Here is a 72,089-nt window from a genome sequence, read left to right as displayed (position 1 = left end):
GGCAAGGATATTGCGGAAGATGATTCCCAGCCTATACAACCAGAAGAAATATTATCTGGTAAAGCTATAGACAAGGCGGAAGATTTCCTCCGACAGATGAAAAGATTAGACGAAAGAGGGTTGTAATCAACAGAAAAGCTACTAAGGACCCTACTACAACAGTAGATATACTGTATACATAGTAGATACACTGTATACATAGTAAATACACTATGTAAGGGACCCACATATGGGACCCACTTTACTGTACATAGATTCTTTATGTTTTTATTTTTTCTATAAGTAGAAGCCTTCTCTCATTTAGAGAGGCATCAGAAGAAACCCACTCTCTCTCTTGAATTCATCTCTCTCTACTGTAAATCTCTCTCTCAATTGTTATTACTCATTTGAAGTAAATAAAGGTTTCCATTTCATCACCTTCAGTCCTTGCGTCCCGACCTTAAGAGGTATTTATTTTATTTTATTTTATTTTATATTTCATTTCTCTCCAGCCGCAACTATGTCCAGCTAAACATATTCATATCTATGTTGAATGTCTAACTTCTCTTTCATATTAACCATGAAAGATCCAGACTCTATCAAAATATAAATGAATTTTAATATAGTTTCTTGGTTTGGTTCCAAGATGGTGGTACAATCGAATCTAGTACTACTCTTATTGGCTTTGCCTTAATGGCTTCGTCAAGCCAGCTGTGACACTAAAACCCGCTGAAGTTGTTAAATGGGCATTCTCTTTCATAGTTAGAATTGCTGGACACATGGGCTCAATAAGAGTATGTATTAGATTTTGACAGGCCCCTTGTTTGGGTAAAAGAATGGATTCTTCCATACAGTCATTAAAGCTATATTAAAATCCTTGTATATTTCGAATATTTACTGGTCGTGCGGACTACCGCCAACCTTTAAAGGGTACTAAACAGCTAGATCTGGATGGCCGTGCGGACTACCGCCCGCCTACTCGATCCTGTCCTTATATATATGTATGTATGTATCCCCTCGGGCAAGCCTCTCAGTCACTCGAGACTCAACTCTCATCAATCAGCGCTCACACTCAGCACTCACGCTTAATAGGTACCTTATAATAATTGTTGCGACGTGCAGCCCGATCCATAAATATATATAATCGACTACGCTCACTAGGGGTATACAGACTCCGGAAGGGCTCCTACAGCCCAAGCGCTATATCGCTGCGGCGTGCAGCCCGATCCATCCATCCATCCATCCATCCATACATACATACATACATACATACATATATACATACATACATACATATATATACATACATACATACATACATACATACATACATATATATATATATATATATATATATATATATATATATATATATATACTGCGGCGTGCAGCCCGATCCATAAATATATAATAATCCTCACAACTAGGCCCTCGACCTCTTTCAGTCATCAATCTCACAATTAGGCCCTTGGCCTCTCTCATCCATCAACCTCACAGGCCACTCGGACTATCAGTAAAACAAGGCGTTCAGCCCAAAATATCATTTACAGCATCAAAACTGGTAAATAAGCTGAGTTATGAAATCAGTAAAACACAGCTTGACCGAGTACAAATATTAAGTCAAAACAGTAAGGAATACTAGTAAAAAGCCCCTAAGGGTCCAAACAGTTGGCACGAGGCCCAAATATGGCATGCAACTCAAAACATAATAATTATTTTCCAAAACACAATAGTATCAAATAGTTTTCAATCAAATACGCGACTTAATAGTCGTACGGGACGAACCAAGTCATAATCCCCAATGGTGCACTCCCCCACGCTCGTCATCTAGCATGTGCATCACCTCAAAGTAGTAAAACGATGTGAAATTCGGGGTTTTATACCATCATGACAATATTTACAATCATTACTTACCTCAAACCGGTCCAACCTCTAGCCCGCGATGCCTTTGCCTCTCGACTCGGCCTCCAAATGCACCAAATCTAACCAAAATCAGTATACTATCATCAATATACGCTAAAGGAACAAAGCCCAAGCGAAAATAATCTAATTAACTCAAAAATTCCGAAATTAGCTCAAACTCGGCCCCCGGGCCCACGTCTCGAAATCCAATAAAAATTACTAAAATGGAAAACTCATTCGCTCACGAGTCTACCCATATCAAATTCACCAAAATACGACATTAAATGGCTATCCAAATCCCCAAAATCAACTCTCCAAATTTTCTTCCATTTTCCCCAATTTTCACCTCAAATTCCCAAATTAAATGATAAGAATCAAGATATAATCATGGAATTTAACCAAATTTGAGTGAAGAACACATACCCCAATCAATCCTTTGAAAATCCCTTCAAAAATCGCCTCAATCTGAGCTCCATAGCTCCAAAAATGCAAAAATGGCCGAAATCCTCGAAATAGAGTACTTTATAATCTGCCAAGTAATTTACCCTATGCTATTGCGGACAAACTAATGCAATGGTGAAGCACAAAATTTTCCATCCCTTCTTTTACCCTATGCGATCGCGGCCATTGCCTCGCGATCGCGTAGAACAAATTTTTCCAACAGTCTTCTCCAACTCTTCCGGATAGTCTCTAGTATAATGGTCATAACTTTTTGTACAAAACTCCAAATTATGATTGGTTTACCTTTCTGAAAACAAGACATCAAGGGCTATAACTTTTATTTTTGGATCATCTTCAAATTCCTTATAAATTGTGAGATATAGGCTTCCAAAGTCGGGTCAATGCAGCAGAGATTTTACTCTATGCGATCGCGGGAAGACTTACGCAATCGCATAGCACAGCTCCATTTTTCCAAATTTTCTCTATGCTAACGCGGCCAGATCTATGCTAACGCACCGTACACTCCTGAAACCAAAAACTAGCAACTAGAAATGGTTCGAAATCACCCCAAAACTCACCCAAGCCCCTCGGGACCCCGCCCGAACATACCAACAAGTATCAAAACATATCACGGACTTATTGGAGGCCTCAAATCACATCAAACAACGTTCAAAATACGAATCATACCTCAATTCAAAAGTAATGAACTTTGAAACTTTAACTTCCACCACTGATGCCGAAACCTATCAAATTACGTCCGATTGACCTCAAATTTTGCACACAAGTCACATTTGACATTACAGACCTGCTCCAACTTTTGGAATTGGAATCTGACCCCGATATCAAAAAGTCCACTACCGATCAAACTTTTCAAAATTTCCACTTTCGCCATTTCAAGCCAAATTCTACTACGGACCTCCAAATCATAATCCGGACGCGCTCCTCCAAAATCACCCAACGGAGCTAACCAAATCATAAAAATCCAAATTCGAGATCGAATATTAAAAAGTCAAAACTTGGTCAAACCTTTCAAATTTAAAGCTTCAAACTGAGAATCTATTTCGTTCATCCTGAAAACCAAAACCGACGATTTACATAAGTCATAATACATCACACGGGGCTAGTCATGCTCGAGAACTGCGAGCGAAGTGCAAATGCTCAAAACGACCGGTCAGGTCGTTACATTCATTTGCTCACTTCTTATTCTCCTGCTAATATTTCTGTTTAGCACTATATTTTGAAAACTTCAACAAAACATTCTTTCACTTTTAGGTCCACTTGCTTCATCTCATTTGCTCTTCGGGTCGCCTAACATTCTCTTTTTTCCTAGGGGCGGGAGTCATACTAAGGTAAATATTTATCCATTCTAGGATTTCACTACCTATCTTCTGAAATTTCTGGATATTCTGCTATTCGTATATGACTATTCTATTCTAGAGTGCACCATCTGGGTACCCCACAAGGAGATCTATTACCACATTTGCACTATCCTTCGGACATGTTAGCTAATGATAACAATATCATCCACCAATTTGGGTTACTCTAACCTTAGCTGGATCCTGATATCCCATCTTTCTCTTAAGCTATATATGTTAGCTCTCATAGAGCATAACTGAGATGGGTGTGGCCAATTGTATATATCTCTGTTACTGTTGAAAGTAACTCGAAATGCTTATATTTCCTTGCCTTAATTGTAAATACTGGTAATATTCACTAACTAGGTACCTCGTATCCTTCTTCACCTTGCTCCTTTTACTTGTTGAAACTTGTATCTACATTCTAATTCTCTTATTGCTTTATACCATATGGGTGGATAGATATTCATGCTAATGCGGCTAGATCTATGCTAACGCACTGTACACCCCTGAAGCCAAAAACTAACAACTAGAAATGGCCTAGAAATGGTCTGAAACCACCCCGAAACTCACCCGAGCCCCTCCGGACCTCGCCCGAACATACCAACAAGTCTCAAAACATATCACGAACTTAGTGGAGGCCTCAAATCACATCAAACAATGCTAAAAACACGAATCATACCTCAATTCAAAATTAATAAACTTTGAAACTTTAGCTTCCACCACCGATGCCGAAACCTATCAAATCACGTCCGATTGACCTCAAATTTTGCACACAAGCCACATTTGACATTACGGACCTGCTCCAACTTCCAGAATCAGAATTTGACCCCGATATCAAAAAGTCCACTCCCAGTCAAACTTTGCAGGATTCTCACTTTCGCCATTTCAAGCCAAATTCTACTACGGACCTCCAAATCACAAGCGCTCCTAAGTCCAAAATCACCCAAAGGAGCTAACCAAATCATAAAAATTCAAATCCGAGATCGAATACCAAAAAGTCAAAACTTGGTCAAACCTTTCAAATTTAAAGCTTCAAACTGAGAATTGTTCTTCCAAATCTATTTCGTTCATTCTGAAAACCAAAACCGGCGATTTACATAAGTCATAATACATCACACGGGGCAAGTCATGCCCGAGAACTGGCGAGCAAAGTGCAAATGCTCAAAACGACCGATTGGGTCGTTACATTCATTTACTCTCTTCTTATTCTCCTGCTAATATTTCTGTCTATCACTTTATTCTGAAAACTTCAACAAAACATTCTTTCACTTTAAGGTCCACCTGCTTCATCTCTAGGTCGCCTAGCATTCTCTTTTTTCCTAGGGGCGGGAGTCATACTAAGGTAAATATTTATCCCTTCTAGGATTTCACTACCTATCTTCTAAAATTTCTGAATATTCTAGTATTCGTATCTGACTGTTCTATTCTAGAGTGCACCATCTGGGTACCTCACAAGGAGATCTATTACCACGTTTGCACTATCCTTCGGACATGTTAGCTAATGATAACAATATCATCCATCAATTTGGGTTACTCTAACCCCAGCTGGATCTTGATATCCCATTTTTCTCTTAAGTTATATATGTTAGCTCTCATAGAGCATAATTAAGATGGGTGTGGCCAATTGTATATATCTCTGTTACTGTTGAAAGTAACTCAGAATGCTTATATTTCCTTGCCTGAATTGTAAATAATGGTAATCTTTACTAACTAGGTACCTCGTACCCTTCTTCACCTTACTTCTTTTACTTCTTGAAACTTGTATCTACATTCTGATTCTCTTATTGCTTTATACCATATGGGTGGATGGATATTCATGCCTTAGGGTTCCTTATCAAGAAGCTTACACATTTAGTCCACACATGATCTGCTGAAGACCTCACATTTACTTATCATAAGCATGATCCAAAATCGAGTTCCTCTTACTCAACTCTTCAACATCCACATTAAATCTCTTACCAACCGTCTTTCTGGATGAAGGTATCATTGTATTACGAATAAAATAGAATTTATGAGTTTGAATTCTTACAAATGAGCTCTACCAAATGATCTAGAGTAAGAAGAAAGAGTAACAGTCCTAAATGTCATGTAGCCTCCTACTTATAAGTGTGGTGTACAACACATCCATAAACAAGACTCTACTAGACATGGCTTGTAGACTCCCTAGGAAAGAACTGCTATGATACCACTTTGTTCATGACCCAAATAGGAGGGCCACGATGGGCACCCGATGCCTTATTCAGCCGAGTATCAATGTAACGTATCTTTCTTACCACACCATCATGGGCAGAAGGTCCATCATGAGATAACCAAAATAAAACATAAGGGAATACTAGACATAGGATGACCCAATATGATATAGAAACTTATACTGTGACAGACGGGCCTATAGGGCCGACATAATCATTTGGAAACATAGACCGACAAGGCCATACAAATACCCATATACATGACAACTATCTACAAGCCTCTAAGAGTACATAAATATCATAAAGGTTGGGACAGGGCCCCACCATATCAATCAATATATGTCCAAATCATACTACCCAAATAGGCAACTCTAGAGCAAGTGGAGTGCACCAACACCTTCTACTGAGTTGATAGTCTACTAGGAGGACTGTCAACCTATCTATCGGGATTCGAGGGTATGAAACGCAGCATCCCCGGGCAAAAGGGACGTCAGCACAAATAAAGTACTGAGTATGTAAGGCATGAAAGTAGTGTATAAAAGACATGAAAGAAACATGGGAGTAAAGAACTCAACCTGTAAGTCTGAATAGCTTCGTGAATCATGAAATATTTATAATGTCATGCATATGCATATAAATGTCATATCATGCATAGTATATGCGTACATAACATCATCAAGCCTCTGAGGGCATCCTATCATGTCATCTCAGCCTCTATGGGCGAAATCATCAATGTATACCAACTGATCAGGTGGTGGTGCATAACACTGTAACCTTTCCATGTACCCCATATACATATAATATACGCGTATATAATTTCATCTGGTCATGGGTCAATGTATATGTATAAATGAATGTAATGTATAATGAAGTAAGTCAATAAGATCTCTCGGAATGTCAGAAGATCAATATGCCTTCAGATAAACTTTATTAGCTACATATTTTTCTAAGACCCACAAACATATGATATAATAATATGATACATGGGGAATTAAGAACATAGGCACCCCTAGTTCTTCTATGAATAGAGGCATTTCTGAAAGTTGTGCGTTTGCTCGTTTCGTTTGTATCGTATGGATCATGCCAAAAGGAAAGAAGGGATAACCTTAATATACCTTATAGAAACTTGTCCAATAATAATGCTAAACTCAGCTCACTGCACCTTAATCTACAACAATGATAGTGAAGCTATTGTCAAGTTACGAATGACTTTCTCATTTATATAACGAAAGTAACTTAATCTGTACCAAAAAAGTGGGCAGCATTTCCCCTGATTTTACTGCTCCCTCAAGCCTACTATAGGCAAGACAACAACACAATACAATCAGCTACTCAAAAATAACCTAACTATAATTCGGGGACCTTTAATACAACAAAAACCCCAAATATACCATAACACACCAAATCAATAAGTTATCAAGTATGTTGAAACTGCAACAACGAGCGACCAGCCCACTATCCTACCACATGTGGCATTTCTCCACGCCTTTTATCCTTACAAACTTCATAAATCAGCAGCACAAGAGGCCAACACATGTGTACTACAAAACAGTTCGCTAAAAGTGGAATAAATCAAACTCACGGCTTTCTATCACCGTCGCGTGAGTTCTAACTATTAAGAAACAAATTTATCAACCTTCCTTGATAAATAAAAGCTTAAATATAGAAAGTATGTGTTTTTTTAACTATGAAGTACCTTCCAAAACTCAAACTACAAAGAAAAAGAGAGGCGGTATAATGATACTTACGTCATAGGGATCGTTCTAATATTATCGCTTCTTGATTTCGTACCCGGGATATTAATCTTTTTTTAAACCCTTGTAGATAACTTAAGGATAGGTTTATGGGGGTTCTCAGTTTGTGTTCTATGAAAAATGAAGAGAAAAACGACTTAAAAACTATCTATATCAACTTTTGAAAAGTCAAAGAGGTGCTAGTGTCACGACCCTAAAATCGACCCGGTTGTGATGGCGCCTATCATGAACTAGGCCAGCCGACACAACTCCCGAGTTAACCATTTAATCAATAATAATTCATTTTTAAGCTTTTAATTAATCAAATATCTCAAAATGTAAGTCTAAATGAATAGTGCGGAAATAATATACAAGCCTGACATCGGGGTGTCACAAGTCACGAGCATCTACTAAGGTCTAATTACAACAAGAGTCTAAGAATGTACTAAATACAGTCTAAGGAAGACAAGAGGGAGAAAAAGCAATGCTTCAAACGTCGGGCAGCTACCTTGCTAACTTCAATGACTCTGCCACTGAGCAATCAACACCCGCTACCGGGTCCAGAACTATCTGAGTCTGCACACAAGGTGCAGGGAGTAATGTGAGTACGCCAACTCGGTGAGTAATAAAAGTAAAAGCAGTTGAGAGATAAAAAAAACTCGTAAAACACAGCAAAATGCTACAAAGAGGCAATGTAAACCAATACAATGCAATAAAACAGTGAGAACTTGTAAAACACCTTAGTTCAGTATAAGCTTCTTTAAAACGTATTTTAACAGTTAAACGAGTGAACGAAAACAGTGAGAAAAGGTAAACACATAAAACCAGCCCCTAGGGCAAATACCAACAGAACCAGCCCCTCGGGCTATCTCACAATCACTCGTATCAGCCCCTCAAGCAATAACATGGAACAACCTCAGCCCCTCGAGCTAATCACATCACACACTGGGTACCCGCGCTCACTGGGGGTGTACAGACTCCGGGAGGGGCCCCTTACGGCCCAAGCGCAATATCAAGTCATCTCGTGGCATAATCAATAGGTTCTCGACCTCATATCAAGCCACCTCATGGAATAACAACTCAGGCTCTCGGCCTCATAATCAAAAATTAGTACAACACTATTGCGGCGCGTAGCTCGAACCCATAATAATCTCACAACATAGGCCCTCGGCCCTACTCAGTCAGAAATCCCTAAAAGCCACTCGGGCATAGTAAAACATGTGTTTAGCCCAAAATATCATTTTAAGTGTTAAAACAGAGTAAACATGGCTGAGTTATGAAAATAGTAGAATATAGCATGACTGAGTACAGATATAAAATCAAAACATTGAGGAAATAGCAGTAAAAATACCCTAAGGATCCAAAACAGTTGGCACGAGGCCCAAATATGGCATTCAGCCCAAAACATGATGATAGCAAACAGTTTTCAATCAAATACGTGGTAAAACAGTCATTCGGGATGGACTAAGTCACCATCCCTAACGGTGCACGACCCCATGCTCGTCATCTAGCGTGTGTGTCACCTCAATATAGCACAACGATGTGAAATCTGGGGTTTCATACCCTCAGGACAATATTTACAATCATTACTCACCTCAATCCGGTCCAAACTCTAGCCCGCGATGCCTTTGCCTCTCGACTCGGCCTCCGAATGCTCCAAATCTAGCCAAGAGCAGATTCATACCATCAAACTATGCTAAGGGAACAAAGCCCATTCGAATATCCAATTTATACCAAAAATCCCGAAATTGGCCAAACCCGGCCCCTGGACCCACATCTCAGAATCCGATAAAAATCACATCAATAGAATCCCTATCCTCTCACGAGTCTATACATATCGAAATCATCAAAATCCGACATCAAATGCCCATGCAAATCCCCAAAAGAAATTCTCAAACTCTTCTTCCATTTTTCCCCAAATTCCACTCTAATTTCTCAAATAAAATGATGAAATTCAAGACAAAATCATAGAATTAAACCAAATATGAGTGAAGAATACTTACCCCAATAGCTCCACTGAAAATCTCCTCAAAGTCCACCTTCTCCCGTGCTCTCTAATGGAATTTCGAAATTATGGACCAAACCCTCGATTTTTAAAATATAAACTGACTGCCCAGGTATTCTTCATCGCGAACGCGGCCTCACACTCGCATTTTCGTAGCACAATTAGCTACTGACCAAAGATCCTCCTACGCGGATGCGAGGACCATCTCGCGAACGCGATGCACCACTAAACGAACCTTAGCAATCGCGACTCACATTTCGCGAACGCATAGAACAAATCATCCCTTGCCCCTAGTTCCCTTTCGTGAACGCGAATCTCTCCTCGCGAACACGAAGGGGGAAACCAGCAACTGAACATCAGATTTTTCTGCAATTCCAACAAGTCCAAAACTAGTCTGTTAACCATCCGAAACTCAGTCGAGGCCCTCGGGACCTCAACTAAACATGTCAACATATCCCATAACATCATTCAAACTTGTCCCAACCTTCGGAACACTCAAAACAACATCAAAACATCAAATCATCATCAGATTTAAACCTATAAATTCCAAAAACTTCCAAATTCCGAATTCGATCAAAAAGTCTATCAAACCTTATCCGAATGACCTGAAATTTTACACACACATCAAAAATGACACAAAGGACCTACTCCAACTTTTGTGATTCCATTCCGACCCCTATATCAAAATCTCATCTATCAACCGGAAAACGCTGAAATTCCAATTTCACCAATTTAAGCCTCAACCTTCCACTGACCTCCAAAATACATTTCGATCACGCTCCTAAGTCCCAAATCACCTAACAACGTTATCCAAATCATAAAAATTCCAATCCGAGATCATATACTAACAAGTCAAAACTTGGTCAAACCTTTCAAATTTTAAGCTTCAAACTAAGAATTGTTCTTCCAAATTCATTCTGATTACCCTGAAAACCAAAACCGACGATTTACATAAGTCATAATACATCACACGAGGCTAGTCATGCCAGAGAACTTGCGAGCGAAGTGCAAAAGCTCAAAATGACCGGTCGGGTTGTTACATCCTCCCCCACTTAAACATACGTTCGTCCTCGAATGTGCCCATAATTGTTCCAAAAGCCAACAAGTCGTTGTATAACCTTACCATGTAGATACCCAGGGGTGATCCCACATCACCCTATCTCATATAGGTTCGATAACACAATGTAACTGAAATTTCACAATCCAACCTAGCCCATAAACCTTAGAACCACATTTCCACTTCTGAAAGCATCTACCAGATCAGAATCTCACATCTATACTCTGAATAAGCCCGAACCAGCTGTAATAACCCATACCTGCAACCTCAAGTGCAATTACATGACATACCACATAACTCAAACACTTGTAGCGATAACTTCTAATAACAGCAGTTGCTCAAAGCATCTGAATTTCGATAATAAGCCTTTTATCAAATAAAGCCTCATTCCAACACTTCTGTATAATGTAAATGATAAGTGAAACACGTAGAAAGTCATAACCACTCCTCAGATCAACCATTCGTGAAGCCACCTCTCCTTTGGCAAGGACCATAGCAAATTCTTGAGTCGAACCTCGATATTATTCTTCCAACATGCCGAAACTGAATCCGTTTGTATTCATTCTAGATCCCATTTGTATTCATTCTAGATCCCACGATCTCATCTAATCCAACACAACTACTCTGGTGACATGACACATTAACATAATTTAAAGCCACAACTCGTGCAATCCGCGCACCAATAAGCAACAATCTGAACGTACTCCAATCATGAAAAAAATGACTCAAATGAGAGGGCTATACCGCAAGCTCACCAATACCACCACAACAAAATGCTGAGAACCTATCACACATCGTAGAAATAGAACACATGAATCTAACCCAAAGGTTCATACCTCCACATAACTTCGCTGCAATACGCAACCCTATCCAAACACTGGTCCACTTGAAACACCTCAAGTCACTATGCTCAAAATCGACAACCGCGTACAATTTGACGTCTAGAACCAAAGAAAATCATCATAACCACGGCGAAGCAATTGACATAACATTACATAAACCTGAAAGGACACAACTAATATGCCATCCGCCGAGCAATACCCAATATTCTTCCCGCTCGAACTCCACTGAGAGACCCCAATAAAACCACACCACATGTGCCTATAACCAACAAATCCTAATGCCTCGCAACACGGAAAGGTAACTCATAGAGATCCCCAAATCACTAATAAGCTCAATAACAATCGAATCAACACATCTCTCAACAATAACAACTCGGAGTCAACCAAGCCGACTCGATGCAGAACACACATCCATATTGGCCTAACAATAAACCCTTTATCAAGGAGTTCCTGAAGTTGTTCCTTCAACTCCTCTAACTCTGTCGGTGCCATACGATACGGTGCCCGGCACTAAATAAATACCGAAATCGACAACCATGTCTGGTGACATGATCGGCAGTAGGAAACACATCCAAAAAACCCCTCACCACCGGAACTGAATCAATGGTAGGAGTCTCTACACTAACATCCATTACGAAGGCCAAATAAGAAAGACAACCCTTCCCAATATTCGTTGGGTCTTCAAAATGAAACCACCCTACTGGAAACATAATGCGTCAAACCTCACCACTCAATTCGTGGCATTCCCGGCATAGCCAACGTCACCGCCTTAGCACGATAGTCCAGATTAACACGACACAGAGACAACCAGTCCATACCCAATATCACACCAAAATCTAGCATACTAAGCAATAAGAATCCACTCGGATCTCCAAACCTCCAATAGTTACCATACAAGACCGATATATGCGGTCCACAACCACGACCTAACCTGTTTATGAGAACTCCCAGTCTCCAAATCCATACAGCACGTGAATCACCATATCTGATCCCAACTACACCGCCCAAATATACAACACGCCTCTAATATCGAATGATCCCATGAGAGGTACTCCTATAATTCTTCTGTGCCACTAAGCAAACTCGAATATCAGCAGTCGATCCAACAAGAGAGTGCCGCAATACTAATGTAGTATCATCAACTAAATCACATTGCCCTTTTTCTGAAGCGTATACCCTCATCAAGCTACACCACTTAGTAATATCATTTCCCCAATCATCTGAAGCTACTCGTGCTATCTAAGAATTTATGACTCTTCCTTTCAAAACTGAATCGTGACCTTACACATGCAAATTTCAACCCTACACAACATACCTCATATACCATGTCATCCTATGATAAATATAAGGACTTTATAACCCCTTCCGAGCCACAAGCAGCTATGTACTCAACTAGTCAAGAACTTTCCATTTGATCCTATCTAGAAGAAAATCACTACACATCCCATGCTCCTCACGCTCGTAGAAAATACACATCTCTAACCGTGGTAGAAACCATCAAGAACTCTCCGAATTTCATTTGCATAAAAATAAACTGTCACGACTGAATCCTTCTAACTTAACCAAGCTACACAGACCACTAAACCTAAGAGCATTGTCGCGAAACACCTGTAGAAACTCATTACGTCGTAAGCATCCAAAGAGCTAATCATATCCTTACCATGCCAATCTGGCCTACTACCAAGCTATCCCATCTATCCAAGTTCCTTCTGATTTTCTTTCAACTTGATATTTTTTCTCGCTATAACACCACAATCCTCGACCCAAACTCGCCACACAAGACCCAAGCATAAAATCACACCGTCTAAGGCTCACAAGCCGCTGAAGTACTCTTAAATGTTTCCAAAAGCACCACATTCAAAATACTTAACTCGAAGAGACTTTCTGCGAATCTGAAGCCATTACCTCCACCTTCTTGATACTGATATATGGAATCCCATAATTGATATAGAAATGCCACAAGCCTTGACACCCTCCAATGCAAACCTCAGTTTCTAGCCAATTATACAACTTGAAAATCTCCAATTATTACATGTAAAATCTTGAATCCATAAGAACCATTCTCGAGAGTCCTCCACTTTACTCAAACCGCAATTAGACCGATCAAACGAATCGGATGACCTGTGCTCCATTAGCACTCTAACACCGCAGAATGTGACCTCACCTACAACCAAGCAACTTCCTACTCTATGCACCGTACATCCTTTACCAATAACAACCCAAGCCATTCCATGATTCTCATACACCCATAAAGCATAACATAACCTTTATTGAAATTTCTTTTACTCAAGCCATCCTCGGTCTCAACCTCCGTAATTCATAACTGACTCACCCATACGCCTCAAACTAGGACCAACATAGCACATAACCGTGCAATCAACTACTCAATAGCAGACTTCCCCACTTGGCTCAAAGCCATAGATCAAAACACACAATAACTCATAATGCATATACTCTATCACTGCCATAATACCATAGAAGATTAAACTCAATCCTTCATAAGCTCGTGCAACACAAATCATCTAGTACTTCAAATCTTCTGCAAATCTTGCTTTCACCACCCTCGTAACAATCAGTCCCACTCTCTTAAGCGGCCCAAATTCAAATTACAACACATATTTTTTACTGGTTAACAGAGATCTTCCAACAATCAGCATAAGGGTCACACAAACTTCAGAATACTCCGCAGGAGATAACCTACTTGTTTCGCCTCAACTAACATCTCCTTATACCCTTCCACCGTCATAAAAATTATGCAGTCACTTAATCTTCCTGAGTCTGAGCTCATCTCACAACGTGAAATCTACTTCACTTCCCAACTAGGCAACATGAAAAAGGTCCCTCAACATGCCCACAACTCGGCTAAACATCAAATCACAATGGAAACCAAGCACCGGATAGTTCTTACTACCCCCAAGCAAACCCTTCTTGTCTCGTTCAAATCAAATGCACACATCTCGCAGTCACATCAGACTCATCACATAGCTATCCAATAGGGACACTATTGGACATACAAATTCAAAAGCATGTGCTCACACAATCAACGCCTCAATGCTCAAGTTGTAGGCAAAACCTGGCCTCAAGTCCTCTAGACTGGCCCAACATCAACACACAAAGATTACATCTCGCCCCTCGATCAGGGAATCACAAGCCATCGATGCACATCTGATACTGAGTGCTCATGCGCGCATACGAACGCATGGAAGGAATTCAAAGAGTTACATTTCAAGCTGAATCAAGGAGGCACGATAAGAATTCAAGAATGTGAAGTTTTTTCGAAAGGTTCTGTAGGCTTCCGAGGATAAGTACAGATGTCTCTGTACCGATCCGCGAGACTCTACTAAACCTGCTCATGACTCATGAGACCTATGTCACCTAGGCTCTGATACCAACTTGTCATGACCCTAAAACTGACCCGGTCGCGATGGTGCCTATCATGAAACTAGGCCGGCTGACACAACTCCCGAGATAACCATTTAATCAATAATAATTCATTTTTAAGCTTTTAATTAATCAAATATCTCAAAATATAAGTCTAAATGAACAGTGCGGAAATAATGTACAAGCCCAACATCGGGGTGTCACAAGTCATGAGCATCTACTAAGGTCTAAGTACAACAAGAGTCTAAGAATGTACTAAATACAGTCTAAGGAAGACAAAAGGGAGAATAAGCAGTGTTGCGAACGTCAGGCAGCTACCTTGCTAACTCCAATGACTCTGCCACTAAGCAATCAACACCCGCTACCGGGTCTAGAACTACCTGAGTCTGCACACGAGGTGCAGGGAGTAATGTGAGTACGCCAACTCAGTGAGTAATAAAAGTAAAAGCAGTTGAGAGATAAGCAAACTCGTAAAATGCAGCAAAATGCTACAAAGAGAATGTAAACCAATACAATGCAATAAAACAGTGAGAACTTGTAAAACACCTTAGTTCAGTAAAAGTTTCTTTAAAACATCTTTTAAAAGTTAAACGAGTGAATGAAAACAGTGAGAAAAGGTAAACACGTAAAACCAGCCCCTCGGGCTATCTCACAATTACTCGTATCAGCACCTCGGGCAATAACATGGAACAACCTTAAATCCTCGGGCTAATCACCTCACACACTGGATATCCATGCTCACTGAGGGTGTACAGACTCCGGGAGGGTCCCCTTACGGACCAAGCACAATATCAAGCCATCTCGTGGCATAATCAATAGGCTCTCGACCTCATATCAAGCCATTTCGTGGCATAACAACTAAGGCTCTCGGCCTCATAATCATAAATCAGTACAACACTGTTGCGGCGTGCATCCCGATCCCATAATAAACTCACAACACAAGCCCTCGGCCCTACCCAATCAGAAATCCCTAAAAGCCACTCGAGCACAGTAAAACATGATGCTCAGCCCAAAATATCATTTAAAGTGTTAAAATAGAGTAAACATGGCTGAGTTATAAAAACAGTAGAATATAGCATGACTAAGTACAGATATAAAATCAAAACAGTGAGGAAATAGCAGTAAAAATCCACTAAAGGTCTAAAACAGTTGGCACGAGGCCCAAATAAGGCATTTAGCCTAAAACATGATGATAGCAAACATTTTTCAATCAAATATGCGGTAAAACAATCATTCGAGATGGACTAAGTGACCATCCCCAATGGTGCACGACCCCACACTCGTCAACTAGCGTGTGCGTCACCTCAATATAGCACAACGATGTGAAATTCGGGGTTTCATACCCTCAGGACAACATTTACAATCATTACTCACCTCAATCTGGTCCAAACTCTAGCCCGCGATGCCTTTGCCTCTCGATTCGGCCTCCGAATGCTCCAAATCTAGCCAAAAGCAGATTCATACCATCAAAAAATGCTAAGGGAACAAAGCCCATTCGAATATATCTAATTTATATCAAAAATCCCAAAATTGGCCAAACCTCGCCCCCGGGCCCACATCTCGGAATCCGATAAAAATTACATCAATAGAATCCTTATCCTCTCACGAGTCTATACATACCAAAATCATCAAAATCCGACATCAAATGTCCATTCAAATCCCCAAAAGAAATTCTAAAACTCTTATTCTATTTTCCCCAATTTCCACTCTAATTTCTCAAATAAAATGATGAAATTCAAGACAAAATCATGGAATTAAACCAAATATGAGTGAAGAATACTTACCCCAATATCTCCACTGAAAATCTCCACAAAGTTCACCTTCTCCCGAGCTCTCTAATGGAATTTCGAAATTATGGACCAAACCCTCAATTTTTAAAATATAAACTGAATGCCCAGGTATTCTTCATCGCGAACTCGGCCTCACACTCGCATTCGCGTAGCACAATTAGCTACTAACCAAAGATCCTCCTATGCGGACGCGAGGACCATCTCGCGAACGCGATGCACCACTGAACGAACCTTCACAATTGCGGCTCACACTACCCGAACGCCGAGCACAAATCCTACCTTGCCCCCAGCTCCCCTTCGCGAACGCGAATCTCCCCTCGCGAACGCGAAGGAGGAAACCAGCAATTGAACATCAAATTTTTTTGCAATTCCAACAAGTCCAAAACTAGTCCGTTAACCATCCGAACTCACTCGAGGCCCTCGGGACCTCAACCAAACTGCCAACATATCCCATAACATCATTCAAACTTGTCCCAACCTTCAGAACACTCAAAACAACATCAAAACATCAAATCATCATCGGATTTAAACCTATAAATTCCAAAAACTTCCAAATTCCAAATTCGATCAAAAAGTCCATCAAACCTCGTCTGAATGACCTGAACTTTTGCACACAAATCAAAAATGATACAACGGACCTACTCCAACTTTTGGAATTCCATTCTGACCCCTATATCAAAATCTCACCTATCAACCGAAAAATGCCAAAATTCCAATTTCGCCAATTCAAGCCTAAACCTTCCACTGACCTCCAAAATACATTCCGATCACGCTCCTAAGTCCCAAATCACCTAATGGAGCTATCCAAATCATAAAAATTCCAATCCGAGATCATATACTAACAAGTCAAAACTTGGTCAAACCTTTCAAATTTTAAGCTTCAAACTGAGAACTGTTCTTCCAAATTCATTCTGATTACCCTAAAACCAAAATCGATGATTTACATAAGTCATAATGCATCACACTGGGCTAGTCATGCCCAAGAATTGGCGAGTGAAGTGCAGAAGCTCAAAACGATCGGTCGGGTCGTTACAGCTAGCTTGGCACCCTAGAATTGGCCTTTCTTCAGATGCTCATATCTTTTTATTCGGACGTCGTATGAATGCACGGTTAAGAGTTTCGAAAACTAAATTCCAAGACCTTTAATTGGTATATATAATATGTCCAAAAAAGACCTCATATAACACATGAAATGTATTGCTCAAAAAGCTTCGTTACAATGCAAATCCTTAGTCGGTTTTTTCACAACTTAAATTCGATTTTCCCAAAACTTTATATTTTATATACAAACATCATATATAGTCATATTATGATTATACACTCATTTAAATCATGATTAACAAGTCTTATATTCATTATACGTCACCTTGGGATGCACAGGATATAACAAATTTGAAGTATATTGGGAGAAAATCGCAGCTATATTTGACCTAATTTTCAGCACATTTGTGAATGCAACTTGTGATGACCTTTGCCAACTTTTGTTTCACAACTCTATTGACTTCAAAAAATAATACATGACTATCATATGACATAAAATAACTCATAACATATCATCCTTATCATGTTAAATGCCCTATTCTTATCCCAAAAATACATGTTATATTATTCCTAACTTGTCTACTTTCGACGAAATTTATTTTCCTTAATTTGTTTAGCTTCTAAGTCTTTAAACCCTCTTGGTACTTGTTATCCATATCTTAAAGATTTGTAATATCCAAGGTAACATGATTAACTTATTTTATGTACTTTCAAAGACTATCTCATTTTTGGGCTTACATAAATTGACTTACGACGTACTCTCATGTATGAAAATATGGGGTGTAACAATTTTGTTTGATTTAATTCATTGATCCACTTAAGTAATTGAAGAAGGTTGTTGAATTGTTGATTTAATCAAGTTACGAGAATATTCAAGAGACGTTTTTCTAAGGATAAATCCATTAACGCATGCTTGCATACTTCACAGTGCTTATATTAGTTCACCTCGTGGAGTTAAGATTTAATCGACAGTCGAGTCTTGACTACACGTTTGAACTAATCATCGAGTGAATTCGTGAGAATCATTAGAACATTCAAGTGAATTAAACTAGAGTTAAATCCTAAATAGCTATCTTGCACCTATCCTGTCAACCCCTTATTTCTCATATTGATAAGAAACCAATTCTACGAATCTCTAACTCCTTGCTGTCAATGGTCAATTGCTTTATTTTAGTAGTTAAACGTAGTTCATAATCACTACAAATCAAACATTGGTCATCCTAAATAGCGTTAAGCTAGAAATTACTTGAGCATTGCTTAAATCCAATCCATGTGGAGAAGATAATTTTACTATACTATCTTTGATTAGCGAGCATCAATTTCGTGTTGTATTTTGCGCTCGTCAAATTTTGATGGTAGGCTAGAAACCCCTATTTTAGTCATAATTTGCACTCTAATTACTGCATTTTACTTGTGTTTGAGCTTAAATATTAGTGTATTGCACTTATTATGTGTTTTATGCCTTGTAAGAAGTGATTCCGAGTGAAAGATAATTTGGAACTAAATCAAATAATTGGAGCTTTGAAGTCTAAATAAAAGCCCAAGAAATTAAGTTGGGATCATGTTCGGGGGTCGCGGAACAAGTCTGGATATCAAAAAGTGAAAAAATAAAAATTACTCTGAGAAAATTGCACTACCGCGTTGCGGGGCTCATAGCGCTAGTGCAAAATTCCTGCAAAGTGAAAAAACTCAACTCTCTAAATATCCTCACTAATGTGGTGCATGGGGGGCCGCGCCAGTGTATTTTAGCAGTCCAAGTGTCTCACTTTGGTTTGAAAAGGATAGTTTCATCCGGGCTCATTCCTACATGGTATTATACACCAAAAACACGATTTTGAGAGGACTTTTGACCTTGGAAGCTTTGGAAGAGCATTGGAGGCTACAAGACTCAGAGTTTCATCATCTTTCCATCAACTCAATACGGGAGTTTGAATTGTAACATTAGATAGATGCTTCCTTATTCTTTAATTATATTTGTAATGACTTCCTCCATGATTATGTAGTTTACCTTAGGGTTTGATGGATATGGCGTTTTGATAAATATTTGTGTACTTTGCTTGAATTCATTTATGGAGTTTTGAATTGTTGCAACTTTATTCACCGGTTTATTTAATCGAAAGAAGAATATTTTGGTGATTATCTTTACATTATTTTGTTTGGTTTAACACAGTGATTCTCCTAAGTAATCGAAAGAGCTTGTTGAATTGTTGATTAAATCATGATAGGAGAATATTCGGGAGACGTTTTCCTAAAGACTAATCCATTAACGCATGCTCGCATACTTTCACAGTTCTTATATTAGTTCACCTCGTAGAGTTAAGATTTAATCGAGGGAGGAGTCTTGACTACACAATTGAACTTATCATCGAATGAATTTGTGAGAATCATTAGAATATTAAAGTGAATTAAACTAGAGTTAGATCCCAAATAGTTATCTTTCATCTATCATGTCAAAACTCTTATTCCTCACGTTTATTAGAAACCAACTCTACAACAACAACAAACCCAGTTTGATCCCAACAGGTGGGGGTCTGGGGAGGTTGTCTGTACGCAGACCTTACCATTACCTAATGCAGGTAGAGAGGATAAAACTGGGTTTGTTGTTAAATTGTCAATTGCTTTATTTTAGTAATTAAACATAGTTCATAATCATTTAACTCAAGTGTTGATCCTCCTGAATAGCAATTAAACCAGAATATATTCGAACATTATTTAAATTCAATTCCTGTGGAGGCGATAATTAAAGTATACTATCTTTGACTAGCAAGCAATAATTTTGTGTTGTGTTTTGCGCTCGTCAAATTTTGGCGCCGTTGTCGCGGATTGGCAATCAATAGTGTTCAAAATAATTTTTGGTGCTAATTCAGGAATTAGCTTTTATTTTTTTCTTTTATTTTTATTTTTGTTTAGTTAACTTGTGTTCAAGATTTCTTTTGTAGTACCTGAGAAGTGCTAGGGAGAAAACTTGAAGAAAATATTCCTGATATTGAATTCTAAATGTTGTGAAGATGGAGCACAATTAGCTTAAGCAAATGATTGAAAAGTTAGAAGCTAAACATTATCACAATTCTGCTATTTGTTTTAAATGTAGTGAAAATTATCTATGGGTTGATTGTCAAGTAGGTAAGTATTCCTATTATGATTCATCTTTTGAAGAGTCTCACTCTATTTCTAGACCGTACATGTATGAAGTTTCATATGGGCAAAATTTTAACAATGGATGGAACGAATACCCTTATTCTGACTGGAATGAGAGCGAAGTGAGACAATCACCTCAAGAGCAGAATGGTAATTTAGAAGAGCTTATGTATAAGTTCATGAATAGTGTGGAAGAGAGACTTGCACAAGATGATGAAGCCATTAACAACCTAACAATGCAAGTAAGTCAAATAGTAAGTATACTTTCAAAAAGCTCATTGCATTGTAATGGTGAATATATAGAGGAGATACCCTGTGAGAATGAGTGTATCCAAGAGGATGAGCATTTACAAAGAGAGTTTTCCACTTCGCAAGAGGACTCTAATTTAATTGAGATGATTGAAGATGAGGTTTTGGTTGATTGTGAAGCAATAAAAGAAGAGCTTAAACCCCCACCCACCTTCCCACATTTACAATCTTTAGTAGAAGAGCATGAGGAACAAATGGTCTTGGATATACCATAGGAATACTCACATGACCTTCTTCTTTATTTTCTTATTCTAACCTTGACCATGTGAATTTTATTTTTGGGATTTACAGGAATATGCATGGATTGATCTTATGAAAGAATGCAGAAATAAGTTGAGGATGATCCTACAAGAAAAATCCACTGCTCAAAATAAGGCCAAGAAAGAAAGAAAAGAGCGAGGCTTACAGATATCCTTAGTGGACTTTGGCCTGATGAGCTTCATTAAGAATCCCAAGGAGCGAAAACGAGGCATGAATTCAGAATTAGGGGTGGAGTTCATAAGTTCTCAAAAAAAAAATCAGAGGAGCTTTCTTTACCTCTTGCTTTTTACTTGTGTGTCATAAGGGCATGCCACAATTTAAAGTGTGGGGTGGAGGATGTAAATATGTACATGTATGTTTGCTTTCTTGTGTTTTGTTTGATTTTTTTTACTTTTCCCGACGATGGATTTCCTCAACTGTCTTCTCGAGGGATCAAAGTCAAAGAAAAAATATTTTGTTTTTCCTAGGTAGTGTAACAATTCCTTCTTGGTTTTTCTTTGTGCCGCGGTTCTTTATCAAGGATTTTTGTCGAACTGGATGTAGTTAATTTTTCTTTTAGTAGGAGTAGTGAAGTATTGTGCTATGTATTAAATGGAGATGACTTTTCTTGACTTTGTTGTACCTTGAAAGTAGTGAGTGCTTTAGTTGTGATGTCTAGGCTTAGTTCTTGGCTCTTAAATAAGTACCTTAAATTGTGTGATTGTAACGTTGCTTAACTGCTTTGACTAGAGAGTTGGGATAGATCCGGTTCTAAGTGAGTTATGTGTCAATGTGTGTGTGAGGTTTTTGTGATATTCTGTGCATGTCGGTTGATGTCTAGAACTTGTCCCGTGTGTTTGTAAAGTGAAATAATAGTCTTGTTCAATTTATGAAGTGATATAGACATTTTTTTGTTGATCCACATATATGCTTTTACCAACCTAATGAATGTGTATTTTAGTTTGCCTCATTGAGTCCGTAATCCTACTTCTTTGGCAATCACACTACAAGTCTGATCCATTTTATTTGAATTGACTATCTGTTTGAATCTTTTACCTCTCTTGAGCACTTGATTTTGTTATGATCTTGTAAAAGCTAAGTGGGGTTTTTTAGTGGAACTATTGAAAAAGGATAAAGGTGCATTATTTGAAGAAATTGTGAGATCCACTTGTATGGAATTGAAAAAGAAAAAAAGAGTGAGTGTGCTTGAAAAGAAAAAAAAATCAGAAATTAGAAAATAAAAAAAATTATTCCTTGCTAGTGGTAAATCTTGGTTTGTCTGTGCTTAAAGAAATTGGGAGCTTGATGTTATTATGTATGAAGGTTGGGGTTTGGTTCAACATAAGTGTGGGGTTTAAATTGTTAATGTATATGTATTAAAGTGCTTAGGGAGGTGTAGTCACAATATCCAAATGTATCCTACCCATCTTGCAGCCTACATTACAACCAATTAAAGTCCTGCTGATCCTTGACTGAATGAGCTCAATCCCTTAGAGTATTACACTACGGACAAGCCTATTGTACGTCTTCTGTGGCATGAATTTTATTTTTGGGAGTGAGTTAATTCTTTCTATCTTGAATTCCTATTTGTTCTTGAATTTTATTGCGTGTGGAACTACTCTGTATATTTGGTGTGAGGGCACATGATTTGCGAAGGAAAGGTAATGTCTTTGGCCTCTATGTTAGAGTAAGTGAGCAGGTTTTTGAAAAATACGTGGTATTGTTTAGACGAGTCGTGAGGCTAGAATGTTATGATAGGGTGCTTAGTATGCTTTAAATATTCTTGGCATGATGTGTTAGGGATGTTGTCTGATAAAGAAGGTCGTCTCTATGTGAAGTGCAGTTTGATTGCTCGAGGACGAGCAATGGTTTAAGTGTGGAGTATTGATGGTAGGCTAGAAACCCATATTTTAATCATAAGTTGCACTCCAATTACTGTATTTTACTTGTGTTTGAGTTTAAATATTAGTGTATTGCACTTATTATGTATTTATGCCTTGCAGGAAGTGATTCCGAGTCAAAAGATAATTTGGAACTAAATCGAACAATGTGGAGCTTTGAAGTCTAAGTAAAAGCCCAAGAAATTAAGTCGGGATCATGTTGGGAGGTTGAGGACCAAGTCTGGATATCAAAAAGTGAGAAAACAAAAATTACTCTAACAAAATTGCACCACTGCGCCGCGGGGCTCATAGCGCTAGTGCAAAATTCCTGCAAAGTGAAAAAATTAACTCTCTGAAGATCCTCACTAATGTGACGCATAAGGCACCGCGCCAGTGTATTTTTGTTGTCCAACTGTCCCACTTCGGCTTGGAAAGGGTAGTTTCATCCGGGCCCGTTCCTACATGATATAAATACACCAAAAATACGACTTTGAGAGGACTTTTGACCTTGGAAGCTTTGAGACATCATTGGAGGCTACAAGACTTAGGATCTCATCATCTTTCCATCAACTAAATACGGGAGTTTGGATTGTAACGTTAGATAGATGCTTCTTTATTTTTTTAATTATATTTTTTGACAACTTCCTCCATGATTATGGAGTAGTTTACCTTAGGGTTTGACAGATATGGTGTTTTGATAAATATTGTGGATTTTAACTCTAATTCTTTGCTTGAATTCGTTTATGGAGCTTTGAATTGTTACGGAGCTTTGAATTGTTGTAACTTTATTCACCATTTATTTAATCAAAAGAGGAATATTTTGGTGATTATCTTTGCATTATTTTGTTTGATTTGACATAGTGATTCTCCTAAGTAATCTAAAGAGCTTGTTGAATAGTTGATTAAATCAATATAGGAGAATATTCGAGAGACGTTTTCCTAAAGACTATCCATTAACGAATGCTTCCATACTTTCACAGTGCTTATCACCTCATAGAATTAAGATTTCATCGAAGGAGGAGTCTTGGCTACACATTTGAACTAATCATCGAGTGAATTCGTGGGAATTATTAGAACATTAGAGTGAATTAAACTAGAGTTAGATCCCAAATAGTTATCTTGCACCTATCATGTCAAAACCCTTATTCCTCACATTTATAAGAAACCAACTCTGAAAATTTCCAGTTCTTTGCAGTCAATTGTCAATTACTTTATTTTAATAGTTAAACATAGTTCATAATCATTTAACTCAAGTGTTGATCCTCCTGAATAGCAATTAAACCAGAATATATTCGAACATTATTTAAATCCAATCCTTGTGGAGACGATAATTAAAGTATACTATATTTGACTAGAGAGCAATAATTTTGTGTTGTATTTTGAGCTCCTCATTCTGTTGCGCATGTCGTTGTAGTATAGTGGTGAGTATTCCCTCTTGTCATGCAGGTGACCCGGGTTCGACCCCCGGCAACGGCGCCAAAATTTGACGAGCACAAAACACAATAAAAAATTGATGCTCGCTAATCAAAGATAATATAATAAAATTATAGTCTCCACAGGAATTAGATTAAAATAATGCTCACGTAATTTCTAGCTTATCACTATTCAGGATGACCAAAGCTTGATTTGTAATAATTATGAACTACGTTTAACTACTAAAATAAAGCAATTGACAATTGATAGCAAGGAGTTAGAGATTCGTAGAATTGGTTTCTTATCAATGTGAGGAATAAGGGATTGACAGGATATGTGCAAAATAGCTATTTTTGGGATTTAATTCTAATTTAATTCACTCTAAATGCTGGTTATTTTTATTGCACGTCATCTATTTAATGGTTTTTAGGATGCTATCACTATTTCTATGGTTATGATGACGATACTGATGAATTGTCTTTTCTTGTTTTATTTCCATCTTCCTAAGCCGAGGGTCTATTGGAAATAGTCTCTCTACCTATCAAGGTAGGGGATAAGGTCTGCATACACACTACCCTCCCCAGACCCCACTTTGTGGAATTTTACCGGGTCGTTGTTGTTGTTGTAATGTTCTAATAATTCTCACAAATTCACTCGATGATTCGTTCAAATGTGTAGTTAAGACTCCTCTCTCGATTAAATCTTAACTCTATGAGGTGAAACAATATAAGCACTATGAAGTATCATGCATGTGTTAATGGAATTATCCTTAGGAAAGCGTCTCTCGAATATTCTCCTAACTTGATTTAATCGATAATTCAACAAGCTCCTTCGATTACTTATAAAAATCAATGAATTAAATCAAACAAAATAATGCAAAGTTAATCACCAAGATATTCCTCTTTCGATTAAATAAACTGATGAATAAAGTTGCAACAATTCAAAACTCCATAAACGAATTTAAGCATGAACTAGAGCTAAAATCCACAAATATTTATCAAAACACGAATCCGTCAAACCCTACAGGAAACTACTCCATAATAATTGAGGAAGTCATCACAATTATAATTGAAAACAAGAAAGCATCAATCTAACTTTACAATCCAAACTCTCGTATTGAATTGATGGAAAGATGATGGAATCCCGTGTTTTGTAGCCTCCAATGCTCTCCCAAAACTTCCTAGGTCAAAAGCCCCTTCAAAAATGTCTTTTTGGTGTATTTATACCATGTAGGAGTGGGCCCAGGCGAAATTACCTTTTTCAAGTCGAAACATGACCAATACTCTGACAAAATTGCACAGGCGCGCCGCACCATGTGCTGCCCCATGTGGGGCGTTAGTGGGGAAGTTTAGAGAGCCTATTTTGACGGGCAGCAACAGAAATACACTACTGTGCTGCCCCATGCAGCGCAGCAGTGGAGTTCTTATAGAGCAATTTGTTTTGTTTGCATTTTGACATCCATACTTGGCCCCCAACCCCCAAACGTGATCCCGGTTTAATCCCTTGGGCTTTTACTCAAACTTCAAAGCTCCAACTTGTTCAATTTAGCTCCTGAATATCTTTTTAACTTGAAATCACTTCCTACAAGGCATAAAACACATGATAAGTGCAATACACTAATATTTAAGCTCAAACACAAGTAAAATGCAGCAATTGGAGTGCAAACTATAACTAAAACACGTGATTCTAGCCTACCATCACCCCACATATGTTCCCACATGCACAAGAGAGGATTTTGAGTGCTTCTTCTTCTAAGAGAAAAATCACAAAATTCTGTGGGTCTGATGATGAGGAGGATATCGAAGAAGGTTCCCTGGTGAGAAAATCGCTTGTCAGAAGATGCGTGGTTTCAGATGATGAAATCCTTGTCTCTCAATATCCCCCTTGAAGTTGAATTCCTTTTAGACTTGTTGATGAGCCGGAGAGTGCCCCTTTGAAAATTTCTGATGAAGACGTTGGTAACTTAGACACCCCCCCTCCTCAAGTCTTGTTGAAAGTTTATTCGCTCATGGCTTTGAGGGTGATGAAAGACTCGGGCCTGTTTCCGAAGAGCTACCACTTGCTTCCCTTCTAGTGTTGTCAGTTACACCTACTGTTAACCCCCCATATTTCCTTGCCTAGAGTTGCCCCAATGGTTTCCCTCGCTGTTGTTCCTCGTGTAAAAGCTGAGCCTTCTAGTAGCAAGGGGTATAAAAAGAGTTGTGATTGAAGTCTCCGATTGTGGGAATTTGTTGAAAAAATCTTGACAAGCTGATATGTGGCTGAAACCTTTACTAGGACCCATGGAAAAGAAGAATTTGGAGGGTCACAGTTCTTTGACTTTGATGAATGACATCATTCACTCTTATCTTAAGGTATACTTTTACCTATCTTTCTTTCTTTTCTTTTCTTTTTCTCATTCGTAACTCTTATCCTTTTGTTTTTTTTGTAGATTAATTTGACAGGTACAGAGCTCATGAAAAGGATTTCATGGACTGTGTTACGCACTGAGGCTGACAACTGGAAAGAACAATTTGAAGGCCTTCAGTTGGAGAAAGACGTTCTTGCAAAGAAGAAAGAAGCTTTGAAGCAACAATTGAGGATGGTCTCCGCTGGGTTAGCAATTTAAAAGCTTCTTCTAGTCAAGTTGAGAAGGATAAGGACAGACTGAAATCTTCCTTTGCGGAACAACATTCCAAGACTACTAAAGAGATACGGAGTTTGAAAGAACACCTTAATCAAAAAGAGGTTTACGCAGGTGATCTGGTGAAGATGCTTACCCAAGCTCAAGAACATCTTTGTGCCTTTACCAGTAAGATTCAGTTCCTTAAAAAATTTCTTGCTCTTTTGAAGACAGCTTATGAAGCCTCGGAGGCAGAAAAAGAAGAATTGAAAGCAAATTGAGCAGAGGGAGAAAGATTATGAAGCCCTCAAAGATAAGTCATCACTTGACGTTAGCGGGGATTTTTTGAACACTCGCTTCGAGACTTTAACTAAAGCCAGCCAGGAAAGTTTTGGCCTTAATGCTGAGATTGTGAAAGTTAAAGAAACAATTGAGCATACTCAGCAGCATCAAAGCTTCTCTACGCCCGATGACGATGGTTCTAAGGGTGACGGAGATGGACTTGCTCCTGGTGAAGCCGATGTTCAACCCTCTTCTCCTCAATTTGATCCTTCTTCCCCCATAGATGATGCTCCTTAGCTCTCCCCTTTCTCGACTTTTTATTGAAAGTGTTAGTTTGTTGGTTTTTGGTTGAAATTCCCTTGTGTTTTTTTGGATATTTTTTGGAAGAATTTACCGCCCTTGTCTTTTTTGGGGCAATGCTATAAATATCTTTATTTCTCGTACTGCATATTTTGCTTTCTGCTCTTTAATTTTTGAGCTTTATTCTTGTACTTAAAATGCTTTAATAGATCATGACTTCACTATACACAGATTTTCATAAATGAAGGCCTTTTTATGTTAACGACACTAATGAAGATGACATCTCATCTTCATATTGGTGTAAAGATATGAAACATGAAGTAGATATGAAACAAAAAGTAATTTGAAGAAGTTTCATTTTTTGAACTCTCACATAAGTAAGTTTGAAATAAGTAAGTTTGTCATCGTTTTCATAACTGTTCATACAACATTTTCATAACTGCTTTCATTGTAGCAGGTTTACAAATTCAAGTATTTCTTTCCGCGACTAAACTTATGGCCTTAACCTAGAAGCTCGTGGGAATATCTTGCATCCTTTTTGCGAGTTTGAACGCCTTTGAATTATTTTTTTTTTGAAATACTACAGGTTGCTTCAAGGTTTTTATTCATGCTGAACTATCCCCTTGATATACATCTTCCTCCTTTGTGTAACCTTCTATATACATAGTCCCCCCAGTGTTGGAGCATTGAAGTATAAAATCTCGAACACTGGATCAACTCCTTTCTTTTGGTCCTTTTTCCTGAAAGGAAAATACAAACGGGACTCGTAGGCAATTTTTTAGATGATGACTGCATAATCCTTTTTCCCATCAGAAAAGTTGTAACCTAGATCGGGAATAATTCAGTATTCCGCGTGTCTTTCGGGTCTAATATCATCATTTGGTACAGTTCAGCTTTTTGCCTATCATCTAAAATGGTTAGTAAAATTCAAAAGAACAAAATAAAATCGAACTTGCATGATACCCGATCGTGGGTATTATCCTCGTTTAGAAGTAATACTTTTTCAAATGGATTGCATTCCAATTTGATGGTAACACCTTTCCGTCCATGGTTTCCAACTCATACGCTTCTTTTCCAGCAATGCCTCTAACCCTATATGGTCTTTCCCAATTTGGACTCAACTTTCCTGCGTTTGTCGCTTTTGTTGACCGGAACACCTTTTTGAGGACGACTTCCCCAATCTTGAAGTACCTCAAATTGGCTTTCATGTTATAATATATTTCAATCATCTGCTTTTGAGCTGCCATTTGAATTAATGTTGCTTCTCTCCTTTCTTCTATCAAATCCAAATTTACCCGTAACTCTTCCTTATTTGTTGCTTCATTGGTATGCGTGTACCTCATGCTTGGTTCACCTATTTCCATTGGAATCAAAGCTTATGTTCCGTACACAAGTGAAAATGGAGTCTCACCCGTACTAGTTTTTGTCGTTGTTAGTAAGCCCATAATACCCCTGGGAGTACTTCTGGCCATTTACTTTTTGATTCTTCCAATTGCTTTTTAAAGTTATTGATGATAACCTTATTTGTCGATCAGCTAGCCCATTGGCCTCTGGATGATAAGGTGCGGAAGTACTTCGTTTAATTTTCCAACTTTGAAAGAATTCGGTGACTTTTACGCCTATGAATTGTGGGCCATTGTCACAGACGATTTCCTTTGGAACTCCAAATCAACATATAATATTTCTCCAAATGAAATCCGTAACTTCCTTTTCTCACACCTACTTCTACCCATTTTGAGAAATAATCCATTAAAATTAATAGAAACCGTATCTTCCCTTTAGTATGAGGCAAAGGTCCTATCCATGCCTCATTTCATGAAGTGTCATGGTGATATAACTGAATGTAACCATTTCGTTGGTCGATGCATATTATTGGCATATATTTGACATTTATTACACCTGGCTATGAAGTTTTTTGCTTCCTCTTCCATTTTTGGTCAATTATATCCTGCCCTAATTAATGTCTTCACCCATTCTCCCCGGCATCATTTCCACAATGCCCCTCATGTACTTCTCTCATTACATATTCCATTTGTCATTGTCTGAGGTACCGTGCTAAAGGTCCACCAAACATTTTGCGATATAAATTTTCCCGAGTAAAGCGGTATTGGGCAGCTTTCAACCGTACCAATTGGGATTTCTTCTCATTCTCGGGCAAGATACCATACTGCAAAAAGTTCAGAAATTCGTTTCTCCAATCCCAAGTTAAATTATTCAAATTCACCTCACTCTTGGTTTGATTGAGTGCTGAATGAAATAAATGCACCACAACAACATTTTCTACATTTGTTGCATCTGCGACAGACGCGAGATTTGCCAACGCCATTGTTTCTGCATTTTCCTCCCTGGGTATTTGCACGGTTTTCTATGTCTGAAATTGTTTAAGAAATTCTCATACCTTTTCGAGGTATTGCTGCATTCGTGTCTCTCTCACCATGTAAGTCCTCTGCATTTGATTAACTACCAGCTACGAGTCACTTTTGATCGCAGTTTGTTCGATATCAAGTTCTCGTGCCAGTTCTAAGCATGCAATCACAGCTTCATACTCTACCTCATTGTTAGTGATTAGATAACCTTTTATTGCCTATCTTATGACTTCACCTGAGGGTGGAATTAAAACAATACCCAAATTTGCTCCTTTAACATTTGAGAAACCGTCAATAAAAAGGGTCCAAGTCCCCGAATTAGCTCCGGTAAACACTTGTAGTTCTCTTTCTGCTTCAGGAACTAGGTTCGTGCTAAAATCTGCTACAAGATCTGCTAACACATGCGGTTTTATTGCAGTTATAGGCTGATATATGATATCATATTCACTGAGCTCCATTGTCCATTTAGCTAATATACCAGATAATTCCTATTTATGCAATATGTTCCTTAGTGGGAAAGCAGTTATAACGGAAATAGGATGACACTGAAAGTAAGGTCGTAACTTTCTTGAAGCCATAATTAAAGCTAAAGCAAACTTTTTTAGGTACTGACACCGTGCCTCAGTATCTAGTAAAGACTTACTAACATATAAATTGGGGATTGTTTACCTTTGTCTTCAAGTACCAATACTGCATTTACTGCTACTTCTAACACAACGAGATAAATGAGCAATCTTTCTCCGTCTTTTAGTTTTGCTAATAGAGGTGGATTCGATAGATACGACTTTAGGTCCTTCTGAGCTTGTTGGCACTCGTCATTCCATTCAAACTGGTTTTGCTTTTTCAACACTGAAAAGAATTTAAAACCTTTTTGATGACTTTGATATAAAACTTCCCAAAATTGCTATCCCTCATGTTAATCTCTGCACTTCTTTTTTGCTCGTGGGTATATCTGGTATTTCCTCAATAGCTTTGATCTGTGCGGGATTTACTTCAATACCTCTGTTAGAAATAAGAAAATCTAAAAACTTACCTGAAGCCACGCCAAAAGCGCACCTTTCCGGGTTTAACTTCATGTTGTAATTGCGGAGAATCTCAAAGGTCTCAGACAAATGTTGAAAATGATTCCCCACCTGTGTTGACTTTACCAACATATCGTCTATGTAGACTTCCATGGTTTTTCCCAGGTGTTCTTGAAACATTTTAGTCACCAATCTCTGATACGTGGCTCCAGAATTTTTCAATCCAAATGGCATGACTTTGTAATAGTATGTCCTCCTGTTTGTGATAAACGAAGCTTTTTCTTCATCCAGAGAGTCCATTTATATTTGGTTATAACTTGAATATGCATCTAAAAAAAAACTTAAAAGCTCATGACCTGCGGTATAATCAATTAATTGATTTATATGCGGTAAAGGAAATGAATCTTCAGGACAGGCCTTATTTAAATCAGTATAGTCTACACAAACTCGCCGTTTTCCATTCTTTTTTGAACCACAACGGTATTAGCTAACTGGTCGGGGTAATTTACCTTTCGTATTGAACCAATTTTCAAAAGATTTTGTACATCATCCTGGATCACTTGATATTTGAAAGACCATTGCTTCCTTTTCTTTTGCATGACATGTGGGTGTAATGGATCCTCATTTAGCTTATGAGTCATCACCTCCGGTGGTATACCTGTCATATCTGAATGCGACCAAGCAAAATAATCTATGTTAGTACGTAAAAATTCAATTAACTTACCTTTCATCTCTGAATCAATTTTGCTTCAATGTAAACTTTTCTGTCTTACCAGACAAATAGTATTATGGCTTCAAGCTCCTCGGTGGTTGTTTTAATGTTCTCATTCTCCTCTGGCTCTTGAATCACATCGGGTCTCAAGTCCATATCAGTCTGCCCTTGCGTGTTTTCAGTTGAGGTTTGAACAACAATGTCCTCAACTGAATTCTGCAATTGCTATTTTGCATCTACATCATTGGCTATTATGCTTGCAATCACCATCGAGTTAATACTTCGTAAAGCTTGTTGATCTCTGCGGATTCGTCGGAGTCCCCACCGTGAAGGGAATTTGATAACTTGATGCAATATGGATGGGACAACATCCATATCATGAATCCATGGTCTTCCCAAAATTATATTATAGGCCATGTTTGCATCTATCACCTGGAACTTTATATCCTTGATGACCCCTTCTGCGAATGTGGTAAGTACAACTTCCCCTTTCGTAACAATGCTTGAATTATCAAACCCAGACAAGGACCGTGCTTTTGGTATGACCTTATCATTAGCTTGCATTTCATTCACCACCCTCAGTAAAATGATGTTCACTGAGCTACCTTGATCAATCAAAACCCATTTTACATTAGTATCATGTACTAGAAGAGATATTATTAATGCATCATTGTGAGGAATCATCAAGCCGTCCGCGTCTTCATCGTCAAACGTTATACTGTCGCCATCCAAGACTTGGAGGACTCGCTTTCCATGAGTGACAGTAACATTTGAAGTTTTTTTGGGGGCTGTGTATGTTACTCCATTAACCTCCTCTCCCCCGGTTATGACGTTGACTGTTCTCTTTGGTGATAGTGTTTTGGGGGTTCTTGACCGTTCTTCATGTATGATTGTCTCCCTTTTTCACTGAATAGATCAGTAAGATAGCCTTACTTTAATAAATGTTCGACCTCTCATTGTAAAAGCTTGCAATCTGTTGTTCTATGGCCATGATCATTATAAAACCCGCATAAACAATCTGGGTTTCTTTTATTCGGATCTGATCTCATTTCTTTTAGCCATCGCACCTTATCTCCCATACCTCTTAGAACAGCCACCAATTCGGAGGTGCTAACTTTAAAGCTATAATCCCTTATTCTTGCTTGTGTACTGGGATCATTGCTTCAGGCATCCCGCTCCTTTTGAACCTAGATGAAGAACTCGCGTCTTTTTGTCTTGATCTTGAATCAAAGTGCATTCTCCTATTTAGATCGAGAGTCTCGCCCTGCAGGTCCCATGTATGGCTCGTACCTATTTTTACCAGACCTCCTTTCTGATTCTGAGTGTCTCGAACCTGGTCTTTCTTCGGCCCTTGGTTGTGCGACCGTATCTTCTTCTATCCGCAACTTTGTACTATATCGATTGTACACATTGTTCCAAGTTGTTGCAGGAAATTCTGGCAAAATTTCTTTCAACCTCCTCGTGGCTTCTGAATTTTTCTCGTTCAAGTTGCTCGTGAATGCCATAGCTGCCCAATTATCAGGTACTCGAGGTAACATCATCCTCTCTCGTTGAAATCTATCTACAAATTCCCTGAGCAATTCTGTACTCCCTTATTAAACCTTGAAGATGTCTTCCATCTTTTTGAGCCCTCAAATGTGCTTTTATAAATGAATCTACAAGCTCAACAAAAGAATCAATGGAATTTTCAGGTAAAAGAGAATACCATGTTAACGCTCCTTTTGTGAGTGTTTCACCAAACTTTTTAACCAAAACTGATTCGATCTCCTGCTTGGTTAAATTATTGCCTTTCATGTTGGTAATGAACGCGGTTATGTGATCCCAAGGGTTAGTTGTTCCATCATATTTGGGAATATTTTAAACTTTTTGAAAATTGGTAAAGGTGTCGTACTTGGCTTCCAGGGTTGCTGTGAATACTTGTCAATATCTACATCTTTGATCATAGGAGGCACGCCGGGTATTTGCTCTATATGCTCGATTTGCTCCTTCAACTGTTTCTGCAAAGTTAGCACTAAACTTTGTAAACTAGAATTATTTGTTGTACCTGACCCTCCATCGTGAGATTCATCGGGAATTTCTCAAGCCTTGAATGCAGGTTCTCCTTACTTGTTGTATTAACTAGTGGAGGAGTTTGCGCTGTGTTGGGTAATCCTCTAACAAAAGCCTGTATTTCACTGTTCACGTATTCTGCAATCAATTGCTTTAGACCATCCTACTCCATGATTTGGTCGTCTCCATATTGATCATCAGCCGAAGCAAAAGAAACAAAAGAAACCGAAATAAAAGAAACAACGAGTAGTAAGAAAAATCTAAGAATAGAAAATATGAGAATACACTAGTACTATCGGTATAGAAAAGTAATTATATTCCCTACTACTCTAATACTCGACCTCTATTCCCTCATGTCAAAGGCCATGTCCACAGCAAACTGAAGATGTGTCGTGTATTTTTTAATCACTTTGTTTGCAATATGTTTTTGCAATACGAAAAATAAACTTCAATCATAATATAAATATGAAGAAACATAATTTTAGTGATAAACAATGCGGGTAACAATTCTGTTTATCCCTTGATTCTTACCTTCAATTTGTTATCTGTAATTCGAGAGCCCTAACAACGTATTCTCGAATATAGGATGATGGGAACTTCCTCAATTGGGATGTATTTGATTCCCATGAAATCGAAGAACATTCGTTAACTTCAGCGGCTTTGAAAAAGACAATATTTGATGTCTTTGATCTCTTTATAAATATTTCATGAATTTTTATGGAATTTCGAGATACTTTCAAAAAGGAATATATGGCCACTTTTATAGGTAAAGCTAGGATTTTTAGTACAGTATCCTCCAAGCTAGGGTTTTAAGTAAAGTAGCCTCCAAGAAACCCTAACAAACTCTACTTGTAGTATCTTAAATTTAGGGCTTAACCCAAATTTCATATGGATTTGATCGATAAATTTTTGATGTCTACACACCTCTCCACAATATTTCTTCATCTTACCTCTACAAAACAAGTAGATCTTTTTTTTTTGGAAGAACAAGTATAATATACTTTTGAAATTTTTAAAACTGGGAATGGTCAAATTTACGCCTTTACTTGGTGCGAGACCTTTGCTCCATTAGGGAAGAGATACATGTGATATCCGCTAACTCATATGAGTGGTTTTTGGCTTTGCAAACATATTTATGTCGTTGCTTTTTTCGCTAACAATAAGTAGGTAGCTTTGAATACTTATGGAGTTATGACTTTGGTAAAGATATGCTTAGGGGTCGTTTGGTAGGATGCATTAGATAAAATAATGCATGCATTAGTTTTGTGTATTAATAATACCTTGTTTGGTAGATATTTTGAACTTATGCATTAGTTATGCAAGCATTAGTTATACATTCTATTTGGTATTATCCTATGCATAATTAATGCATAGAAAACCATGGTATTAGCAATGCAATGGTTTTTAATGCATGCATTAGCTTAGTTAAAGACAAAATTATCCTTCAAAATTTATGCTTGATTAAAATGTGCTAGTTATTATATTAATGCAAGTTTAAAATAATCCAAATAGTGAGAAATAAAATTATATCTCTAGTAAATAAATAAATACTTAGCATATTTCTTTTTTTATAAATAAATATTTAGTTCTATATTACAATATAGGTAGACAAATTAAATTATTTTTTTTAAACTTTTTCATATTAAAACATTTCTCAACATATGTTTCTTTTAAAAAGTTAGAGTGATGGACTAGTTTTGAGAATATTTTTGTAAACAAGCAATTCTTTTAGAAAGTGTGCAATGTTTTAATATACCAAACAATGGATAAGAAATATGTCAGCATAACTAATACTAGCATAGCTAATGCAAGCATAACTAATACCATCATTACTAATACACCATATTAATCATTATTCTTATGCACTCTACCAAACGACCCCTTAGCGTATGCTTTTTCGGGTGTTACTTAAAATAAAAATAATTAGACTCTAACTTGTTATAGCGCTTTAAAATAAGGATATTAAGATATTACCAAAGTGCATCATCATATATAAGATAAATGACGACAATAAACTACATAACTTTTGAGTTAAAACTTCAAAGAAAATATCACATTTTTTCAAAAAGATTTCAGGGCAAAACGCATTACATCTCCTTTGTTGGCAATCCAGACCGTGATTGTTGATGAAAATGGCCCTAAAATCAAATACAGTACTCCTATTTTTTTTAGTGTTATATGTACATCATTCTCTTTTACAATTTTAAATTTAAGGAAATAAATTTTTTAGATCTCTTTTATGTAAAAGAGAAATCTAGCGTATGTAAACAAAGAGGTATGAACATAAAACAAAAAATAAATTTGTAAAGAGTAAAAAACCCAATGGACCCACGTTTCAAAGTGACAAAATTGAGTCTATTATTTTCTCACTTACCGTTATGGTAAGATTTTGCTATCATAGGTGCACGTTAAAAATTCAACAAAGTCGTCACAGATACCGACAACTCGAGCAGAAAAAAAAAGGAGAAAAGAAGAAATAAAAGAAAAAGTAGATAAAGAAAAATGGAAGTAAAGCTTTCAGTACTAGTACTAATTACAGAGTGAAGCCAACGACAAGTCCCCCAACCCACCCCCACTCCCACTCCCGCACCCACCCAACTGATACGAGTGAGGATTTCTCCAGCTGGAGTTTAGCCCAAAAATGATGAAAGACACCGCTAAATATGAAATTTTTTCTTTGCGAAATTTTCTAGTTGGGTTTTTGCATCCTCATTCGATGGCTGATACATGTTTTTGTTCAGAGTTTTGCTTCTTGTTATTTTAGTCTACTGGTTTTTTCGATCTAGACCGTTGGTTTTGTTCAATTTCTTCAGATCCGAACGGTGTTTATTTTCATTGGCTGTCAGCGATGTTGGACTTGGCAAAGCTACTGTTCTTCCCCCGTTGTGCTAGTGAGTTCTTCTACTTCCTTAGGTCTTAATCGTCTTTTAGGTCTCTTTTTTTTCCTTCTAATTTTTGCCAGTTGCTACCGCAGTAGTTTTCCATATAAATTGTGCAGTGAGAGCTGCTTACTGATGTCTTTTCATCGAACTTACTAGTTTGGTGCTAGTTTAGTTGGTTAATTTAGGGTTAATTACTGAAATTTAAATCTGTCTTCAAATTTGGGAAGTATTAAAATTGCTGCTGGAAGCTTGGGGTAAAAATGATATCCTGCTTTATTTTTATTTTTTGCTGAAACTAGTTATTGCCTTATTGGCATCTAATATGAGTCTTGAGCTGGCAATGAAGAGTAGCATTCCATTTCTAGAAGAGTTTGAGTTATATAGACCATCAGCGTAAAGAACTTTTTGCACTATCAGGTCACCCAAAATATTTATTGATAAGCCTCCTTAAAATGTGGGATTGTAATCGTGAAAAATGAGAAATTAAACGCTAAGAAAGAAAAATCTCAATTGATTTGTGTTTTTTTATTCATGTGCAAAAAGGAATTACCCGTACATATAAATCTGCGTGTGGCTCGTTTTTATCTCTGTAGTGTTTAGTTTGAGGGACTAGCAATTCTAGGCGGATTTGAAGGAAAAGCAGCAGCAGGTCATAGTTTGATCTGCTTGTACTTATTAGCTATATGATGTAAATTGGATAACATATACAAAGTGTATACATTGATAGCATGTCTCAACTCCTCACAGGCATAGGTTTAATAACTAGACAGTATATAATTTTTTGTGCACTCCAGAATCATCTTAGTGTTGGTTTTCACTGTTAATGAACTACTTAATTATAAAAGGAAAAAGTCAAGCGAAATTAGTTACTTCTCAATTTCAAAACAGTGTTTCCTCTTAGAATTTTTTTCTTTTGAGGAAGGTAACAATTTCCTCTTAGAATTTAAGGTTTATTAAATAGTGTGCTTCTTTTGAGAAGACTAGGACGCTGTCACATTTTCCTTCCTAATTGTGAACAAACAGAAATACTTAGACATATGTATTTGTATACTCGTGCACTACAGACACATTTTAGTTGGGCATCTCCATCTGTCACATTTGCCATAATCTCTTTCTTTTTTGTTGAGTAAATTTGTGCCGGCTGTTATTTTTCTTCCTTTTAGATGCAAACTCTTAAAGTGAGAATGGAGTAATTTATTGTGACCTACTTGGCAATTTGATCCCTGATAGATGTTACTTTGTTGTATTAATGCTATTTTTGCTGCAATATGTGCTCGACTGCTCGTTATTCAGTTTCTAATTTATGGTTAATATGAATTTCAGAGGTATCAGAGAGGGGCCAATCTTTGACGCTGAAGTATTTAACCATCTTATTTTATCTCTTGTGCGTAACAAATGCCGAGTTGCTTGATAAGCCATTGGAACAACAGCCCATCTCACCGGTCAACAAACCTGTTGAAGCACCTGGCTTACCTGATCTGCTCCTGCCGGCGAGTGTACCTGCATTTCATAGGCAACATAGAAATCATTTTCCTTCTGGTGCATCACGGCTTTGGCTAGGCCCTGCCCAGCCTCCTGATTATGGTCCTTTAGTAACTGCTGCACACCCTCCTTCCAGTTCGCGCTTGTCCAAGCCATCAATGAAGAAAAGTGGATTGGTGCCTCCTAATGCTGGCCTTGCACCTCCATCAATGAAGAAAAGTGGATTGGTGCCTCCTAGTGCTGGCCTTGCACCTCCCCATTCGGCAGAGATTGCTCCAACACAATCCAGTCCTAGTACTCTACCCGCTGGTTTGACTCAGCCACCACTTTCTCCTCACACTTCCAGTAAGAATCTTTCTTTTTAATGAATTTAAACCGAAGACCTGCTGCGGCCTAGTGTATATATGTCCTATTTCCTCCATTCCCACAAAAAAAGACAAAATAGGGAGAAGCCAGTAGTACTATAGCAGAAAATGAGAGTCATAGTTTTAGGGTTATGCATTATATTTATTGGGAAAAAAGGTTTCATAAGCGAAAACTATATAAAAAGTATCATAAACCATTTGTTTTAAAAATTAAGAGGCTGGTTGGATTTGGCTTTGGAACTGGTTCTGGAATTGGTTTTGGATGTGTAAGTTTTAGGATTGGTTTCTGGAAACAACTGTGAGCAATTGGATTAAGGTTCTAGAAGAATTGGTTTTGAAAAGTGATTGTGTTTGAATCTCTCAAGAGGGAATTTTACGCTTTCATTTGGTTAGAATTTACTAATACAAATCGACTGCATATCTTAAATTGCTGCAAAACTTGCTTCCCAGTAGCCGATAAATCATAGAACGTTACTTTCTCTCTGTATATGGATCCAACAGAGGGAACAACCAAAAAGTGAAGGGGAGGGGGAGACGGGCCATAAATCTGAAAAGAGTTCCATACCGAAATGCAAGGATCTAATGAAAAGTTTAATGTTGAGAAAACAGAATTCACTGTTGGTTTTGTTTTGCAAAAGTTGATTTCCAAAACCGTCGCTGATTTCCAAATTTGTTTTATATCCTAAGAACTCTATTATTCGGTTTCCAAAATCAGTCCTATCGGTTTTCAAACCAAACACCGCTTAAAAATACCAAAAATTATGTTAAATATTCAAAAGAAACAAGCTGATTCTCCAAGTTACATAAATAAGGATACAGGGAGAGTGATATTTCAAATATATTCCCATTGGTACAGCTTATAGGACACATTTAAACACTGACTCATTAGCGAACTATCATTTGGTGTGGATAAGTGCAAAACATATGTAAGAATCACAACCTATCTCTTTATAATGTGTCAGTGAAGGTATTCATTCTTTGCCATCCCCCTTGGAAGATATATCTCCACATTTATGTGCATCTTTTTTCTTTCCCATTTTGGCAGACTGTTGTGGGCCAGATATGGTGCTCAAACGAGGAAGCCAGGACTGCCAGTGTGTTTACCCATTAAAGATCGACCTACTCCTCTTGAATGTCTCATCAAATCCAAATTGGAAACTGTTTCTGAATGAATTTGCTTCACAATTAAGTTTAAAGGTTTCTCAAATTGAGCTAATTAACTTTTACCTGGTGGATCTATCAAAGCTAAATATATCCATGGATATCACACCAGATAAGGGAATTAGTGTATCATCTGCTGAAGCCTTTGCAATAAACTCTTCGTTATCAATGCATAAGATCCATCTAGATCCAGCACTAGTGGGTGGATATCAATTGCTCAACATTACCTGGTTTAAGCCGCCAGTTTCAGCACAAGGTACTTGCTTCTAGTTATATTTCACACCTGATGTGCAGATAATTTCCTCTAGAACAGGCTGAATATTTCGGAGAGTGTGTGTGTGTGTTTTTTTTTGGGGGGGGGGGGATTATTATTAACCCCTCAATCCCACAGGTCTTTTCATATTTGTTGACTAACGTTTCTTTGATATGCAGCTCCTCGTTCTGCTATGTCACCCGTTCAAGCAGCTCCGTGGCTGCCTTCTGCTCCTGCAGTAACAGTGTCTTCGAACAAAAGGAGACATCCAAGTTTAATTCTTATTGTTGGGATTGTTGCTGGCATCTTAATCATCACTATCATATCAACACTCTTTATTTGTTTCTGTGGATCTAATCAAAGACAGAAGAAAAGACCCCACAAAGAAACTGGTAAGTGATTGTATGTTCCATGGACTTATCAAATTATCCTGAATTTGGATCGTCTTCTTTTTAAAGTTCAACCCACGTAGGAACAGAAATTTGGATTGGTGAACAGAAGAAACAAGGATGGAAAAGGCTCTCTCTTGTTAACTTGGACTAGTGTTACTTGAGCAGTAGAAGCTTGATCAATAACTCTAGCAAACTACTTACTTTTGGTCAAATAAGACAAAAAGCAAAAATTCTGCAGAAGCTTTCATTGATCTTTTGTTCAGAAGTAATGTTAAAACGAAGTTCTCCCTATCTGCGAAACTTTGGTTTGCATCTGACGTCTTGAGCTCTCATAATTTCCTGTATGAGCTACTTAAAATGGTTATTATACTTAAACTGGTGGCTTAAACCCACAATGCTATACTTGAGCTACCAGTTCCCTTTGAACCAAAAATATCTTAAAATGGCTGATATATTGAAGAAACTAGAATTGAAGCTATTTTTCTGCTAACTAGAAATATTTTTATAGGTTCTTTTAATGCGCGATGTTGAAACTATAAATGGAGATGTTTTTGTTTGTACTTGTTGCACCACCTAAGTCTCTTTACTTTATAAAAATTCACTTGTATTTTGATTTCTTGATAGCAAAACCGATACGTACGGACGCTGTTCCAACTGAGGGATCATTTCCTCATCCAACTAGTACACGGTTCCTTCCATATGAAGAACTGAAAGAAGCTACAAATAACTTTGCACCATCTAGTATACTTGGAGAGGGCGGCTTTGGCAGAGTTTTCAAGGGTGTGCTGAGTGATGGTACTGCTGTTGCAATAAAAAGACTTACTAGTGGAGGCCAACAAGGAGGTAAAGAGTTTCTAGTTGAGGTTGAGATGCTTAGTAGGCTGCATCACCGTAATCTGGTGAAACTTATTGGTTACTATAGCAGTCGTGAGTCCTCACAGAACCTACTGTGTTATGAGCTTGTTCCAAATGGGAGTTTGGAGGCTTGGCTTCATGGTAAGTTTTTTGTGACTTTATCTTTTGTCAACTTTGCAACTAAATAGCTACAATATCTGCCTTGCTATTTTAGTTTGTAATTTGCTTACCTGGTAAGAAGTCACATAAAGGAAAGGTAACTCCAACTATCAACATATTCAGCTTTCCTTATATGGCCTGTCTATTGGAGATGAATATGAACTCTCACATATGTTTTGAAAGTCATTACAATGGTTCTGAGCTATTCTACCATTACCCTAAAACTTGGAGTGGATATTTAGATTCTATAGCAGGTTAGAGTATGTACAGATCCTTCAAGTCTCATTGCTATTCTCGTGAATAAACGAATTTGCGTGTCTTGGGCCCAGGAAAAGAAATCAAGCCTGCTCCTGGGGAGGTGTTATTTAGAAGTTTAAGTGAACTGTTAAAAGTGTCCTCTTTCTAACAGTTTAAGTTTCTAGACAAGGTGGTCGCACAAATCAGCGTTGTGACCTATTCAACTTATCAAGGAGTTTAACAATTGCACTTGCTTGCTGCAGGCCCTTTAGGATTAAACTGCCCACTGGATTGGGACACAAGAATGAAAATTGCGCTTGATGCAGCGAGAGGACTTGCATATTTGCACGAAGATTCTCAACCTTGTGTTATCCATAGAGATTTCAAAGCATCAAATATATTGCTTGAGAACAACTTTAATGCTAAAGTTGCTGATTTTGGCCTTGCAAAACAGGCCCCGGAAGGCCAGGCGAATTACCTCTCGACTCGTGTTATGGGCACATTTGGGTTAGTGTTTCTTCATTAACACATGCTTCTCTAAGATAAAAGATTGACTAATTTGGAAGCACTGTTTTGTGCAGGTATGTAGCCCCTGAATATGCCATGACTGGGCACCTACTGGTAAAAAGTGATGTGTACAGCTATGGGGTTGTCCTCCTTGAATTGTTGACAGGAAAGAAGCCTGTAGATATGTCACAACCATCTGGACAGGAAAATCTTGTTACTTGGGTAAGTGTTAGTTGTTGGTACTTTCTTATACTATTACATCTCTTACTTCAGATCATACAAGTGTACTTGCACACCTTCTTTTTTTTTTGAAATGGTAACAGAGTTTTTGTGCACTTAGTGATCTTCAGAATTCATGTCTCCATTTTTCCCCTTTTGGTACTTTACAAAGAAGCTTATTGTGTTGTCATTGGACTCTCTTTGGAAAAGGCTGTAAAAAGAAAGGGCTGTATTTTGTTTTCAGGCCAGACCAATACTTAGAGACAAGGATCGTTTGGAAGAACTTGCTGATTTAAGGCTTGAGGGAAAGTACCCAAAGGAGGATTTTGTGCGGGTTTGTACAATTGCTGCGGCTTGTGTTGCTCCGGAAGCTAGCCAACGGCCTACAATGGGAGAAGTGGTTCAGTCTCTCAAAATGGTTCAGCGGGTAACTGAGTACCAGGATACTAATATAAATTCAGGCACTCGACCTAACATAAGGCAGTCATCTACAACATTTGAATCAGACGGTACCTCGTCTATGTTTTCTTCTGGTCCTTACTCTGGTTTGAGTGTGTTCGAGAATGACGTATCTCGGGCAACTGTATTCTCAGAAGATCTTCATGAAGGAAGATGAACATTATTGGGAAGGCCTTCCAATGCTTCAAACACTCTGATCTTCGATCGTAATGCAGCAGAACGGGAGAATTTGAAGTGGGTTGGCAGAAGTGAGACCCTGCACAGTGGATCTGGCAATGCTTTGGAAAATCTATTGGTTTGCTTCATCCCCTGTAGAGAGCCCATTGTTCATTTTTTCCAGTATGGCCATTCTCTACTTGTTGGATGAGAGCCTGTATATATATATGTATCGGTTGATATTTGATGGCAGTGGTTCAGTTGAAGGGGGATATAAGTTGAATTTCTTTTTCTGAAGTTTCTTTATCTGTGTGATGCCCCTTGTGCAAATTCCTCTTTATCCTCAAATTCTGTAACTTTTAAGGACTGTATCACTTATCGTGGATTCTCCTTACAGTATCCTGGATAGCAAAGCAAAACTCAACTGGATAAAGAATTGTCTAGGGTGTCAGTGAGAACGAGTATTTTGAGATAGTAAAAATAGTGGTACGGTACCTTGAGTTTGTAAAAACTATGAGCACTTATTTCATGGAAAAATATGTTTTTTGAAGTGCTACCAAAGTGTCTTAAAGTAGTTTCAGTATGCAACTTTTGCTACTACAGGAGCTTTGAAGCTGTTATAGCTTTAATATTAGGAGATAGGATCACCTACTATTAGGTCGTCTCCAGTATACGATTTTGCCTTACTATTAACTGATGAAAGTTTAATACTTTCCTTAGATGATATTACTATTTTAGTAATTTTGTGATAGCCTACTTTATTATACAGATTAAAGAACAAGTTCCAAAAACTGCTAAAGATCCTGATAATCAACAAATTGTGCGGAAACAACTTCATTCAATCTGAAAAAAATTACTGTAATATTTTAGTACTTAATTCATAGGGAATGGATTAGTATTTGTCATCAAAACCGCCTCGGGAGAGAAATCAAGTCTTTTTTTTATTTTATAATTTGATGACAGTATAAGGATCTTTTGACTTAATAGAGATTTTATTATTAAGTACATCGTATTAACAAATAAGATGACAATTGAAATTTATTCAAGCAATACGATCTAATATATTTAAACAAGCATGATCACAATTTAATTTAATTAAAGTTTTTAATATTGACTGTGTTTACCCTAAAAGTCGGATAACAATTAAACTTATAATGTGGTTTAAAGGATACTTGATTTTACCTAATACCAATTGATAAACGTGGAAATTAGCTGTAAAGATTAACAATGAGATAAAGCAAACTAGTCTTGAAACGTGATTCAACCCTCGAGCTTAAGTGCTCTCGAACTGATCGGTGCCCAAAATAGTTAAAAAGCAAACTGATGAACAAGAATATAAGCTCGAAAGTAATGTGTTGCTTTGTTATGCGAGAATGTAAGATGGTTACAAGATGATTAGGAACCTCTTTATATAGTAGAGGAATCCTATTTGTGGTACAATTCTAATTACGGAAGTAAATCACATGATTAACTAAATAATCGCCCTTGATTTGATCTGTTTTGAGATTTATGCCATGATCTCCGGCCAGTCAAGGATATCTCGTCTTTCCGTTATTGTGCTTTGCTCGATGTCTGCCTCATTTGGTCTTGATTGCTACTGGCCTCGATCTTTGATAAGTGCCTCGGTCCTCGAACTCAATGCCTTGTCCTCGTACCTCGGTCTAGTCCGTTGCGAGGCTGACCTTCGACGCAATTCCCTAGCCTCGATCAAATAGTAAAATCGAGCAGGCCTGGTTTTAACCGTATACAGATAGTCCCCTCTTTTCTTAGAGTGTAATGAGAAGAAACGAACTGAGCCTTCGATTTTGCACCTCGACCTGTCATGATGTCATCTTCATGACATAAGCGACGAGAGTGACTGAAACGTCCTCTCGGTTCGCATATCGAGGCACTAAATGCCTGTCAGTTGTTGTCCGCCATTATTGATTTTGAATCGTCGCCTTCTTCCTATAAATGTGCTTTCCTTCTCTTTTGTCCAAACTTTACTCTTAATCTCCGCCCTAATCTTCAAAGCTTTTCACTTCCTTCAAGCCCTTTTGTGTTGCATAATCTCTAGGTTTTGTTATCAACCTTCCCTCAAAACACCAAACCTCATTCTCTTTTTCCTTCTTTCAACTTGTAGAGATGGAAAAAACGTCTAAAAACGTTCCACAAAAGGAGGGTGCCTCTTCATCGCGACCGACCGGAGATAAAATGCCGGTGGAGCCGCGCCCCTAGGAATGCGTTCCCGAGGGGGTGTGTGATCTTACTTTCGACTTCAAAGTTGAGAAAACTTCATCTGTCCCTGGCCAGTGTGAGCCGTTATCGAGATACATATGCTCGATAACTGAGAGTGACCTTGAGCAGGTCAAGAAAGACTGTTATTGGGAGAAGAAAAAGGTGGTGATTTTGACTCCCGAGGAAGATATCACTACCCACGTGAAAGGGTTTCTAAGTGTTTACACTTACCCTTTCACGCTGGGCCCTGTCGATCCCGTCATCATCGACTTCTGCTACCAACACCAAATAACTCTAGGTCAGATCCATCCTTCCTTTTGGCGGATTGTCATTTTGTTCCGATTTTTCGCAAGCAAAAAAGAAAGGACGCCTTTTACCCTCGATTTGTCTCTTTCGAGGTGGGTTGATAAAGCTTCAGCGTCGGGCCACCAAGGTGTTGTTCTCGAGCATAGACGAGGACAAAGATCGAGGGTGGATGGGTCATTTTGCTCGAGTGAAGACTTCCGACCTAATTCCAGCCGAGAAGATGCCATTTTCCGAGAAATGGAATATGAAGCGTAAGTTCAATCCTTCCTTTAGCTTCTATTTACTGTTTTGTTTCATTTACTTCTCCTCATCGACATCCTTTTCTAGGATGTAGAGGTCTCTTGGATGCTTGGTGCAATTCCGAACCTCGAGAGCTGGATTCGGACCCTAGCAACTCCTCGTACGCTGAGTGCTCATGGCGCGATTTAGCAAGGGGCTGATGGGGGGCCAAAAATCACGGTAAGCCTTTTCTTTACGTATCTGATGGCCTTAAAATGTTTCCCTCTTATACTCACTTGATTTCATTTCATACAGGCCTGGGGAAAGACGTCGTCATGAGTCCCCCGTCTAGGGAGGAGGAGGTTTCGCCCCCAATCCTGAAGTCGTCGAAGGAAAAGAAAAGGAAAAGGGTCTCACCCTACGATACTCCAAGGCCCAAGAAGAGCAAGGCTCGCAGGTCGAAAAAGACACTGATATCCTTCCTGCTGATGTATTTCAGTGACTAAGGGAGGTGGAAAAGGAAAATAAAGATGCTAGCTTCGAGCTAGTATCTCAAACGAAGAGGAGCGTCGAGGCCCCGAAGGCCGCTGAGCCGGTGATGATCGAAGAGGTTCAGCCTCGGACCGAGGAGATCTCGGAAGATGGCCCGAGCAAAGTCCTTGAATCTTTGGAGGCTGAAGATGCCTCTCGCCGTGACGAGCAATCAGCGGATGTGCCTGAAGGGGCCGGTTTTGAGGCCCTTCGAAACGAAGAGAATGCCCCAAGTGACTTGCTTGGGGCAATAGATATTGGCGATTTGCCGCCTCTCCCCACATATTCCGAGGGGCAAATTCAGGAAGCCCATGCCATGGAGACCCCTAATATAGGAGCCCGGAAGGGGAGGACCTTTTCCGTGGTTGCTTCATGGGAGTCGAAGATGCTATCGACCTGGGTGATGCATCGGGTCTCTTCGATGAGGCTCAACGACTCCTGAGCTGGGTAAACCTCAGCTCCCTTTGTCAATATTACGCTTACTTTTATTTCTTCTTGTCTGATTTCCTTTCTTTCTTCATTGGCCTTGACACTTCATCGGGAAGCATTTTCTAAATCCTGGGTACAGCAGAGCCGGTGCGAGGCCGATCTTAAAAGGCTCATGGAGGAGAGAGATGCCCTCAAACTTCTCAGTGGGCAAAAGAAAGAGGAGATCAAGGACCTCCGAGCCGAATTGGCCACATCTCATAAGAGCAGACCTGATTGAGTAGGTAATGAAAATTTTTGGAAGCTCGATATATCAATTCGAGAACGACGACTAATACTTTAATCTTGCAGGTTCAGCAGAAGGCCGAGAAGATCAAGCAGCTTCGTGAGGAGGCCAACATGATGAAGGCGGAGAGTTTGGGGTGAAAGTAAAACATGGACCACCTTGCCTCTGAGAAAGATATTGCTCGAGCCCAACTGTCATCGGACCTACGTCAACTCCAAAGCATGAAGGAGGAAAGGTCGGCCCCAACTAAGACAATTGAGGAGCTCGAGGCTCAGTTGGCCGCCGAGCTTGCAAAGGCCACATCTGAGGCAGAAAAGGTAAAGGCTGACGCGGAGGCGATCGCGCCCGTCTACCGAGCTGATGCTGAAGCTGCTCAAGTTCGAGCAAAGGAAGTGGCTGACACTGCTCAGACTCGATCATACTAGGATGTCGAGCATGCCAAGTACAAGTCTCGAAGAGAGACTCTCAAGGAGATTCGTGGCTTTAACCTTGTTGTCGATATCGAGAACGCGAAAGTACTCGAGGCCGAAGCCAAAACGTTGCTCTCTTATGACGATGATTCTGGGAGCACGAGCGGATCCGAGAGTGGAGGGGATTCTGATGATGAAGACGCAGCTCCCGAAGAAAATTAGGCACTTATGATTTCCTTTCCTTTTTTTTTTGAATTTTTTGTGTAGGATCCTGACCGATCCATGTAAATATTTTCATATATATATATATATATAACGTTTCCTTTCTTATCTCGACTTTTGCCTTGTGAAAATTCTGATTTGTGTCACGAACCGAATTTTCCACTGTCGGAACCGTGATGACACCTAACATTGAACCCGCTAGGCAAGCCAACGTTACTAATTACTTTACCCCTTTTTACTTTATCCTTAACAATTTATGAGTTATCATAAGAAAATTAGCGGAATAAATGCGGAAAAATAGAATTTAACAAATTATCTTAATACAAATACGAAATCCATAATAAAACTTCACCCAGAACTAGTGCCATAATTTCACAGACTGTCTACGAATACTACAAATAGTAGTCTGAACAAAGAAATACAAATCTATCTCAGAAATAGATAAAACAGAAAAGAAGCAGGATAGAAGGGGACGCCAAGGCCTGCGGACGTCTGCAAGACTACCTCGGGTCTCCACTGGACTAAAGGAAGCAACCTCGAACTACGGTCTGTATGGTCCAATATCGGGATCTGCACAAAAGTACAGAGTGTAGCATCAGTACAACCGACCCTATGTACTGGTAAGTGTCGAGCCTAACCTCGGCGAAGTAGTGACGAGGCTAGGACACGACCAACATCATAAACCTGTGCAGTTAAACAATATCTAACAAAATAACAATAATAGAAACTATCAGAAATTTACGGGAAGGGGCAACATGCTATGAGGGATACCAGAATAAGGAAACACAGAAATAACAGAAATGAAACAATTAAGGCACTTGAACCAATAACAACAAATAATCACAGCAACAGAAAATAAATGCACGGCATCACCCTTCGTGTTTTTACTCTCAATCCTCAATATGCAATCAATAATGGAAATGTGCACGGCATCACCCTTCGTGCTTTATCACTCTTCCTCACCATGTGAATAATATGAATGTGCACGGCATCACCCGTCGTGCTTTATCTCTCTTCCTCACCATATGCATCAATATAAATGTAAATGTGCACGACATCACCCTTCGTACTTTATCACTCTTTCCTCACCATATACATAAGTATGAATGTGCACGGCATAACCCTTCATGCTTTATCACTCTTTCCTCACCCACACAGTAGAAACAATAACATCCCGGCAAGGGAATCAACAATAGAAACAAATATATCCCTGCAAGGGAATCAGCTATAACCAATCTCGTTCCAATAGTTATCTTCACAAAATGAATCTCAACTTGAGCCAATACTCAACAATGGTCAAATACCAAGAAAATATCATAAGTTTGGTTCAACATGGATAATCATCAATTTAAGCATGGATAATACCTAATAAGAATCACAACAGTCATAGTATAAGACTCACGGGCATGCTCGACACCAACGTATAGATACTCGTCACCACACCTATACATCGTACACAATACTAACACGTAGCAAATAAGACACAACACCTATTCCCTCAAGCTAAAGTTAGGCCAAACACTTACCTCGATTCCACGGCCAAAAATCAAACCTCAAATGTCGCTTTCCCTCTAGACTTCACCTCCAATTCACATGTATCTAGTCATAATTAACTTAATGACATCAATAAATGCTGAAGAACTCAAAACCAATGCCTAATTATAGTTTTCTCAACATTTTTCCAAAAAGTCAAAAATTGATTCCGGACCCGCTTGGTCAAAACGGGAAGTTCAGACCAAAACTTGCTTACCCATTCACCTCGATCTCGGATATGCAATTGGTTTTGGAATCCGACCTCAATTTGAATTTTAAATCCCCAAATTTCAAAATTCCCAAATTTCACCCAAAAACACCCAATTTCCCATGAAAATCCCTAGATTTTGTGATGAAATCTTGTAAAAAGATGAAGTAGATTGAAAGAAATGAGTTAGAAATTGTTTACCTATGATTCGGGGAAGAACTTTTCTTTGAAAAATCGCCTATGGGAGCTTAGGGTTTGAAAATTTGAAAGAATGAGCTGAAATCCCGTCAAAACCTGTTTTTGAGCAGTTGCAGGTATCACATTTGCGATCACAGGTTCGAAAATACAAACTCGCAAATGCAAAGATTGGCCTGACCTGCTGCCTTCGCAAATGCGAACCAGTGTTCGCAATTGCGGCCTCTGCTCTTATTGCATTTGCGACTCTGAACTTCGCAAATGCGAAGGTCCCCTGCCCAGCCCAATCATCGCAAATGCGATGGTCCTTCGCAATTGCGGTGCTCGCATTTGCGAGCCAGGCTTCGCACAGACCTGCAATACACCAACAATTTTTCCTAATTTTAAAACACTCTGCGGCCTATCCAAAGCTCACCCGAGCCCTCGGGGCTCCAAACCAAACATGCGTACAAGTCTAAAAACATCATATGGACTTGCTCATGCGATCAAATCGCCCAAATAGCATCTTAAACAATAAATTTAGTATCAAAATCAATGAAAATCTCAAGAACTCTTAAAGTTACCATTTTCACAACCGAGGGTCCGAATCACGCCATATGAATTCCGTTTCTTACCAAATTTTACAGACATAACTTATATACCATATTAAACCTGTACCGGGATCCAGAACCAAAATATGGGCCCGATATCATCGAATTCAAACATTATTCAATTTCTAAACTCCTTATATTTTTCAGTTAAACAATTTTCTTCAAAAATTCATTTCTCGGGCTAAGGACCTCGGAATTCAATTCCGGGCATATGCCCAAGTCCCATATTTTTCTACGGACCCTCCAGAACTGTCAAATCATGGGTTCGGGTCCATTTATCCAAAATGTTGACTGAAGTCAACTTAAATTCAATTTTAAAGGCAAAATTAGCATTTTTATCAAATTTTTCACATAAAAGCTTTCCGGATATACGCCTAGACTGCGCATGCAACTCGAGGTGAGATAAAAGGAGGTTTTTAAAGCCTCAAAACTCAGATTTAACTTCTAAAATAAGAGATGACCTTTTGGGGTCATCATAATTTGCTTTTTGCCATATGACAATTTCGATACACTTTATACCTTGTGAGAATTTTGACTCACTTCGTGCCTTACGAAAATTTTGTTTGTGAATTCGAAACTTAGGCAACTTGATCGAAGTCAGACTAATATAGTCTCTAAAATCCAGTGAGTGTTTGTTAGAACTCGAAGTTGAAAACCCTTAGGTTTCAAATGAGTGAGGGTGGATTCTCGAACTCAAAAAATATAATGGGCCTTAGGCTCTTGAATTGGGCCGATATGACCTCAAAAGAGTGGCTTTTTCCCATTTCGGCTTAAAAAGTTTAATCGTATAAAAATTTATCATGCCTTAGCATGAAGTAAGTCTGCACCCGTTGGGTTTTTTCGGGGTTTAGTGTTATCGAAACCCTTTGCTTTTTTGTGCCTTAGCATAATTTTATTCAGTGCTAAATTGTTTGAAGGTTTGAACAGTTCGATACCGCTTAGGGTTCTTCGGGGGCTTGACATTGTCAAAACCCTTTGGTTATTTTGCCGAGGGTAGCCTTTTTAACCGGTTTAATAAAGTATTCGAAGGCCTATTTTCATTACGGAATTCGGACGTCTCTGAACTATGTTAGTTTGGTCGTAGCCTTAGGATTTGCCTCTTGGGCTTATTTCTTCAATTATACTTCAAACTTGTTCGAAGTATCAGTCCCCGAGTGGGGCGGCCTTGGCCTTAAGAATCGAGGATTGCCTTTTTAAGGTCTTATCGTCTCGAAGTTTAATAATTCGAGCACGTTGATTTTTGGACGCTAGTCCCGGAGTATGGGGTTGATTGCTTGAGCTTTTAGTTGTGATCGTCACTTGAATCAGTTTTCGCAATAGATCATAAGTGTGAAATTGTAAAGTAGAAATTTCACTAAGGCATGGAACATCTGATAAGGAAAAAATACTTCTTTCAATAGATCATTTATGCGTACATGTTTTGCCATTAGGGCTCGAGTAATCTACACGGGCATGGTTCATTTAACCATTTGGCCCTTTACAAAATTTACCTATCGAGACCCTGTTGACACAAAGTATTTTCTTTAAAAACATAACATCCGAGGGTGATGCCCCCAGTATTCGAGGTTGATTGTAAAGAAGCCTCGGATACTTTTGAATTGCTCTAAGTTAGCACGAACAATGATTGCCTCATTAAAAACCTTGCCAGAAAAAACCCATTTGGGATAAAAACCAACGAAGGGAAAAAGAGTGCAACGCGTGCTTTTAGACTTAAGGACTTCGTGTTTGGAGAGAATCTCGATGCCTTCAATCGAACACCTGCAACAAGTTAGTATAAAACACAAATAAAAAGGGAGAAGGTCATATCTTAGCAATAATATCATTTGAGGAGTGATATGTTCCAATTATTTGGCAACTGTTCGCTGTTCATCGTGCCAAGTTTGTAAGATCCCTTTTATGATATTGAGGACCCGATACGGTCCTTCCCAATTTAGGCTGAGTTTTCCTTCATTTGGGTCTCGAGTATTAAGGGTGACTTTTCTCAGAACCATGTCCCCGACTCGAAAGTGGCGAAGATTGGCTCTTCGATTGTAATACCTTTTGATGCGCTGCTTTTGTGTGGCCATTCGGATGAGGGCGGCTTCCCATTTTTCATCTAGCAATTCGAGGCTTGTATTCATAGCCTCGTGATTTGACTCTTTCGTTGTGTATCATAACCTGATGCTAGGTTCCCCAACCTCGACCGGGATTAGAGCTTCGGCACCATATACTAAGGAGAACGGTGTTGCCCCTGTACTGGATTTTGTCATTGTTCGATACGCCCAAAGGACTTCAGGCAAAATTTCTCTTTATTTTCCCTTAGCATCGTTCAACCTTTTCTTTAGATTCTGAATGATGGTCTTGTTTGTCGATTCAGCCTGTCCGTTACCACTAGGATGATATGGCATCGACAAGATACTCTTTATTTGTGATCATCGGGGAACTTTGTTATTTTGCTGCCTGTCACACCTGTCACACCTCCTTTTTCCGGCACCGCGAGGTGCGTAGGGAGTTTTTTCCAATTAAAGGACAGTCGAAACGGGATTGGTTTAATTATTTCAGAGTCGCCACTTGAGAGATTTAGGGTGTCCCAAGTCACCAATTTTAATCCCGAATCGAGGAAAAGAATGACTCTATATTACAGTCTGCATACCAGAAATCCGGATAAGGAATTCTGTTAACCCGGGAGAAGGTGTTAGGCATTCCCGAGTTCCGTGGTTCTAGCACGGTCGCTCAACTGTTATATTCGGCTTATTTATCTGATTTTTAATACAATTATGAACCATGTGCAAATTTTATCTTTTACCGCCTTATTATTATAATTATTATTTTTTAGGAATATGAACATCGCTTAAAACATATCTTTGGATTGTGTCACATGAAATGCACCCACAATACGAAACATATTTTATTTGATGTTTTAGGATTTAGATTTGGGTCGCATGAAATGCGCATCCGAGTTTAAGAAGGTAAAATTAATTAAATCGCGCCTAAAGAGTTTAACGCGTCATTATCTTTGGGGAAGGAAGTGAAATTCACTAAACAATCCATCCCAAATTCTAAGTAATTTTTTTTAATAATTAAATAAATAAATGAGATTGGAGAATCCTATACACTTGTATTATTTACATCTATTTATTTTTAGCGAAATCCTTTAATAATATCCTTTAATGACTACCTTTTTATTATTACTAAGTTTTTTTTTATAAATATAAAATCAATATCTACATTCTTGAAAATGACATATTAAATAGAAGAAAAAAAAACAAATATTAGCAGAAAGTAATAAAATTATAATCATAGATACAACATGGAATTATCGAAAAGTAAAAAATAAAAATAAAAAAAACTAATTATCCCATAGTTGGATTAAAATTCAAATTATTAGTAAGACTTAAGCTTATTGAAACTAATTATTTACAAATACTGAAAATTGAAAGAAATAAAAATAAAAACTTGAGTACTAAATCATATTTCTAAAAAATTAAACAATTTAACATTAATTAACTTTGTTTTAATTCATCATGTCCTAATACTTGTTTGCAAACTAATTCATGTTATAACTGAAATTGACTACATGATTCGGATTAACTTATCGTTGACGAAAAACCTTATGAATAAGGAACTTAGTTAATTTTTGCCAAACTGATTCAATAACGCCATTTTTACGTTATTTCTTCTATTTTTTTTATTTAAACAATTTTAATTAATAATCAGGTTTAAATATATTTCCTAATAATCTGGTAAAGACGTTATTTAATATGTCGCTATAATATGCCTAGTTATGCCGATGACAGTGATTTACGGAATAATAATACATGAATAACCTAAATACAATACAAAAAATTAAATTAAACTAAATTAAAAATTTAACACTCCATTCTTCATTTCAGCTTACAAAATGCCAAAATTACAGTTGTGTACCTGATATTGTCAATATAAGAAGAAGAAAGTCAGCAACGTAATACGTAACACAGCAACAGCAACAATAACCAGCAATAACCAGTCAACGAAAATCCCAGTGACAGCTTTGAAAAATTCAAAATAAAATCCAGGAATGCCGAAAATAACGGACAGAAACCAAGGGAAATTTTCAGATTTTTGAAAGGCTAGTTAATCTTCAACCCTTAATTTCTACACCTGTATACCAGAATATTTATCAGGTGTGTACTACTTTCTCTTCTAATTTTCAATTTTTTTCTTTGTATGTTTTTCTTTTCTTCAGAGTTTCAATTTTTTTTTCGGATAAATGTTCAGCTTTTTTTCAATCTCTCTTTTTTTTCTGTCCTTGTTCTTTTCATTTGTCTTCAAGACTTCCCATATATATAATCCCATCCCATAAATCTTTTAATCAATTAAATCAATACTTTTTCTCTACCCAACCCATTATCTTTCCACTCATCCCCATTACATTAAATAAACATATCACACCACCCCATTATATTTTGTCCCCCATGCTTTATTTAAAATAATGCAAGATTCCCCTTTAATTTAAATCTTGTCCCCCTTTATATTAAATAATCATATCACAACCCACCCCATTTCATTTTGTCCCCCATGCTTCAAATAAACAATTTCAAAATGTACAATTCCTAAACTACCCCTTCCGACCTTACTGAAATTACCAAACTACCCCTAAACGTACTACAAATTTACCAAACTACCCATCAGCTATAACACATCAATTAATCAAACTTAACCAAAATATAGACAATATGATCAATTTCTAACAATGTTCAAACAACAATATGAACATGGATGAACATCATAACAACAATATCACATGAACACGATTTTAACAACATTTCAACAACAAATCACATGAACACGAATTGAACAACAAAGAACAACTAAAATTTGATTGAACAATATTTTAGCAACAAACAATCCTATTTTCGGATTCAACAACAACAACAATCAAAGTATGAAGATTTCTAAATTCAATCATATTGAACTTAAAATCAACTCTAACAACATTACAACAAACAATTCTTATATTAAACTTAAAACAAGATTATGAGAACAATTCAAGCAATAATAATAAATGGTAAACAAGAAATCAAACTATACAAAATTCGGATTCAAGATCATCCAAACAAAGTATGAACATGAATGAATCTATTTTAAGACAACAAACATGACGGATTAAACGATTAAAACAATATATTCCTTTAATACAACTAAATTCTTTAAACAAATAACAAGATCGACGAAGAAACAATTATGAACTTAAACTTGAACTTAACAATATTAACAATTTCTAACAATACATAAACACATGAAACAAATTGAAGAAATAGTTGATTAAATTTCAATTTGAATCTAACAAACATCAAACTAACAAATACTTACTTAAACAATAATACAAACATGAAATAAACATGAAAACAACTAATTAAACTTCTATTTTGAAATCTGAAAATTAATTTAACAAACAACATGAACACAATAGAAAATTATTTCAAAGATGAACAACGAACAAAACAAGGATTAAATCATTTAACGATTTTGGATCCGGAAAATATCAAACAAAATATGAACAAAAATAAAACTCAAAAACAACTAACCGGAGATGAATCAACGACGAACTTTGATTGTAAACAAATCTGTCCAAGCCTCGACCAAAGCTCGAACGAAGGACGACGAAGACGAAGAAGAAGTAGAAGCAGCGGCGGAGGAAGGAGGAGCAGCGGCAGCGTCGCGGATAGCCATGGCTGCTCGTCGCAGCTGGACACGGGCAGCAGCTGGTCGTCTACTGCTGCTGCGTTCAGCAGCTTATGGAGAAAATGGAGCAGCAATTCGGGAAGCCATGGAGGACGCAGAGGCAGCAAGAAAAAGCAACAAACATGGCGATGGGTTGACGACGAAGACGCAGCCATGGACGTGCCTTTTGAGCTTGACATGGAGAAGATGGGCTTCTTGGTGGTGTGTGCGCTTGTGTCGAAGGAGATTAAGCTTCTGGAGCTTAGCCATGGCAGCCATGGATGTGTGTTTTAGAGTTTTGAGAAGAAAGAAGAAAAGAAGAAGAAGAATGATGGGGGGGGCGGATGACTTAGGTCATTTTTAGGGTTTTTGGTTTTTTTTTTTTGTTTTGTTTTGTTTTGTGTCTTTGAAATGCAAGATAGGGGTATTGGGTCTTTTGGGTTATGGACTGGGTCGACCCAGTTCGAAATGGACTGGGTCGTAGGGAAGATTGGGCCATTTTTTGGGCCTATGTCTTGAAATTGAAGAAGAGGCCTAATTCCGACTTTCTTTATATTTTCGCTCTCTTTTCTTCTTTTATTTTTTCTAAAACTAAATTATAAAAATACTTAAACTATTATTAAGAACTAAATTAAGTTATAAAAGCGCAAATTAACTCTCAATAACAATTAACGCACAATTAAGTATTAAATAAGCATAAAATTGTATATTTGGACATTAAATGCTAAAAATGCAAATGATGCCTATTTTTGTAATTTTAATTTTTGTAAAACAAATTTAATCACTTACAATTGTAGAATTAAATCCTATATGCAAAATGCGACATATTTTTGTATTATTTATTAATTTAGCAAATAAACATGCACATACAAATACAAATAATTATTCAAAATGTCACAAAATATCACAAAATGGCACACCAAGAAAAATCATTTTATTTTTTGAATTTTTTGGGAGTAATTCTCATATAGGGCAAAAATCACGTGCTTACAGCTGCCCCTCTTTGCCCGGATACACGAAGGGTTTTCGTGCAAAGATAAAGCGAGCGATTTTTTGCCCATCCGAGTACTCCGTGTGAAGCATTTTTTGAAAAAGATTTGACCGAACCTTTGCTTCAAAGGTTTCCTACATATCCTGGGCTAAACAGGAATCAGGTCAATGTAGTTCGGGAAGTCTTGGTAGCTGGGACTACCATGGGACTGCAAAGTTACTGCTGTTGCATGCTACTTTTACTGTTTGCTGACCTCCTTATTACACCATCCTAAAAACAAAATAAGAAGCTAGACTAAGCTAGAAATTACAGAATCTTATCTGTTTTCCCCCTTGCTCTGGTTGCCTTGCTTTTTGTCGGTTTGTATTTCCTCTGGTGCCTTTTTACCAAGACTTCTGGCCCTTGGTTTTTTTTTTTAATATCAGTTTTCGTCATTTTGTTCGGTCCGCTGGGGACATGGCTTTCTTCATTAAGCTTTTTTGCGGTTCCTCGGGGGACACGATTATCTTCATCAGATTCATCAAGACACGTCTTTTCTTTCTTTTGACTCATGCGCTTGAATTTGCGCTGGGACTTCTTGTTGCCACCTTCTGCCTTCTGGTGTTGGGATTTTATCGTTTCCTGCTGGGGATTCTTGTTGTAACCTTTACCTTCCGGTGGGGTTATTGACTTCAAAATCTGTAGTATAAGACTGAAAAGTATTCCTCTCGTTATACAGGTGGGTGCTTGGAAATGGAAAAATGAAATGTATGCCCGCATTATACTGGTGGGCGACCTGGAAATGGAAAACTGAAATGTATGCCCGCATTATACTGGTGGGCGACCTAGAATTATGGAATGAACAGACAAAATGTATTCCCTCATTATACTAGTGGGCGACCTAGAACTGAAATGTATTCCCGCAATTTACTGGTGGGCGACCTAGAACTTAAATGTATTCCCGCATTTTATTGGTGGGCGACCTAGAACTTAAATGTATTCCCGCATTTTACTGGTGGGCGACCTAGAACTGAAAGTATTCCCGCATTTTACTGGTGGGCGACCTAGAACTGAAATGTATTCCCGCATTATACTGGTGGGCGACCTAGAACTGAAATGTATTCCCGCATTATACTGGTGGGCGACCTAGAACTTAAATGTATTCCCGCATTTTACTGGTGGGCAACCTAGAACTGAAATGTATTCCCGCATTATACTGGTGGGCGACCTAGAACTGAAATGTATTCCCGCATTTTACTGGTGGGCAACCTAGAACTGAAATGTATTCCCGCATTATACTGGTGGGCGACCTAGAACTGAAATGTATTCCCGCATTATACTGGTGGGCGACCTAGAACTGAAATGTATTCCCGCATTATACTGGTGGGCGACCTAGAACTTAAATGTATTCCCGCATTTTACTGGTGGGTGACCTAGAACTGAAATGTATTCCCGCATTATACTGGTGGGCGACCTAGAACTTAAATGTATTCCCGCATTTTACTGGTGGGCAACCTAGAACTGAAATGTATTCCCGCATTATACTGGTGGGCGACCTAGAACTGAAATGTATTCCCGCATTATACTGGTGGGCGACCTAGAACTTAAATGTATTCCCGCATTTTACTGGTGGGCAACCTAGAACTTAAATGTATTCCCGCATTTTACTGGTGGGCAACCTAGAACTGAAATGTATTCCCGCATTATACTGGTGGGCGACCTAGAACTGAAATGTATTCCCGCATTATACTGGTGGGCGACCTAGAACTTAAATGTATTCCCGCATTTTACTGGTGGGCAACCTAGAACTGAAATGTATTCCCGCATTATACTGGTGGGCGACCTAGAGCATGAAATGAAAACATAAATGCATACCCGCATTATACTGGTGGGTGACCTAGAACTGAAATGTATTCCCGCATTATACTGGTGGGCGACCTAGAACTGAAATGTATTCCCGCATTATACTGGTGGGCGACCTAGAACTTAAATGTATTCCCGCATTTTATTGGTGGGCGACCTAGAACTTAAATGTATTCCCGCATTTTACTGGTGGGCGACCTAGAACTGAAAGTATTCCCGCATTTTACTGGTGGGCGACCTAGAACTGAAATGTATTCCCGCATTATACTGGTGGGCGACCTAGAACTGAAATGTATTCCCGCATTATACTGGTGGGCGACCTAGAACTTAAATGTATTCCCGCATTTTACTGGTGGGCAACCTAGAACTGAAATGTATTCCCGCATTATACTGGTGGGCGACCTAGAACTGAAATGTATTCCCGCATTTTACTGGTGGGCGACCTAGAACTGAAATGTATTCCCGCATTATACTGGTGGGCAACCTAGAACTGAAATGTATTCCCGCATTATACTGGTGGGCGACCTAGAACTGAAATGTATTCCCGCATTATACTGGTGGGCGACCTAGAACTGAAATGTATTCCCGCATTATACTGGTGGGCGACCTAGAACTTAAATGTATTCCCGCATTATACTGGTGGGCGACCTAGAACTGAAATGTATTCCCGCATTTTACTGGTGGGCAACCTAGAACTGAAATGTATTCCCGCATTATACTGGTGGGCGACCTAGAACTGAAATGTATTCCCGCATTATACTGGTGGGCGACCTAGAACTTAAATGTATTCCCGCATTTTACTGGTGGGCAACCTAGAACTTAAATGTATTCCCGCATTTTACTGGTGGGCAACCTAGAACTGAAATGTATTCCCGCATTATACTGGTGGGCGACCTAGAACTGAAATGTATTCCCGCATTATACTGGTGGGCGACCTAGAACTTAAATGTATTCCCGCATTTTACTGGTGGGCAACCTAGAACTGAAATGTATTCCCGCATTATACTGGTGGGCGACCTAGAGCATGAAATGAAAACATAAATGCATACCCGCATTATACTGGTGGGTGACCTAGAACATGAAGTGAAAAGACAGAAATGTATTCCCGCATTATACTGGTGGGCGCCTAATTGGTAAAGAATAATTTGAATTTGTTTCCTTGATTCTCCGAGAAAATTTCCACTTGTGGCAGAAAATTTTATGCCCCAATTCTGGCGATCTTTCTTATGGCGTATTTTTAGGCCATCATCAACACTTTATTTTCCTGTTCAAATCAAAGAAAATTTAGTTAGTTTTTTTTTTTTTTTTTTTTTGAAATATGGCGAATGGTCATGTCACTCCTGATGGGGATGATTGTTCCCTTTCCCTTATTCTTGTTCGGCGTTCTCAAAACTTGTTGGGGATGATGTTATTTGCTGGGGATAACATTCTGCTGGGGATGGTTTTTCCATTTATCCCTTCACCATTTTGTATCTCAAAAATTTCTGGAGGTTATTTTGCCGAAGATGAATTTTCCCTTCTTCCCTTCCCCTTCTGTGTTGCCCGACCACCTCGTAGCTTGGTCGATATTCGGTCGGAGTACTCTGGGGATCGTCTTGGAACTAGGCTTACAATTTCCTCAACCTTTTTTTTTTTTTTTTTCGGCTCTTCCCCGTACTTTCCTTGCCATTTTAGGACAATATTATTCGGCCTAGCAACCAACGTCTTTTGCCTTATTGCCTTGTCTCTTGCCTGCCCTTTTCACTTTTTATGTTGTACCATTTTGGCAACTGGTAGTAAGCTCTGAAAGACCTTCCTTAAAACATAAATTTCTAGAAAAATTCTTTTAAACAACAGAAATGAAAAGATAGAAAAATGAGAAAATCTTTCTGAACAAAAAAATGAACTTATCTGGGTGATACAACCGATTCCAATGATCATGTTGTGCATTCCGGATTAATCAACCCAGTCTATTTGTGTCGATCAAACTTTCTGATGTCTTCACTTGCTGGGGATAAATAGGTGCCCAATTCTTTCGCAAAATACGGATCTTTTCCGTCAATCTATCTTGTCGCCTTATAGTGCCCTTCGCGGGGTTTTCACTAACAAGGCTCTCTCATTTCTCACAACTCCCGTCGCCTTATGGTGCCTGTGAAGGTTTTCACCGATAAGACTCTCTCATTTTGTATTTCTCAGCTTACGTCGCCTTATGGCGCCTGTGAAGGTTTTCGCCGATAAGACTCTCTCATCTTATTTTCTCAGCTTGGGATTGGAGTGTTGCCGATAAGATTTATCTCTGCCGGGAATTCTTTTGGCTATAAATTCTTTCAATTCATGATCCTCATTCAGTCAGGGACCGATGTTTTATTCTTGGTTTTCATTTGCCTATCTTAACACCTCTCGGATACTGATCGGGAGGTCTTTTTTGGATATCAATATAGGTTTTAGAAGAAAAGGATATAAAATTCAAAATAACTTTGATGGGTAAAGTATTACAACTCTTGGAATCAAATTCCTTTTTTTTCTTTTTTTTCAAAATTTAGAAACATAATTTCTGCCCCAGTTTTCTTACTTGGGGATTTTTCTTTTGATTTTTTTATTTTTTATTTTTTATTTTATTACCTTATGACCGAGCCGTGAGGCGCCTACGTATCCTCTTTGAGGAATCAGGTCGAACGTAGTTCACTGACTCCTTTGTTTTCTTGCGACCTTCAAAAAGTTTTTTTTTCATACATTTTTTCATTAATGATTCCAAGAGAGGGGTATAAAAAGATAAGTATGGCTCAAAGGGGTAAAGCAAAGGTTAAAAGTGTTTGGATAGAATAAAGAATTGCCTCCGTCATTTCATTATCCGATAAGCACTAAGTATAAACAAACAAATAAACAACAAAAGAAATTACACATAATATCTTTTGACTGCATCAGAATTGATAGCCATGTCGACGCATCTTCCTTCAACATCCGTCAGACGTAAAGCGCCATTGGATAATACTCTGGTCACAATATACGGCCCTTGCCAATTCGGGGCGAACTTGCCTTTTGCCTCAATCTGATGTGGGAGGATCCGTTTCAATACTTGTTGCCCTACTTCAAATTTTCTGGGGCGCACCTTCTTATTGTATGCTCTTGCCATTCTCTTTTGATACAACTGGCCATGACATACTGCTGCCAATCTTTTTTCATCCATTAAACTCAGCTGCTCTAGTCGGGTTTTGACCCATTCATCATCGTCAATCCCGGCCTCAGCGATAATTCGAAGGGAAGGAATTTCAACTTCTGCTGGTATTACTGCTTCGGTTCCGTATACCAACAAATAAGGAGTCGCACCTATTGAAGTACGAACAGTAGTGCGGTATCCTAACAACGCAAATGGTAGCTTTTCATGCCATTGTCTGGATCCTTCAATCATTTTCCTCAATATCTTCTTTATATTTTTGTTGGCTGCCTCAACTGCTCCATTCGCCTTGGGCCGATACGGAGTGGAATTACGGTGTGTAATCTTAAACTGTTCACATACTTCTCTCATCAAGTTGCTGTTAAGATTAGCACCATTGTCCGTGATTATTATATTTGGGATCCCAAATCTACAAATGATATGGGAATGGACGAAATCCACCACTGCCTTCTTGGTTACAGACTTAAAAGTTTTGGCTTCAACCCACTTAGTGAAATAATCGATGGCTACCAGAATGAACCTGTGACCGTTCGAAGCTGCCGGCTCGATAGGCCCAATGACATCCATGCCCCATGCTACAAATGGCCATGGTGCGGACATTGTGTGCAATTCCATTGGTGGAGAATGAATCAGATCTCCGTGTATCTGACACTGATGGCATTTTCGTACGAAACTGATACAATCATGCTCCATAGTGAGCCAATAATATCCCGCTCGCAGAATCTTCTTTGCCAACACATATCCGCTCATATGGGGCCCACAGACTCCAGCATGTACCTCTGTCATCACTATCGTGGCTTGACCTGCATCAATACATCTCAGCAATCCCAGATCTGGGGTTCTTTTGTACAACATTCCTCCACTGAGGAAAAATCCATTTGCCAGTCGTCGAATGGCTCTCTTTTGATCTCCGGTTGCCTGCTCCGGGTATATCCCCATCCTGAGGTATTCCTTGATATCATAAAACCATGGCTCGCCATCCATTTCTTCTTCTATTATGTTGCAGTAGGCATGCTGATCACGAACCTGAATATACAATGGGTCAACATGGATTTTGTCTGGATGGTGCAACATCGATGCTAAAGTGGCCAAAGCATCGGCAACCTCATTGTGAACTCTCGGGATGTGTCTGAACTCCACTGATCGAAATCGCTTGCTCAAATCGTGCAAACATTGTCGATATGGTATAAGCTTCAAATCCCGTGTTTCCCATTCACCCTGGATCTGATGTACTAGGAGGTCCGAGTCTCCCAAGACCAAGACGTCCTGAACATCCATGTCTGCAGCCAATCGTAGGCCCAAAATACATGCCTCATATTCAGCCATGTTGTTGGTACAATAGAAACGTAGCTGAGCTGTAACAGGATAGTGATGTCCTGTTTCTGAAATAAGTACTGCTCCTACTCCAACTCCTTTTGCATTAGCAGCCCCGTCAAAGAAAAGCTTCCACCCTGGTTCCTCATTCAGTTCTAACTCCTCTATATGTATCACTTCTTCATCTGGAAAATACGTCCTCAAAGGCTCGTATTCTTCATCAATAGGATTCTCAGCCAAGTGATCGGCCAATGCTTGAGCTTTCATGGCCGTCCTCGTCACATAGACAATGTCGAACTCTGTGAGTAATATCTGCCATTTTGCCAATCTTCCTGTGGGCATAGGCTTCTGGAAAATATACTTTAATGGATCCAGACGTGAAATAAGGTAAGTAGTATGTGACGACAGATAATGCTTAAACTTCTGTGCTACCCAAGTTAGAGCACAACATGTTTTCTCAAGTTGAGTGTACTTATTCTCATAGACTGTAAACTTCTTGCTGAGATAATAGATGGCTTGCTCTTTTCTTCCTGTGATGTCGTGTTGACCCAACACGCAACCAAACGAATGATCCAGGACCGTTAGATAAAGGATTAATGGCCTCCCCGACTCAGGTGGAACCAATACAGGTGGATTGGATAAATAACCTTTGATCTGGTCAAATGCCTCCTGACATTCTGCCGTCCATTCTATCGCGGCATCTTTCCTCAGCAATCGAAAGATGGGTTCACAAGTTGTTGTGAGCTGAGCGATGAATCTGCTGATATAGTTCAATCTTCCCAACAGACTCATTACTTCTGTTTTGTTCCTTGGTGGCGGCAATTCCTGGATGGATTTGATCTTTGACGGATCCAACTCAATGCCTCGCCGACTGACGATAAATCCTAACAGCTTTCCAGATGGAACACCAAATGCACATTTGGCTGGGTTGAGCTTAATGTCGTACCTTCGAAGTCTTTGGAAAAACTTCCTAAGGTCTGCTACGTGGTCTTCCTGACGCTTGGATTTGATGATCACATCATCTACGTACACTTCGATCTCTTTGTGTATCATATCATGGAACACAGTAGTCATTGCTCTCATGTATGTTGCCCCAGCGTTCTTCAAACCGAATGGCATTACCCGATAACAATAAGTCCCCCATGGCGTAATGAAAGCTGTTTTCTCTGCATCTTCTTCATCCATCAAAATCTGATGATACCCAGCGTAGCAATCCACAAAGGAGCCGATTTCTCGCCCGGCGCAATTGTCGATCAAGATATGGATATTGGGCAATGGAAAGTTATCCTTTGGGCTTGCCCTGTTCAGATTACGGTAGTCGACGCATACCCTGATCTTCCCATCTTTCTTTGGTACTGGCACTACATTAGCCAACCAATCAGGATATCGAGAGACCCGAATAACCTTTGCTTGCAGTTGCTTGGTTACTTCTTCTTTAATCTTCACACTCATATCTGTCTTGAACTTCCTCAGTTTCTGCTTGACGGGGAGGCATGTCGGGTCAATGGGTAATTTGTGAACCACTAGCTTGGTGCTTAAACCCGGCATGTCGTCATACGACCATGCAAAAACATCTTTAAACTCAATGAGTGCTTTGATTAATTCTTCCCTGATGCTAGGCTCAATGTGGATGCTGATTTTGGTTTCTCGGACATTATCCGCATCCCCTAGATTTACAGCCTCGGTGTCATTCATATTAGGCTTGGGTTTCTCTTCAAATTGGCATAGTTCTCGGTTTATTTCTTCGAAGGCTTTATCCTCATCATATTCAGACTCATAATCGATCTCTTGTATCATTAAATCAGAGCCAGATTGATTTATTAGACTAGGTCGAAGATCCGTCGTGCATGCCATGTCATTAGAACCAGTAAAAAGAGAACTGTTCAGAAAGAGAAAAGAATAAAACAAAATTAAAATGAGACAAGAAAAGAATTTTATTAAAATGCGGGATAACAGGGTTCACACTTTTACAAGATAAAATGAGATTTGGATTACACCCTGAATAATCCGAAAAATAAAAAAGCAAAAATCAAAGCCTACTACCAGGACTCTCCCCGAGTAGGAAGAGGAGTAACCGTCCAATTGTTGGTTTTGGCCTCAGGCCCCATAAACTGTATGTCTGTTCTGCTGGAACCCTCTCCGACTTCTACCATATTGACATTAGTGAACAATCTTTCGAAACTCTGATTCAGATCCCCGTCAATCCCAATCAATGGCCCGAGAACGTTCGGGACTGGTGACCCCTTGGCGCTTGCTCTAACAAAAGATCTTGAGAGACGTGGCACAGGTTTGGGAAGAAACCAAACTTTCTTCTTCATTTTCCGCGCTCGTTTTACATCTGCCGCAGTCGGTTTGAACCCCAACCCAAAGGTCTCCAAATTCTTGGGCAAGGAAACAGGTTGAACAATTCCCTGAAGTTCAGCTCCCAAGCCTTTTCCTGGCATAAACCCATTACCTAGCATTTCTGAAACCATCATAACCGTTGCGGAAGCTATCCTAGGATGCTGAATGATTTCACCCTCGGGGATCTTGTTTGCCGACACTGCATCAAAAATCTGGTAGACCCAGGGACCTTTGTCATCATTGGTCTCTATGAAGGGTACAATGGCGCCTCCTACGGTGCACGCAGTGTCCTCGCCGTGCAACACGACCTCTTGTCTATCCCACTCGAACTTGACCATCTGATGCAAGGTGGATGGCACTGCTTTGGCTGCATGGATCCACGGTCGTCCCAACAGAAAGTTATAAGATACCGTAGCATCTAATACCTGGAATTCCATGGTAAACTGGACTGGACCGATGGTCAACTCAAGTATAATATCCCCCACGGTGGCTGTTCCATTTCCGTCAAATCCTCGGACGCAAATGCTATTCTTTTGGATTCTTCCGTGGTCGATCTTCAATTGGTTCAGGGTGGATAATGGACAAATATTGGCACTTGAGCCGTTATCCACTAATGCCCGAGTAACTGCCGAATCTTCACATTTGACAGTTAGGTAGAGAGCTTTATTATGCTCCGTGCCCTCCACTGGCAGATCATCATCTGAAAATGTTACCCTATTCACCTCGAAAATTTTGTTGGCAATCGTTTCCAGGTGATTTACAGAAATCTCATTGGGCACATGAGCTTCATTCAGTATCTTCATCAGGGCCCGACGATGTTCATCCGAATGGATTAATAATGATAGCAGTGAGATCTGGGCCGGTGTTTTCTTCAACTGTTCGACCACGGAGTAATCCTGCACTTTCATCTTCTTTAAGAAATCCTCAGCTTCTTCTTCTGACACAGGTTTCTTTATTGCAGCTGGATTGGGTCTTCTCAACTCCGCCGGAGCAAAACACCGTCCTGATCGAGTCAGTCCCTGCGCCTCACAACTATTCTCCTCCACTTGTTGTCCCTTGTACATCACCACTGCCTTCTCATACTTCCAAGGCACAGCCTTGCTATCAATCATTGGTGTTTGGACTACTGGTTTTATGATGACCAGTTCCCTGCAGACCCCTTTCACAACAACCACGGGTGTAGATGATGCTCCCGTTATTACCAACTTGGCTGGTTCTGGTTTCCTTGTAGCGGCAGATGGATTCTTCCCCAATATCACCACTGGCTTGACATCTTCCCCCTTCAACTGTACCCCTTGCTTCCTCATTGATCGATTTTTCTTTTGGAGTGGCACGGATCATCATCACTGTCTGTGGGGGTTTCTTCGTCTCCCCTCCTTCGTGCACAAGCTCGATCATGTGGGCTTCAGGGTGCTTTGGCAATGGGTTCTGGTTAATGTTGGGTGCCTCCGGTGCCTGTACCTCGATCTTGTTGGTATCAATAAGATCTTGTATTGCATGTTTCAGCCTCCAACATTTCTCGGTATCATGTCCGGGAGCTCCCGAACAATATTCACATCTTACCGAGTGATCCATATTTTGGGGTAAGGGATTTGGTAATCTAGGCTCAACAGGATTTAATAAACCCAACTGCCTCAATTTGTGGAACAAGGCAATATAAGTTTCCCCCAACTCAGTAAAAGTTCTTTGCCTCTGCAATCTTTCATTTCTGGCGGCCGGATTTCCCCTGAAACCCATCCCTGGAGGGTTCCTGTAGGCTCTTGGTGGTGGATAGGTGTTTTGTGGTGGTGGGTATGTGTTATGTGGAGGTGGGTATGTACTGTGGGGAACCGGCGCGCGCCATTGTGGGCGAACCGGAGGTTGGGTGTATGTCTGGGCTTGATGGACGGTGAAATGTTGTTCTTGTGGTTGGTAGTAGGGTTGTGGAGGGTAATTTGGAATGTGTGGGTAGTTTAGACGATGGGGTCTGGGTTGGTAATGAGGGGAAGGACCTCTAGATCTGGACCAATTGTCGGCCTCTAATGTCGTGACCTCCTCTCTCCTTTTCTTCCCTAGCGCACCTCCCGTGCCGCTCTGAATGGCCTGAGTTGTTGCCTTAATTGCCGAATAACTCAGGATTTTATTGGACTTAAGTCCCTCTTCTATCATACCTCCCATTTTCACAACTTCATTAAATGATTTGCCAACTGACGTCACCAAGTGACCAAAGTAAGTTGGCTCGAGAGTTTGTAAGAAGTAATCCACCATTTCTCCTTCTCTCATTGGGGGATCAACTCTGGCTGCCTGTTCTCTCCATCGGAACCCAAATTCCCGGAAGCTCTCTCCGGGTTTCTTCTCGAGCTTTAGCAATGTGAGACGGTCTGGGACTATCTCAAGGTTGTATTGGAAATGTCCTGCGAAAGCCTGTGCCAAGTCATCCCAGGTGTACCACCTGCTCGGATCTTGTCTTGTATACCACTCTAACGCCGACCCGCTCAAACTCTGGCCAAAGTAAGCTATTAATAGCTCATCTTTGCCCCCTGCTCCCCTCATTTTGCTACAAAAACCTCGTAGATGTGCCATAGGATCACCATGCCCTTCGTATAAATCGAACTTGGGCATTTTGAACCCTGCTGGTAATTGAACGTCAGGGAAAGGGCATAGATCCTTGTAAGCCACGCTGACCTGGTTACCTAACCCGTGTATGTTCCTGAAGGATTGCTCCAGGCTTTTAAATTTCCGCATCACCTCGTCCTGCTCTGGGCTCTTAGCCGGCTTTTCAATCTCCGCCGGGACCTCAAAGTGGGGATTATAGGTATGTGGCTCGGGTGCTTTGAATGTGAGTTCAGGGGGGTAGTATTGTGTATCGTGAGCCTGAAACAGTGGCTCACTAGATGATCTGTGCAATGGGGCTGGGGGAGGTGCCACAAAGACGGGAACATTTGGTGGAGGAGGGTTTTGAGTGGGTGGTGGAGCTTGGGAATCATAAGCCTCTCTTCCCTGATAATAGTGATGGCTTGGGAAACTTGTTGAAGGACCGGGAGAGGGGTATTCCGGCGTGTGTGTTTGTTGGAGGGTAGGAGTAACGGGTAATTCTTGCCCCTTCTGGGCTCTAGCTAAGGCTATCTGCATTTCATTCATTTCTAGCCTCATTTTTTCCATTTTCTCCAGGGCTTCTTTCAGCATCTGATTGGCCGTTTTTTCTGACTCAACGCTGTTGTCTGACCCAGTCATGCTTTCTGGTATAGGACCTTTTGATCTTGTCTGATAATGGTACGGTGCCAGTACGCTCTAACAACTAACTGATATTGATTGGAAAAACAACAAACTTGTCAGTGTTAGAGTCTTAACAGATATTGTAATTGCACGTTAGGGGGATGCAATGCTCCTAGGCAGTTAATCATTTCTAACATGCTTTTGCTCCGACCGTATGCATCATCCCGGCTTATTTTTGCTCTGACAAATATATATTCTTCCTTTTTTTTTCTTTTTTTTTCTTTTTAATTACGGTCGAATCCTATAGAGATTGCCTACGTATCGTGACCCCGCACGAATCAGACCAAGCGTAGTTCGTGCCATAAGACCAAATATTTTTTTTTTTTATTACTCAAAAATAATGCTATTACAAGCCATCACAAAAAAAACAAAAAATACAGACTTTATATATATATATATATATATATATATATATATATATATATATATATATATATATATATATTTTTTTTTTTTTTTTGAGAATGTTTGAAGAAAAGGAAAAAAACATATGGGTAGACAACATACTCGAAAAACAAACAAATGCAAGATTGAACTAGGGATACATTAAAGCTTTGAATTTTGGTGCCCGCGAGGCATCATTCGGCCTTTCCGCGGGCTTGGGGGCCAGGCTTCTTTGCAAGCTTTTTAGTTCCTCCATGATCTGATGGACATAACCCATGATTGAGGCAAATAGGACATCACGAGGCATCTCTTCACATGTTAGGCACTTTGTGGTGATATAGCGCCCTATATCATTGATCCTACCCCTGATTCTATCCCTCTCTATGCACAGCTGTTCTATCCGTTGATTCTTTAGTCCCAATATTCGAGTATTGTCAATGAGCTGCTCTTGGAACCTCTCCATTTGTTCTTCCATCCGGGCTATCGACTCATGGTAGTGTTCTCTATATGTTCTAGCATCCTGGGCTTGTTTGAGGACCCGATTATTGAGAATGGAGTTTATCTCTCTCAATGTCGCGACACTCATTTCATAGTCCCTTTTTACTTTCCATAGGTGCTCTCTCCGTGATGTTGTAACTGTAGCCCACCTGACCCGCATTCTTGTTATACAAGCCTGGGATCTCTCCAAGTCTTCTCGGCTTTGGCTGACTTGATTTCTCAATTCCGCTATCAACCTTTCATCAGAGCGACGTTTCTGTCGGTCGCTATCACTCTTACTGACTTGGCGAATTCGGGCTTTCAGTGCCTGGTTTTCTTTGGCTAATTTGTTCTTCTCACCCTGCTCTGAGGCTACTTGAACGTTGTTTTCAAACATAAGTCTTTCAATTTGTCGCTTCAGCTTCCCGATTTCAACCCGGTAGCCTTCCTCTCTCACTAACCAGCCCCACTGTTCCTGCGAATCATCCGTAAATTGTTGGACGTGAGCTCTTTTGGCAGGCCTCTGACGAATCTGGAACCTTTTCCCGAACCAAACATCGTATTTTGGGTCTACCTCACCCTTAGCCAGCTCTCGAACCATAGTCTTGGGTTCAAGGAATCTACATTCGTGCCACAACTTTCTAATTTTTCCTTCGGGGAACACGACTCCTGGACTCAACTCAATGGCGTGCTTGCTTAGATCCTCATCAGTGGGAATTACCTGAAATCTTCCTAGTTGGCGCAGTACCCGATGAGGAGCATATGGTTGGATGCTACGAAGTCCCATCAAAAGAACATGACATTCCTCGGCCGCCATGTATATTACCTCAGTATCATTCAACCACCCAAATGCCCATTCAACTTGGTCGGCTGTTGTTGACCTCAATTGTGCAAGCCATGCTTCGACGCCTTCGGGAAATATGACGCCTGTCATTCGTTTCTCAAAGCCGCTAATGCAGTTTTTCTCAGTCAACCCGTGGTTCATGTATCCCACTCGGTGATGGAGGTGTTCTTGCATCCACAGCTGGAGTAACAGATTGCATCCCTGAAAGAACTTGCCTCCTTCTCGGCATATAGTTAAAGCTCGGTAGATTTCAGACAAAATCAAAGGAACCACAGTACTGTCGGTTCTTTTGATTGCAACATCGGCCATCCCTACAAGGCCTATCTCTATTTTTTTATCTTTGCGGGGACAGACCACAACTCCCAGAAATGCTGTGATAAATGCCAAAGTACGTCTTGCTTCCCACTTGATTCTGTTCCCAGTGTGAATTAATCCGAGGTTTGGTTCTTCCAAACCCTGAGGAATTCCGTACCGTTGATACAAGAATTGGAGAGTACAACATCCCTTCGACAAATCATCATTCTGTACCTTCCGACTAATGCTTAGCAAATCCAAGAACGCGTGCGGAGATACTGGTCTTGGTGAAAGTAAATACTGCCCTCTTAGTTTCCCATTCAACCCCGCATATCCGGCGACTTCCTCTAGTGTAGGTGAAAGTTCAAAGTCAGCAAAACGAAACACGTTGCGTGTTGGATCCCAGAACGGTATTAGAGCCTCGATGATATCTGTCCTTGGCTTGATATTCAACAGATCGACAAAACCTCCCAAAACTCTTTCCACTATCTTTATACTATCCTTTCCCATATCATTCCACCACATGTGGAGTTGCGAAGGGACCTCGCTACACACTGAGAATGGTTCATTTTGACTTGTGCTCATCCTGCACATTTATTATAGTGATTAAAGAAGGAAAAACTTTTATTTGACTTAAAAACTATCTATATTCTAAAGAAATATTTTTTTGGATTTTAATAAAAAAAAATTTTCTTGAAAAACTTTTAAGGAGAAAGGAAATATTTTTGAACCAATATTCTGAATTTATGAAAGAAATACTACAGAAAAAATATTTTTGAATTTTATTTTGAATATCTTTTAAACAAATAATTGGGATTTTGAGATTAAAAGGAAATATATATTTTTTTTAAAAAAAATTGAGGTCTAAAAGAAAAACTTTCTAAAGAAGTGAGTAATGTTAAATATTTTTGGATTTTTTTTTGAATATGGTGAGCCGAAACCAAAGAGGTTTGCCTCTGATCTCACATCCGGTGAGAATCATACCCGCGTAGTTCAGGCTATAAACTAACTAAATTTTTTTTTTTTTGAAAACAAACAAATTTTTCCTCTTCCTTTTATATAAAAAAAAACTATTTTCATTTTTCATTTTTTTTTAAATAAAGCAAATTAAAATAAAAGACTTATTCCTACACACTTTCTGCTTTCTAGGCAAACCAACAATTCTAAAAGTAAAAATATATATATGTTTTTTTTAAAAAAAATTCGGC

General features: G+C 39.0%; 2 protein-coding genes across 2 annotated transcripts; one reads left to right on the top strand and one right to left on the bottom strand.

The window, feature by feature from the left end:
- Positions 1-28,868: 28,868 nt before the first annotated feature.
- On the bottom strand, positions 28,869-29,246 carry LOC138877994 (uncharacterized). The gene has a single exon (XM_070157646.1). It carries the CDS (start codon positions 29,244-29,246, stop codon positions 28,869-28,871), a length of 378 nt encoding a protein of 125 aa, XP_070013747.1.
- Positions 29,247-36,563: 7,317 nt separating this feature from the next.
- LOC104232239 (proline-rich receptor-like protein kinase PERK3) lies at positions 36,564-43,708 on the top strand. The gene is made up of 8 exons (XM_009785379.2): positions 36,564-36,922; positions 38,237-38,740; positions 39,806-40,177; positions 40,354-40,566; positions 41,191-41,562; positions 42,081-42,324; positions 42,399-42,546; positions 42,788-43,708. Exons 1-8 carry the CDS (start codon positions 36,880-36,882, stop codon positions 43,157-43,159), a joined length of 2,268 nt encoding a protein of 755 aa, XP_009783681.1. The 5' UTR covers positions 36,564-36,879; the 3' UTR covers positions 43,160-43,708.
- Positions 43,709-72,089: the final 28,381 nt, after the last annotated feature.

This window comes from Nicotiana sylvestris, chromosome 9, assembly GCF_000393655.2.
Source record: "Nicotiana sylvestris chromosome 9, ASM39365v2, whole genome shotgun sequence".
NCBI lineage: Eukaryota > Viridiplantae > Streptophyta > Magnoliopsida > Solanales > Solanaceae > Nicotiana > Nicotiana sylvestris.
This window is presented reverse-complemented; position numbering and strand designations above follow the sequence as displayed.

Coding starts and splice junctions, on each gene's coding strand:
- LOC104232239 (XM_009785379.2), top strand. CDS start 36,880: ATGTTGGACTTGGCAAAGCTACTGTTCTTCCCCCGTTGTGCTA. Junction 40,567..41,190: donor AAGACCCCACAAAGAAACTG/GTAAGTGATTGT, acceptor ATTTCTTGATAG/CAAAACCGATACGTACGGAC. Junction 42,547..42,787: donor AGGAAAATCTTGTTACTTGG/GTAAGTGTTAGT, acceptor TTTTGTTTTCAG/GCCAGACCAATACTTAGAGA.
- LOC138877994 (XM_070157646.1), bottom strand. CDS start 29,246: ATGGAAATAGGTGAACCAAGCATGAGGTACACGCATACCAATGAAGCA.